This window comes from Myotis nattereri (assembly GCF_964212035.1).
Source record: "Myotis nattereri genome assembly, chromosome: 15".
NCBI lineage: Eukaryota > Metazoa > Chordata > Mammalia > Chiroptera > Vespertilionidae > Myotis > Myotis nattereri.
In genome coordinates, this window is record NC_138090.1 from 45,221,393 (window position 1) to 45,283,765 (window position 62,373).

The window sequence follows — 62,373 nt, forward strand, 5'->3', positions numbered from 1 at the left end:
CCACTGAGCCAAACCAGTTAGGGCAGGAAAGAATTTTTGATATAGTTCCATATAATGCTCCTCACCTGGTTCCCATCTCAGTGGGATTAAAACAGTAAACATTTCTAGGGCAATGGGATATATATATATATATATATATATATATATATATAGAGAGAGAGAGAGAGAGAGAGAGAGAGAGAGAGAGAGAGAGAGAGAGACAGAACACCATTGATTTGCTGCCTCCTGCGCACCCCACAGTGGGGATCGAGCCCACAACCCAGGCATGTGCCCTGACCGAGAGTCGAACTGTGACCACCTGGTTCATAGGTTGATGCTCAACCACCGAGACACACCGGCTGGGCACAATGAAAATATTAACTAAAATGTAGAACCTTTTTAGTCAGGATACAGTATTTAGAATTCTGGGGAGTTTATTTATAACACTGCTCAGTGTGAGAGCGCTGGGTAAACATACAAAGCTTTTTTTTCATAGCAGCATTCTTGTCGAGGCTGCAGAAATCAGTGTGTGGCGTTGGCAGGACAGAAGAAGGAAGGGCCGGGAGATTTCCAAGTTGTTCAGAGCAGCTTCCTACCCATCCTCCTCACCTTGTCAGTGCTGCCCTCCCCCCCCCCCTTTTTAAAATATATTTTATTGATTTCAAAGCAGAAGGGAGAGGGAGAGAGAGATAGAAACATCAATAATGAGAGAGAATCATTGATTGGCTGCCTCCTGTGCATCCCTACTGGGGATCAAGCCCACAACCCAGGCACGTGCCCTTGACCGGAATCAAACCCGGACCCTTCAGTCTGCAGGCCGACGCTCTATCCACTGAGCCAAACAGGCTAGGGCTGTGCTGCCCCCTTTCCAGTGGACACTGGGTGTAAGATTGAGGTGTACATGTTTGTTGTAGGTGACATTCAAGGACGTGGCTGTGGCCTTCACCGAGGAGGAGCTGGGGCTGCTGGACGCCGCCCAGAGGAAGCTGTACCGAGATGTGATGGTGGAGAACTTCTGGAACCTGGTCTCAGTGGGTGAGGACAGGCGCCCTCTGCAGTATCTTTGTGACCTCGGGGTTAAGGCTTTGGGGCTCTTGGAATGGGCTCCCTCATTTTGGTTTACTGGACTTTTGCCAGTTCCTGTGGGACCCAAGAGGATGTTTCTGGTCTTTCTAAATAGGATGTTTCAGGGTTTTTTTTCACTTGTGTTTTGTAGAAGAACTATAAATGGTCAGTCTGCTGCTATTACCTCTTCTATATTCTTTTTAAAATTTCACTCCTAGTCCATTAGTGAATTATAAAGCCAATTTATTTAGTCGGCTCTGCAGTTTTTAATGAAATAAAAGAGGGTAGTCCTGGCCAATGTGGTTTAGTTGGTTGGAGTGTCTTTCTGTGCACCGGAAGGTCGAAGGTTCCCAGTCAGGTACATACCTAGGTTTCAGCTTCAGCCCCCTGTCGGGCATGTATGAGAGCAGCCCATCAATGATTTTCTCTGACATCTCTCTCTCTCTCTCACCTTTCCTCTCTCGCTAAAAAAATCAAAGACTATGTCCTTGGGTAAGGATTTAAAAAATATATATATCTCAGAGCTCCTTAAGAAGAATAGAACAGCCCCAGCGCTGTGGCTCAGTGGTTGAGTGTCAACCTGTGAACCAGGAGGTCATGGTTTGATTCCCGGTCAGGGCACGTGCCTGGGTTGTGGGCTTGATCCCCACTGGCAGGCCTGCAGCAGGAGCAATCAATCAATGATTCTCTCTCATCATTGATGTTTCTCTCTCTCTCTCCCTCTCCCTTCCTCTCTGAAATCAATAAAAATATATATTTTTAAAAAGAAGAAGAGAACATTGCAGCTAAAATTGGCCAGTTGCATGCGTGTTCTGAGAGCCGTTGGGAGGAGATTTAATGAAAACAGACAACAGAACTGTGCCATTTGCCTCCTGTTTTATTTATTTATTTTTTTAAAATATGGAACGCTTCACGAATTTGCGTGTCATCCTTGCGCAGGGGCCATGCTAATCTTCTCTGTATCGTTCCAATTTTTTAGTATATGTGCTGCCGAAGCGGGCACTGTTTTAATAATACATATCTATGTATACTAGTATAGTATGTGTCTGGATCAGAGAGTAAATGCTGTTTCTTCAATAGGCCATGCTAAAATATTTTTTGAAAAACACTGCTTTTAATATCTTGAATATGCAGTTAGAACTCCAATTTTAGCTCCATTGTATTCAAGTGAAACTTGTGACTTTGCATGTTCTCAGGACATCAACCCTTCAGACAAGATATATTAGATCTAGAAAGAGAAGAGAGGCTTTGGATGATGAAGACATCACCCCAGATGGAGAGAAATTCAGGTAAGAACCAAGCAATTATGAGTTCTGGTAGTTACCTGCATTATCTGTTTCATTCCTCACCACCCCTGTGCCCACGCCCAGTTGAAATTGTCAGATCTTTTTCCTGGATTATTGGAACAGCTTCGTACTGGTTGCCTGTTCTCAGAAAATAGCTTGTGAGTTAGTCTCTGCCTTGTAAGAGTTGCCCAGCTCCATCTCATTTGCTTCTTGCAAAGTCTTCATCCATAAGAAATGGATCTTACATCATTACCTCTACAAACACTTTAATTGTTTAGATTTATATGTATGACTTTAGAAAGCATTTCATGTAATGAAACCTTTACTGCTTCTGATGATTTTCTGATAATTTCTAGTCTGTGTCTTCAAATATTTATCACAAGCTACTGAGTTTATTTCAAAGCTCACTAATAAAGTACACCCTCACTTTGGAAATCATTCTTGTTAAAGGCCAATGTATCTCCATATAAAGTTTTCATGCTATTTTCAAGGAGATAGCATTCTTTCCTACCCTCTAAATTTTTATTTCTATGTGGGAAAATAACATGTTAGACAGGACAGAAATCTCAGAAGAACCCAGATCATCCAGCTTTTCTTTCATTCCAAGTGATTCTTAGCACCTTTGATTTTATCCTCAGCGTTAAACCTCTTGGTGTGCCACTGCCTCTACTGCAGCCTTTCATCTTCTCAGCAAACTATACTTTCCAACCCTTTTTCTAGTTCAGATACTTTCCTTGTAAAGGCACTTTTGCTTCTATGACTTGGTTCAAACTTAAGCTGGGATTTACAGTTATAGAGAATCCCAGAAATCAAACTCTGATTCATCTGTATATGCATTTTTTGAGCACCTACTAACTGCCAGGCACTATTACAGCTGCAAGCATCCAAAATGCTTTTCTTTACTGATACTGTGTTATGGTAGGAAAGACATGTAATTTATGAAAAATGATTAAAATAGTATGTCAAATGGCCATCATTTTGTTTTCATTGGGTTTCGTTCATGAGAAGAGGTTGGCTCACCCCCTGCTTTCTGTCAGGATATAAACCAGAGAATGCCATATGTAGTAAAAAAAAAAATAAAATAAGCTGAACCATCCCAAGGATCATTCATTTTATACTGTGTGTCCTAAGTGTGAAATCTTGAATCTTTAAGCAAAGTTTTCACTTGTTCATATCTCTAAATAATTTGTCTATATAGGCAAGAGCAATCAAAGTGAGTTGAGGACTGTTCAAGACAGAGGACTACATGAAGAGCTTTCCTGCTGGCAGATCTGGCAGCAGATTATAAATGACTTAACCCGGTGTCAGGACTCCAGGATAAATAGTTCTCAGTTCCACAAACAAGGTGAGTCCCTCTGTCAGGTTGGGGCAGGACTGACTACTCCAATTTCTGAAGATGAAAACTACTCACTCAGTCATCAAATGGATGGTCCCACTGACACTGGAAATCCAGAGTTTCAAACTTTGAGAACCCAGAGTTTTTGGAGGAAAACTTCCCTGACTGAGTCACAGAATTATCAGAATAGATATCAACAGTTTTCCATGAAAAGTAACTCCTGTCGGCATAAATGGGATGTCAACACCAGCAGTTGGGTATCACATCGCCTTGATGATTGTGGAGTACACAGAAGTGAAAAATCTTGTAGGTACAATAATTATGAAAGAGACAGCATGAAAATATCAACATTGGATTTAAATAATGTGACTCACATGGGACGAAAACCTTACCAGTGTAATGAGTGTAAGAAAATCTTCAGCGATCTCTCCACCTTTGATCTTCATCAGCAAGCACACTCAAAGGAGAAGTCATATGTATGTAGTGAGTGTGGAAAAGGCTTCTGTTATAGATCAGTTCTTCATATTCATCAGAACGTTCACCTGGAAGAAAAAAGGTATAAGTGTGTTAATGATTGTGGTAAGGAATTCAGTGAGAGCTCACATCTGCAAAATCATGAGAAAGTCCTCATGGTAGAGAAACCATTTAAATGTGAGGAATGTGGGAAAGGCTTCCGTCGTAGATCCGCACTTACTGTTCACTGTAAATTACACATGGGAAAGAAACCATATAATTGTGAGGCCTGTGGGAGGGCCTTCAGCCAGGCCTCTCATCTCCAGGACCATCAGAGAGTCCACACTGGGGAGAAGCCATTCAAATGTGATGTGTGCGGGAAGAGCTTCAGTAGGAACTCACATCTTCAGTCCCACCAGAGAGTCCATACAGGAGAGAAACCATATAAATGTGACGAGTGTGGGAAGGGCTTCATCTGCAGCTCAAATCTATACATTCATCAGAGGGTTCACACAGGAGAAAAACCCTACAGATGTGAGGAATGTGGTAAAGGCTTTAGTCGGCCCTCAAGTCTGCAGGCCCATCAGGGAGTCCACACCGGGGAGAAATCATACATATGTAATGTGTGTGGCAAAGGTTTTACTCTGAGTTCAAATCTTCAAGCCCATCAGAGAGTCCACACTGGAGAGAAACCCTACAACTGCAATGAGTGTGGGAAGAGCTTCCGGAGGAATTCCCACTATCAGGTTCATCTGGTGATCCACACAGGAGAGAAACCCTATAAATGTGACGTATGTGGGAAGGGCTTCAGTCAGAGTTCATATCTTCAGATCCATCAGAAGGCTCACAGTATAGAGAAACCTTATAAATGTGAAGAGTGCGGCCAGGGCTTCAATCAGAGTTCACGACTTCAGGCTCACCAGCTGACCCATACTGGGGAGAAACCATACCAATGTGAAGAATGCGGGAAAGGATTCAGTCGTAGAGCAGACCTTAAGATCCATTGTAGAATCCACACAGGAGAGAAGCCGTATAATTGTGAGGAGTGTGGGAAGGTCTTCAGGCAGGCTTCAAATCTTCTGGCCCATCAGAGAGTCCACAGTGGGGAAAAGCCATTCAAATGTGATGAGTGTGGGAAGAGCTTTGGGCGGAGTTCACACCTTCAAGCCCATCAAAAAGTCCACACCGGAGAAAAGCCATACAAATGCGAGGAGTGTGGGAAGGGTTTTAAATGGAGCTTGAATCTTGACATGCATCAGAGGGTCCACACAGGAGAGAAACCATATAAATGTGGGGAGTGCGGTAAGTACTTCAGTCAGGCCTCGAGTCTTCAGCTTCATCAGAGTGTCCACACTGGAGAGAAACCATTCAAATGTGATGCGTGTGGCAAAGTCTTTAGTCGGTCTTCACAGCTGCAGTCTCATCAGAGAACTCACACTGGGGAGAAACCTTACAAGTGTGAGATATGTGGTAAGAGCTTCAGCTGGCGATCAAATCTTACAATTCATCACAGAATCCATGCTGGTAATAAATCTTCTAACAGTGATAGTGCTGATAAGAACATGAGAAGGTCCACACAGGTAAAATGTTTTATAAAGTGATTTTTTAAAAAATACTCAAGTGTTGTGTGAATTCTTCCAATCATCAAGTTCAAAAGAAACTTTATTTTTCATTAAAGCAGTGTTTCAACCATAGCTTACCATATCCCAGTAGTCAGCAGGCTATACAGCAGAGAAGAAAATGCTTGTAAGTGTATAGTAAGGGCTTCAATTAAAACTTTGACCTTTATTAAATACTAGAAGCCTGGTACACAGATTCATGCCCTGGTGGGGTTCCTTGGCCTGGCTTGCACCCTCTCGAATTCCAGGACCCCTTCGGTGCATAATCAGGGCCAGGGAGGGACCGCAGAAGGGCTCCAGGGTGTGTCTGGCCTATCTCACCCAGTCCTGATTGGCTGGACCCCAGCAGCAAGCTAACCTACCAGTCAGAGCGTCTGCCCCCTGGTGGTCAGTGCACATCATAGCTACTGGTTGCTTAGGCTTTGGTATATATAGACTAGAGGCCCAGTGCACGAATTCATCAGGAGTGGGGTCCCTAGGCCTGGTCGGCATTTGGGCCAGCTGGAGGGTGGGACTGTGGGAGGTTGCCAGCCGGTGGCGGGGAGGGACCAGGAGAGGTTGGCCACCATGGGAGGTTGGCTGTGGGAGTGCACTGACCACCAGGGGGCAGCTCCTGCATTAAGTGTCTGCCCCCTGATGGTCAATACACATCATAGCAACTGGTCGTTCTGCTTGCTTAGGCTTTTATATATTTAGACTAGTGGCCAGGTGCATGAAATTCATGCACGGAGGGGGGTGGTTCCCTCAGCCCAGCCTGCACCCTCACCAATCAGGGACCTCTTGGGGGATGTCCAACTTCTGGTTTAGGCCTGATCCTAACTGCCCTCCCCTGCCAGCCTGATCACCCCCTAACTGCCTCTGCCTTGGCCCCCACCACCATGGCTTTGTCTGGAAGGAAGTTGGACGTCCGGAAGATGGCCAGTTGACCCAGTCTAATTAGCATATTACCCTTTTATTAATATAGATAGAGTATATGGGATAGGATTGCTTAAATTGGGATGGAGGGAAGCCTTTTTCAGCAGGAGGAAATGCTCTTGGCAGACAAACATACATAATCCCTATATCTGGACTGATAGCCAGCCAAATGCACTGTACTGCCAAACCTGTCATTAAAAAATGAACCGCTTTCTTACACCTTACACCAAACAGCTGTAAAAACCCTCCTCAGCCCCCACTTTAGGTTCTGCCTTTGCAGTTCACCCATATTAGGTGTTGATTGGTCGGTTTCTGTGCCAGTCAAAAGCTCTGCCTCCTCAGCAGCCATTGGCTCCTCGCAGTTCACCCAGATTTGGTTCTGATTGGTTGGTTTCTATGCCAGTCAGCATCAAAAGATCTGCCTACTAGGCAGCCTTGGCTCCTCACAGTTCACCCAGATTTGGTTCTGATTGGTCGGTTTCTATGCCAATCAGTATCTCTGGGACTATCTCTGGGCCTGATCAGAGAGGCGGGGCTGATCAGCAGCCCCGTGGAGACCCAGAGAAATAGAGGCACATCTGCTGATGAAGCCCGGACGGAGGGAAAGAGAGAGGCAATGGCTGATAACAGCTGCCACGGAGGCTGTGGATCAGACCCTGCCTTTCTCTCCGGACCTCTCTCCAGCACTGACTGCAGGATTGACTTCCGGTGTTAGGTCAAGCCTTCGGTCGGTCGTTATGGACCCTGGGTTTTTATACATTAGGATTACTCAGGAGAGAGGCCTTAGAAAGAGTAAGAGTTTTACCAGGCCTTGTACAAAAGTGAGCTGGACAAGCCAAAATGAACTAAGTGTAAGCTCTATAAATGCACAAACCTTTTTTCTAAATCTACATAGTCTTATTGCAAGTACTTCATGGGTGCTCAATATTTGTTTTTGGGTTTTTTTTGTTTGTTTGTTTGTTTTTAAATATATTGTATTGATTTTTTACAGAGAGGAAGGGAGAGAGATAGAGAGTTAGAAACATCGATGAGAGAGAAACATTGATCAGCTGCCTCCTGCACATCTCCTACTGGGGATATGCCTGCAACCCAGGTACATGCCCTTTACCGGAATCGAACCTGGGACCTTTCAGTCCACAGGCCGATGCTCTGTCCACTGAGCCAAACCGGTTTCGGCGCAATATTTGTTAATAGATGGGAAAAGTGTACATTTGAAAATTGTGTTGAGATCACCTCCACAATTTCATAAAATTTTGTATTCTAAACTGGAAACCTAAATGACCTTATTAAAATTAACTCGGGGAGACAAAGTTGAGTTGGTAGGAAACCAGCACTGCAATATGTAGTATTTGGCATCACCCTACTGTGATGAGCTCCCGTGCCCTCCCTCCGCCTCTCTCATCAAGTTGGGCCCTATTATCTTGGACTCTGTCTAGTGTTCTATTGATTTTATACTGTATACACTCAGTTATCCTTTGTGATAGTATACAATGACTGAAAAATTGAGTTTGTTAATCTTGCGATAAGGCACCAGACGATTGATTTTTTTTTTCAAAGATATCACAACAGGGATTTAAGTGTTAGAGTTAGTAGTGACACATTTCACAGGCAATGAAAGAGCTGCTCTTTTGTTTGTGATGTTGGGTATTCATTATTCACTCCCAATGTGCGTGGCTGCTCTAACATTGACTACCATCGCACCAAAGATTAAACCTCTAGTTATGTGTCCAGTTTTCTTGACCTTTGTAGGTAATTCAGTTTCAACTCCCACATGATACCATGGGCTCAATTTTTCCCTTTTTTGCCTCTGGAGAATTTTCCCATCTTTGCTTTGAGATTGGCTACATGTTAATACTTTGGGGGACTTGTAACATATAAGCAGCATTTAAAAATATATTTATTATTGGTTTCAGAGAGGAAAGGAGAGGGAGAGAGAGATAGGAACATCAATGATGAGAGAGAATCATTGATCGGCTGCCTCCTGCATGCCCCCTATTGGGGATCGAGCCCGCAACCCAGGCATGTGCCCTTGACCAGAATTGAACCTGGGACTCTTCAGTCCACAGGCCAACGCTCTATCCACTGAGCTAAACCAGCTAGGGCTAAGCAGCTTTTTTTTTAAAGGACCGAAAGGCAAACCCAGTCAGTGGCTCACTCACAACCCTGTAGATTCTCCTATGTCATAGGACATCAATGGGAAGGAATAGACTCCTGAAAAACAGATGGAATGTATGACCAGATTCCAACAAAGCTGAGGCCTTTGACCTCTAAATTTAGCTGAGCCTCCTTTGCCATTAAAAGGAGGCTTTCCTCCCATCTCTGAGTTAGTCTCCCCTTGCCTGAAGGGCCTGTAATGATCTCTCCTGAGATAGTTTCCTTGCAGTGAACTATAGGTTCTCAAGACTTGCCTCCACCCCACCCCACTTTTCTAGACCTATACAGATTCAAATCTTTGCATGCCATAGAAGGAGATCTGGGTGTGGAAGCCATCTATATATATAAAAGCCTAATATGCAAAGTGTCCCCTTGGGAGTTTGATCGATCGGGAGTTCAATTGCTCGCTATGATGTGCGCTGACCACCAGGAGGTGGCATGGAATGAAGGGAGGCCCCAGTTGGCAGCCGGTAGCCACTAGGGACCCTACCCAGGCATGAATTTCTTGCACTGGGCCTCTAGTCAGGTATAAAGTATGACCATGAGGAAATACGTATCTGTCAAAATAAGGGTTTTTATAATATACTAGAGGCCCCATGCACAAATTCGTGCATGGGTGAGGCCAGACCTGTTGGGAGGAGGAGATGGCGGGCCAGGGGGGAGGGGACATGGGCGATTGGCTGGTTGGCCCCACCCAATTGGGGTGGGGGGACAGATTGGGGGGGGGGCGTCCAGCCCACCGCCCACAGCTCCTCCCCACAACTGGCCCCGCCCCCAAGTGGGGAGGCTAATCAGGGACCAGCGGCCAGGAGGAGGGGCCGGGGTGGTTGGCTGGCCGTCCCCACCCCCGATTGGTGTGGAGGGGGCAGATTGGGGGTGGGGCCAGCTAGGGGGAGGGGCTGTGGGCAGTTAGCCTGCCAGCCCTGCCCAGATTGGAGTGGGGAGGCTGATCAGGGTGGTGCTGACTGGGGGGAGGGGCCACAGGCCAATCAAGGTGGTGGGAGCTGATTGGGGTGGGGCCAGCCATGGGGAGGGACTGTGGGTGCTGGGCTGACTGGCCCTACCCCCGAATGCAGTGGGGGAGGGGGGCTGATCTGGGGCCAGTGGCTGGGGGGCGGGGCTGTGGGTGTTTGGCTGGCCAGCCCCACCCCTAATTGGGGTGGGGGGGCTGATCTGGAGTGGGGCCAGGCAGGGGCTGCAGAAGGTTGGCTGACTGGCCCCACCCCCTATTGGGGTAAGGGGAGCAATCAGGGGTGGGCCGGTCGGGGGGAGGGGTTGCGGGCCAATCGCAGTGGTGGGGGCCAGGGTGGGGCCGGCCAGCCAACCTCCTGCAGCCCCTCCCCTGGCTGGCCAGCCCCGCCCCCTATTGGGGTAGGGGGGGGCGATCGGGGGCGGGGATGGCCCAGGGGAGGGGCCGCGTTGGCTGCTGGCCCCACCCACGATCCGGCCAGTTTGCTGGCCACAGCTGGCATCATAGCCACCAGTCATTCTGGTTGTTACAGTGTTCCGGTCACTGGCTTTTTGTATATATAGATATCAACAGAAACCTGAGAAGTGTATATTGTGGATCTTATGGGTATCAAATCAGGTGGAAATAATGTAATGTTGGATTAGGCTGGATTTGTCGATATGGGTGCATTGAACACCATTTGCAGACTTAGAGTGTTAGCTTAGTACCTGGGAATGCCTTCAACAGTTTGCTTAGTTGAATGACTGAAACCTGGGTCAAAGTTAGCTTATGCTAAAGTCAAAATGCCAGAATTGCCCTGCCAGTGTGGTTCAGTGGTTGAGCATCGACCTATGAACCAGAAGGTCAAGGTTTGATTCCCAGTCAGGGGATCATGCAGGAGGCACCTGATCAATGATTCTCTCATTGATGTTTCTATCTCCCTCTTCCTTCCTCTGAAATCAATAAAATTATATATATTTTTAATTGCCAGAACTTTCTAAGTATGTTATAGAAAGTTTCTCAACCTTGACACTATTGACATTTTGTTGGATAATTTTTCATTCTTGGGGGCTGTCCTGTACTTTGTAGGATGTTTAGTAGCATCTTTAGCCTCTACCCACCAGATGCCAGTAGCACATTCTCTTTTTCCCAAGTTGTAAAATAATAATAAATAATAATAATAATAATGTCTCAAGATACTGCCAAATGTCCCTGAGGTGGGGAGGGGGGGAGTAAGGAAGGGGCAAAGTTGTCTGCAGTTGAGAAACACTGATGTAGAAGATACACAACAACCTAGGGGAGCATTGGCAGTCTTGGAGAGCTCTATAATGACCCTTCGCTACAGGCCAGGAATGACATTAAAATGGGGCTCCCTGAATTCAGTGAGGGTGATGGGATGCTGGGGCATCACAGGTCAAGTGGAGACATTTCACTGGCAGAAACAAACTGATTGTGTTTGTCATTATGAACAGCAAATCCAAAGGGATATATATCATCAGAATGGTTTGGTTCACAGAAATTTTTGCATTGGGTTATTGATTGTATTGTCCCTCAGGCTAGCCTACTAATAGGAAGCCTGCCAATATCCTACTTGATTTGAATAAGTGGAAAAGTTCTAGGTCTGGTGAACATAAATCTAACTTGAATCAACATGAGAGTTGTGGGTCCTCAGTCAATTTCATAAGATGAGTTGGTTTTCATTTCCAGCACATCTGGAATGAGGGTCAAGTTGGGTCTCCTTAAGGAATGACTCTGTTATACTTCCCAAACTATATGCCATAAATCATCCTAGACTTCCTCAAAGTGACTTACAGCCATATTTTATGGAGGGATGCACTGGGTACGTAAATAACTGGAATATGAAGGTATTACTGGACACTAGAATTGACATTTTCTGGAACCCCCAAAATGGCACTGTAGTCCACCAGTTAGGAGAGAAGCTTATACAAGACAAATAATGGAGGTTTTTGCTCGGGCCTCTATGTAGTGGTCTGAACAGATCCCTGACCCCATCCTCTGGTTGTTTTCCCAAGTTCCAGAATGCAGAGTTGCAATAGAAATATTCAGCGCTAGCTGGTTTGGCTCAGTGGATAGAGTGTCAGGCTGCAGACTGAAGGGTCCCAGGTCCGATTCTGGTCAAGGGCACATGCCCGGGTTGTGGGCTCAGCTCCCAGTTGGGGGCATGCAAGAGGCAGCTGATCAATGATTCTCTCTCATCATTGATATTTGTATTTCTCCCTCTCCCTTTCTCTCTGAAATCAATAAAAAAGATATATTAAAAAAAAAGAAATATTCAACCCCTGGATGAATTCTCACATTAATTCCCTGTCCCATGTAATAAGGGCTGTTTGGTAAGAAAGGACAGGTAAACACTGGAACTGCCTCACGTGTATCAACATAGAAAACCAAAAGCAGCACCATATCCCTAGAGGGGCTACCGAGATTAACGCCACTATCGGTATATTGGAAGTTGCAGTGGTCATGATTTCTATCACATCCCCATTCAATTCACTCATTTGACCTGTGCAGAATCCAGGTGAATCTTGGATAATGACATGGGATTATTGTAAACTTAATTAGGAATTGAGTCCAGTTGCAGCTCCAAATGTGTTCTTTTTTTTTTTTTTTAATATATTCCATTGACCCTTTACAGAGAGGAAAAGAGAGAGACAGAGAGCCAGAAACATCGATGAGAGAGAAACATCAATCAGCCACCTCTTGCACATCTCCCACTGGGGATGTGCCTGCAACCGAGGTACATGCCCTTGACCAGAATCGAACCCGGGATCCTTCAGTCCGCAGGCCGACGCTCTACCCACCGAGCCAAACCGGTTTCGGCCCAAATGTGGTTTTATTGCTGGAGCCAATCAACATGCCTGGTGGCACCTAATAAACGCCCATTAAGCCACCATGTGTTTTTTTCTCTACATATAGTAAACATCAAAGAAGTTTAGTTTCATGTGTTAGGACCATCAATACACTTTTACGGCCCCAGCTCAGGGCTACTTCAACATTCCAATATCCTTTTTGAATTTAATCTAGGAATTGGCAACGATGGTCCCTGGGTCAAATCTGGCCACCACTTATATTTGTAAATAAAATTGTATTGAAACAGCCATGACAACTATTGCCATGCAGAATGGTGGAGTTGAGTAGTTGTGACAGATCATATGGTCTTTTACTTACTACTTGGCTCTTTACAGAACTAATTTTATGACCTCTGATACATATCTGATCACGTATGAAGTGTATGAAGATAGGGATACTACACGGAGTTCACAACATCGTTATTTAGGATTTTGGAGCAACGTTTGTCATTCTCTGCATATGACACCAGTCCTGAGAAAGCAGCTTCTGGCTTTATCCGGGTCTAGTTAAAACTAAGCCCAGCTGGTGTGGCTCAGTGGTTGAGCACCAACCCAAGCACCAAGCAGTCACCAATTCAATTCCCAGTTTGGGCTCATGCCCAGGTTGTGGGCTAGTGTATAGGAGGCAGCTGGTCCATGTTTCTATCTCTCCCTCAAGTAAATAAAAACATCTATATATATAAAAGGCTAAGCGACTGTCCGACCATCTGACTGTCCAGTAGGTATGATGTGCACTGACCACCAGGGGGTAGATGCTCAATGCAGGAGCTGCCAAGCTGTGGTGACTTGGCAGCAGTGGTTCGTGGGTGACGCACCCCAGAACCAGAGAGGAGGGAGCTTGATTCTGGGGTGCATCACCCGGGAACTGCCCTCTTGCAATCCGGGCCCCTTGGGGGGATGTCGGAGAGCCGGTTTTGGCCCAATCCCCACAGACCAGGCTGAGGGACCCCACCTGCCAGAGGGATACCACTCACTCCGCAGACACCCTTTGAGCTGTGGCACCGTCCAGGCTGGGTAGTGGCCACCAGAGGTTGGCTCCAGGGTGTTTCCAGCCCATCTTGCCCAGTCCCACCCCGCCAGCCACCTTCTAATTAATTTCCTTTCAATGTGCCTGAATCTGTGCACTGGGCACTAGCATTTAGTAAAAATAAAAAATACCATTAGCCCTGGCTAGTTTGGCTCAGTGATTAGAGCATCAGCCTGCACAGCAAAGGGTTGCAGATTCAACTCCCACCACAGGAAAACAAAAGACCAGGAAAAACTTGCTGGACACCAGGAGTCAGACCTCATAGGGAACTGAAACTGTCCTAAAGACACCTGATCGCACACCTGCATTCCATCCGAATTCCAAGCTCACCAACTCATTCCCCAGACCCACTGAGGGCAAGAGCTTCCTGCCAGTGACTGTATCCTATATAGTAAAAGGGTAATATGCAAGTTGACCCTAACAGCAGAAAGACTGGGAATGACTGGTCACTATGACACACACTGACCACCAGGGGGCAGACACTCAATGCAGGAGCTGCCCCCTGGTGGTGAGTGTGCTCCCACATGGGGAGCTCTGCTCAGCCACAAGCCAGGCTGATGGCTGCCAGTACAGCGGTGGTGGTGGGAGCCTCTCCTGCCTCCTCAGCAGCACTAAGGATGTTCGACTGCAGCTTAAGCCTGCTTCCCGCTGGCAAGTGGACATCCCCTGAGGGCTCCTGGGCTGCCAGAGGGATGTCTGACTGCCAGATTAGTCCCAATTCCCCAGGGAGCGGGCCTAAGCCAGCAGGTAGACACCCCCCGAGAGTTCCCAGACTGCGAGAGGGCACAGGCCGGGCTGAGGGACCCCCCTCTCCCCCCCCCCCCCGAGTGCACAAATTTTTGTGCACCGGGTCTCTATATATAAAAGGCTAATATGCAAAGTGTCCCCTTGGGAGTTCGACTGGGATACCAGGAGTTCAATCACTTGCTATGACATGTACTGACCACCAGGGGACAGTGTGGAATGAGGTAAGGCACCTGCCAGCAGCCAGAAGGCCCCGATTGGCCTGGATTGCCAGCCAGGCCTAGGGACCCTACCCTTGCACAATTTCATGCCCTGGGCCTCTAGTATAAAGATGAAACTCCAGCCCCCAGGTGCTGCCATCATGGACCCGATGTCCCATTGGCTCGGTGCTGTGCAGCCCTTCCCTTTGGACATCCCATTCCCTATCCCCTTAAAGAAATTTGGTTTTTCTTTATCCACCCTCTGAGATGGCTATTTAGCCTGTCCACGCACCATCCACCATATTAACCCTTCATAGTTTTGTTTGCCAATGAGAAAAAGCTAAACTCTCCCGGCCTCAGAGAACTGCTTGAGGCCGGCAATATGGCGAGAAGCCATTAAAGGGATTTCTGGAAGTTGCAAACAGGGAACTCCGAGATTTTGGTGATTTATTATTATTATTTTTAATGGCATTAATGGGGGGGACTTCGTTATTCCTCCTCTGGAGGTTCTGGGAAATGTAGTCCCCAACTCTGTCGGGAAACCACGAACTTCTGGGAAGTGTAGTTCCGGCGCCGTGGAGTCGGAGGCACTTCCGGCCGGGAAGGCAAGGTCACCTCCCTCCGTGTTTTCCGTCCGGGAGGTGAGCGTGGGACCAGTCGCTACCCAGGCGGCTGTCGGTCTGGGGACCGGGGAGTCGGCGCCGCCCGCGGAGGCGAAGCGGCTGAGGGCGGAGGCTCGTTTGCCCCGCGAACCGGGCCGCGCGGCTGCGCCGTCGGTGAGACGCGGGGCGGGGTGTTATCTCTGCGATGCGGCGGGGAGCGCCTCCCGGGAGGGTGTGATTCGAGCCGGAGGCCGAGCGTCGCCGTAGCGAAGGACGTGGTGGCCTCGGGTGACGGGGACGGCATTCCCTCCCCTGCGAAGCGAGAGCGAAGGTCGGGCTCCGGGAGCGGGGCCGGGCCCTTCTGTGCCCCCCGACGCCGCGCTCCTCCCGGGCTGACTGAGCTGTCATCTCCGTTTAGGAGGCAGCGCCTCTCCCCCGCTCGTGCAGGGGGGGCAGACACAATGGCACAGCCCCCTCATCCTTCCCTTCACCCCCGAATTCGGCGGGAGGAGGGGGCACTTCGGGGCCCCTCGCAGCACCGCCCGCCACACGCCCTGGGACTTTCCCGGCTGTCATTTCAGTTGGAAGGTTTCCTTCGCTCCGTAAATTCCAACCAGATATTTGTTGAATAAGCCCGAGAAGCTTAATTTGCTTCTTCATAGGCGCGTGTGTGTTACTACCACACACACATGTTAAATGTATATTTATATCTCAAATTGACTACGCTTTGCATTTCTTTTGTTCTCTTGCCCTCAGTTCAGGTTTTCTTTTTAGGACTTTTTAAAAAAAACATTTTTATTGATTTCAGAGAGGAAGGGAGAGGGCGAGAGAGAGAGAGAGAGAGAGAGAGAGAGAGAGAGAGAGAGAGAGAGAGAAACATCAATGATGAGAGAGAATCGTTGGTGGGCTGCCTCCTGCACGCCCCCTATCGGGGATCAAACCCGCAACCCCGGCTCGTGCCCTTGGCTGGAATCGAACCTGCGACCCTTCAGTCCGCAGGCCGACACTCTATCCACTGAGCCAAGCCGGCCAGGGCTCAGTTCAGTTTATTTCCTTTTATTTGCTCTCAGGGGGTTTTGAAATTATGGGCGTGGATTATTTTTTTAATTTTTAAAAATGATTATCTCGCTCAACAAATACTAAATAAGCATGGATTTTCATTCTGAAAATCATAGAGACTGAAAGTGTACTTAAAATTTGATAAGGCTGTCCACCACCACCTGTTTTTTTTTTTTTTTTAACGTATGCTAAGTTAAAAAGGTTACAGATATATATTTTTTATTCTAACCACGCTTCAACTTTGTCTAATCATTTTTGGGCATTTAAAAAAAATGATATTACCAACTATATTTACAAATGCTTTCTTACCGTTGCTTCTTTCGGAGTTCATTTAGTCTTAGATTTACTTCAGTGATGTTCAGCTGACCTGTCATTGGTTGTTTCTCCCGCATGTAGATAACCATTTAGGTGAGTGTAGACCTTAAGGTTGACAGTTGTTTTCTGCATTTTCGAGACATTATTCAATTGTCTTAGCTCTCCATTCTGTTTCCCCGTTTCAGTCTAATGGTCATTTCTGTTAGGTAAACTGTATTTTCTTTGTGGGATTTTTAAAGATTTTTGTTGTTGTTTTTAGGTTTATTTAGTACTTTGCATTCCTGAGTTTCACTGTCATTTGTTTTGGAGTATATTTGTTTTTATTTGTACTGTTCAGGATTTCTGTTTGTGAACTCAGCACTTATCTCTTGAAATAAGACCAGCCATTGTTTTCCATTCTCTTCTCAAGCTCCTGTTAGACACGTTAAGGCAGTGGTTCTCAACCTTCTGGCCCTTTCAATACTGTTCCTCATGTGTGACCCAACCATAAAATTATTTTCGTCGCTACTTCATCACTGTAATGTTGCTGTTGTTAGGAATCGTAATGTAAATATCTGATATGCAGGATGGTCTTAGGAGACCCCTGTGAAAGGGTCGTTTGACCGCCAAAGGGGTCGCGACCCACAGGTTGAGAACCGCTGTGTGAGGGCCTCAATCTGTCTTCCATGTTTCTTGACTTTCCTTTCTCTTCGCTGTGTGTTTTTCTTCATCTCCATGCACATAGGATAAAAGGTTTATTTACCAATAGCCTTTTCTGGCTGCACGAAATAAACTGACCCGAAATGACACTTTTTAGAAAACTAATACCAGCATCAACAAAATGTTATTAGCTGGGCAATATATTACTAGGTAAGACGAAATTTTAAGTGAGAGTTAGGGTTTCCAGATTTTCAAGGTGACTTTCATAGGAGAGCAATAATAAATGAAATTTCAGGTCTTTATAGTTGTTTTTTGTTGGGAAGGACATTTGCAAATCCAGGCTGTCCCCAACTTATCATGGTTCTACTTGGGTTTTTGTTTTGACTTTACGATGGTACAAAAGCAACATGCATTCAGTAGAAACTATATTTTGAGCCCTAGCAGGCTTGGCTTAGTGGATAGAGCGTCAGCCTGCGGACTGAAGGTCCCAGGTTCGATTCTGGCCAAGGGCACCAAAAAAAAAAAAAAGAAAGAAACTATATTTTGAATTTTGATCTTTTCCTGGGCTAGCGATATGTGCTGCAACACACGCTCACGGTGCTGGGCGGCAGCAGCAAGATACAGCTCCCAGTCAGCTGTGCTGCCAGCATTTTTTGGATAATGTGTATTTTACTCTTGAGATGAAACTCAAGATAAATGCTCAACTGTAGGTTAATGTAAGTGCTCTGGGCACATTTAGGCTAGGCTGAGCCATGATGTTCAGTGTATTACCTGCATTTACAGATTTTTAAATTGATTTTTAAAGAGGGAGGAAAAGAAATCAATTACGTGCATTTAAAAATGTTTTTGTATTGATTTTTAGAGAGAGAGAGAGAGAGAGACGAAGGTCAACCACTTATTTGTGCATTCATTGGCCGCTTCTCTTATGTGCCCTCACCGGACTTCGAATGGGAACCCTTGGTGCATGAGGACAGTGCTCTGACCAGCTGAGCCATCCGGCCACGGCTTAACTGCATTTTTGACTTACGATATTTTCAAGTTTACAATGAGTTTATCGGGACATAACTGCAACCTAAGTCGAGGACATCTGTACAGTTTATGATGCAAAGTGTTATCTCCCCTTTTTGTAGCTACAGGATTCCTGGTTCTTAGAACTTCCCATCTATTCATTTAGTCCTGGGAACAACTGTATGAAGTGGGTATAATAGACGATTCTTATCCTATCATAGTGCAGATGACCAAAGTGAGGTGCAGAGAGGTTTTTTTTTTTGTTTTGTTAATATAACCTGCTGTTACACAGATGGTAAGTATCATTTCCAGGATTTAAACCTAGGCCCCTAAATGTATAACACAGTGGTTCCCAACGTGGGGCACAGGTTGCTCTCAGAGGGGAGCAATTTGATTTTTTAAGGGGGGCAATTTGAGAGTGAGTTACTAACAGTGAAGTTTTTGCATTTCTTATGGTTCTAGGGGTCTCATATACATACAGTACGTAAGTATATATTGTGACATTTATGCATTCAGTTCTCTATTATATGTTTTGAAACTTTATTTGCTATTTTTTCACATCACTTCATATTATTATTATTATTATTATTATTATTATTATTTTAACAGTTTCTTAGCGATTTCTTCCTCAGTCCTTCAACTGTCCTTTCGTTCTTTTATTTTTCTCTTTCATGGATGCCGTGTTCTTTGGAAGCTTGTTTAGACCAAGTTAATGGCTTTTTAGGCTTCCTCCACGTGAATAGGAGTTCACTTTTTTTTAAAAAAGGAGTTTACTTTTTGAATAATAAGAATTATATGTCACGGCGGGGGCTTTAGGATTTTAGAGATGCTTAGGTGGGGTGTGGCCAAAGCAAGGTTGGGAACCACTGCTCTGACACAATTTGAGCTTGCTATAGCAACAAAGTCTAACTTCCTCAGGTGCTCTCTCTTCTATGATATAAGCCAATATATAGACTTAGATAGTATAATAAATAATAAGAATAAGAATATAGAAAATAGAATAAATAAATAAACCTTGGCCCCTGACTCCAGAGCCCACTTTTTTTAACCCTTGAGTTGTTACAGTGCCTCTCATTTCTTCCCATCCCCAGGATCAGAAACCCTTATGGTAGGGATACCGCATTTGGCTGTGCAGATTGTTCACTATCCAGTGGTCCCTGGCGGACAAACCCGTTAGAGCTGTAGTCTCTTCCATGCTCCGCTTATCCAGCCGGATGTGGCTGCATCTGCCTGGAAGTAGGAGTGCTCTTTCGTAATTTCTCCAAAGGTCCACATGGGCTTATGGGAGCCCAGACCTGTGGCTCATGGCTTCTTCTTCTTCTTCTTTTTTTTTAATGTATCTTCATTGATTTCAGAGAGGAAGAGAGAGGGAGAGAGGGAGAGAAGCATCAATGAGAATCATTGATTAGCTGCCTCCTGCACGCCCCCTACTGGGGGTCGGGCCCACAACTGGGTATGTGCCCTTATGGGGAATGGAACCTCTTGGTCCATAGGTCAACGCTCAGCCACTGAAGCCACACCAGCCAGGCTCATGGCTTCTTTGTCCTTCCCCAGTTATGCCTTCTCAGGACTCTGATGTTCCCCAGAAGGAGCAGGAGAAAATGACCAAGTTTCAGGTAAGTAAGGCATTTCTTTCTGTCTCCTAAGATGTGATTTTATTTCTCAAAGATTAGGCACATCTTTTTTCTCTTCCTTGGAAAGGCTCATGGAAAACAACTGATCTTGAGTGCATGTTGTGCGCTAGACTCTGTGTGTGTGTGTGTGTGTGTGTGTGTTTTGTTTGTTTGTTTTTATCTTTATTATTTCACAAAATAATCTGAAAAAGATAATACAAATCTGAAATAGACAAAAAATAATTTCCATTGTTACTACCCTCTTTTACAAACTAGCCGTTTTCACTTTCCCATATCCCTTTCTCACATGCACTCATACTTACACATTTGCAAAATTAGAATTGACAGGATATACTTATACATATTAGATAAAGGCTTACTATTGACAATGCTTATTAAGGTTAGTAAGGTAAACTCAAGGGAATATGAATAAAAGAAATGAGCCACACAAAAAATAAAGTAAATTTATGTAGAAAATAATGATCACTAATAACTAAATGAGTGTAAATGTTAATAAAAACTTCACTTCACTTAGGTTGTCAAATTTTTTTTGAAGGAATTATGTCCTATTTGTCCAGAGTCTAGAGCAGTGGTTCCCAACCTTCCTAATGCCGCGACCCTTTAATACAGTTCCTCATGTTGTGGTGACCCCCAATTTCATTGTTACAAATTCAACATAATTAAAGCATAGTGATTAATCACAAAAACAATATGTAATTATATATATGTTTTCCGATGGTCTTAGGTGACCCCTGTGAAAGGGTCGTTCGATCCCCAAAGGGGTCGCGACCCGCAGGTTGATAGCCGCTGGTCTAGAGATTCAGGGACGTTTGTATTCTCACATGAAAGGTGACTTGGGCCCTATTTGGTTTGGCTCAATGGATAGAGCGTCAGCCTGCGGACTGAAGGGTCCCAGGCTCGATTCTGGCCAAGGGCACATGCCTGGGTTGCAGGCTCCATCCCCAGTAGGGGCGTGCAGGAGGCAGCCGATCAATGATTCTCTCATCATTGATATTTCTATCTCCCTTTCTCTTCCTGTCTAAAATCAATAAAATATATTTAAAAAGAAAAAAAAAAGAAAGGTAACTTGGGAAAACCTTTAGAGAGGGAAATCTGCTATTTGCCATTCTGCTTTCAAATTTGTAACTTCATATTCTATTGTATGACTTTGCAATCGCTACTTCTTAGCTAAGATCTCTGTAAAAGGATCTCTGCAGCATTGATTATAAGTAAAAAATCCGTAATTAATTATATATTTATATTAATTAAAGATAAATCATCACAACAACCACCACCACCAAAAAAAAAAAAAAAAACCATCAAAAAAACAAAGATAAGTGGTCAGGTCTAAGGAGTACTATACTCTGCAATCCCAACATGGAATGGAAGCGTCTATAACGATACCAGTCGTTCAAACTTACTTAGTATTTGTTATGTGCCAGGCACCGTTTTAACTACTTTACGTATGTTCACTCATCTAATCCTTTCAAACATCTTGCAGTTTAGACACCGTTGTAGAGAAGAAGTGGAGATTGTTAGAGGTGAAGGAATTTGTCCAGCATCTTGCAATTAATACCTTGGCATTTGAACTCGGCCTGTTCCTTCATCAGCTGTGGCATGTGTCTTCAGAACACAGCGGAAGAGCTATAAGCTGGAGGATTGCTGAAGGCCTGTGAACTTTGCAAACGTTAAAAAGAGTGACAGAGCCCAAGGCTTGTAGGGAGACAGGGAGAGGTAGTGAGAGAGGGACAACTGTTGACTGAAACTGCCTGGGGTCCTCCATCTCTATAACGATTTTTTGGTAACGTTCTTTAACCTGTCGATGGTGCCTTCATGGGCCTTTTTTGCAAGATTCAGGTGGAGTGTGTTTGGTGTTGTAGGAGGCAGTGACCTTCAAGGACGTGGCTGTGGTTTTCACTGAAGAGGAGCTGGCGCTGCTGGACCCTGTCCAGAGGAAGCTGTACCGAGACGTGATGCTGGAGAACTTCCGGAACCTGGTCTCAGTGGGTGAGGACGGGCGCCCTCTGACACTGAGTCTCAGCCCCTTTGAGAGCCTCTGTGTCCTCTGTTCAGGGAGTTAGACCTTTTGAAATAGTTCCCTGACCTTGAAGACACAGTTTTTCTAACCTCTGGGATTACAGGCAAAGGTCTTTCTGGTCTTCCTGCTCAGGGAAAAATCTTGTCACCTTTCCCTCTCCTCCCCCGCCCCCCCCCCCCCCCCCAGGGACATTTGGCAATGTATGGGGACAGTTTTGTTTGTCATGACTGGGGGAGGGGTGCTAGCGATGCTGCTAAACCGCTTTCAATGCAAAGTATAACCCCCACAGCAGAGAATTAGCCAGTCCAAACAATCAACAGTGCCTTGGCTGAGCAGCCCTATTTTAAATGAAGTATAAACAGGCAGCTTAGCTTCTATACTTTGTCGTTCAAATACTTCATCTTTCAAATTATGGTTGTGACCCATTGATAGGTCATGGAATCAACTTAGCACATTGTCCAGAGGTAGGCAAAAGGAAGTTTACAGCTGTGAGTGGCATTCTTTTGATTTAAAGCTTTTCCATATGAGCAACTGTAACGTACTTTTGTCCACCCCTGCATTGGCATTACTTCCCCGCCCCCCCACCCCATGAAATAGTTCCTATCCTTTTTCTATTTTATTCTATCAGTGTTCCGTATCAAGACCTGCCTGCTCACATTGCGGCCTATACTATGTCCATTTGCAGTGAGTGGTGTGAGCGTGTGAGAAATTCAATGGAAACAGACAATGGCTAATTCTAATTTTATCTATATACTAGAGGCCTGGTCCACAAAATTCGTGCACTTGGCGGGGGTTTCCTCAGCCTGGCCTGCGCCCTCTCTCAGTCCAGGAGCCCTTGGAGGATGTCTGACTGTGGTGGAGGTGCTCGCCAGCCATGAGCCCAGCTCAGGACTTCTGGCTGAGCGGCGCTCCCCCTGTGGGAGTGCACTGACCATCAGGGGGCAGCTCCTGCATTGAGCGTCTGCCCCCTGGTGGTCAGTGCGCATCATTGCGACTGGTGGTTCTGCCATTCGGTTGATTTGCATATACATATTAGCCCTTTATTCTATAGGATAGATATGAACCAGGCCACGACCTAAATTTCTTTATTATTATAGTTCATGATCAAAAAGCTCTTAAAAATATCACTTTACAGGTTCTGAGGATTATGGAATTTGAACAAAAATATATTTTAGCTCTCTGCGCATCTTACATATATACATATATCTGCCTTTTCATAGGATATCTTTCCTTCAAACCAGGCAAAGCAACCCAGTTGGAGGCAGAAGAAAACCTTTGGATGATGGAAAGAGAAACTCAAAGAAATGGGAATTCCAGGGAGAACCACATGGCTGTTCTTGCAGGTACCGGCTAATCTGCTCACTGCATCTGTGATTACCACTCGTGTGGGAGTGCTGTCATCTCTTGCCTGGACTGTGACAATAGTCTCCACGCGAGCAAAAGGGATAGATGCAGAGGGTGAGGTCTCGGAGGGTCTCCTCCTGCTCCCTCTTATAAGGACGCTTGTGATTACTTTGGACCCATCCAGATAACCCAGGATAACCCCCTCTCAAGAGCCTTAATTTAGTCACATCTAAAATCCCCTTTGTCAAGGATATTAACATGTTTCCAGGTCCTACGGGTTAGGGTGTGGACGTCTATGAGGGCCATTCAATTAGCCCACCACACCCAGAACCGTGTATATACCTGTTGAGACTTTTTTAGCCTGTATTATTAGAATCTAACTCCAATAAATTTTTAAGGATTTGGTACGCTTCTCCCTCACCTTAAACATTTTAAGCCACTGGCTTCCAACCATTTTTAGTCATGACCTTCAATAAGAAATATTTTACATCTTGACCCAGCATCAATATAATGTATGTGCATATTTACATACGTGCCTGTAGCTGAAACAAGCATTTCACACAGTTGTGGTACCCTTAGCTTGTGATACACTTCTCATATTTTTATTCTTTTTTTAAATATTTGTCACAATTATGGAATTGGGTTCACAGTTCACTGATACCTCTCAGCAATTTGAAAAATTCTGTTGCAGCTGTGATAAAGCAGTAATGAAAACAGTGCATGTTTTTCCTGTGACCATTATATTCTAGTGGGTCTCAAACGATAAGAAAAAATTAGGAAGTATATAGTCAATCAGGCAAGTGCTGTGGGGCAAAATAAAGCAGGAAAGGCAAATGGGAAGAATCAAAGGTGTACGGGGGTGAGGAGGAATTATTTTATATTGAGTGATAAGGAAGGCCTCACCCAATTGAGTGACATTTGAGTAGAGACCTGAGGGGATGAGAAACAGCACAGTACTAGCTCTCCCGAGAAAGCTTTCCAAGGCGAGGAGACCTCCCTCTCTTCCTCGTCAGGATTGCCCTTGAGAGTCTGCACTGTGCCATTTCTTTCCTTTTCCCAGGTTCTTCCTGAGTTGTACCAGATTAGTTTTCCCTTTTCCACTTCTTACTGAGACCTGGTTTACTTCCAGATTTAGAACAATGAATATTATTAGTCCGACCATTTCCCAAATTTACTCTTAGAAGATAATTTTTATCAGGACCTAAAATCCTATTGTATGCCTACAGTCTGAGCTTTTGTAGCCTAATGAGGTAGAATCCCACTGGTCATAGGAATACTGTGGACAAGGTGAGCAACTTCTAATTGATGTCACTGTAGGTTAGAATGGGGATTGTCTTTGTTGCTCCGAAGCCATCTGAGTCCAGACTTCAGCTCAGGTGTTGCATGTTAGACTTATGGTTCTGAATGGGTCACCTTACACTTAGTGGGTAAGAGTCTGGCGACTCTATTCTTTGCTTCAACTGCACGGGAAAGCAAGAAAAGGACAAATGGTGTTGTACAGAGATGACCCTCCCCTAGGTTTATGAAGGCCTTGCCCCATGATCTAAGTGTGAAATCCTGACATTTCTGAGCGAAGCTTTCACTTGTCGTCATCTTGGAATACCGCTTTTTCTTACAGGCAGCAAGAATCAGAATGAGGTGGAGATTCTTCAGAAAGTTGCATTAAAGTACCTTTCACATGAAACGCTCTTCTGGCAAATCTGGAGACAGATTGCAAGTGATTCAACCAGGTGTCCTCAGAGGGAGAGCTCCCGGTTACTACAAGGCAGTTCTGATCAGACCTCTGGGAGTGGGAGCAGTGCGGTGAAATGTAAAGGAGATGGCTCCTGTTGTGTTGAAAATCAAGACTGTTTCCATGTCGAGGATGCTTGTGGGAATATACACGTGAGTGAGTCACAGAATCAGAATGGAGGTAAGCAGAGTCATGTGAAAGATCACCTGCATGCCTGCGAAGCCATGAAGAAATCACTACTTAGTGATCATATTAAAATTCACACAGAACAGAAACCCTACAGATCTAATGACTGTGGGAACAGCATGAGCGATGGCGTCAGTCAGCATTTATCCTGCAGAGAGGAACTGCATCTCTGTAGTGAGTGTGGGAAGGGCTTCAGCTATACCTCACTGCTTTCAAGTCACCAGACTGCACACCCAGGAGGGAAATGCTTGGCTCAGAACTCACACCTGCAGGGTCCTCAGAGGACTCACCCAGGAGAGAAACTCTCGAAATGTCATGACTCCGATGATTGCTTCAATAAGAGTTCCTTTCATTCTCATTCTGATCATGCAGGAGAAAAGTCCTATAGATGTGACAACTGTGGCAAGGGATTCAGTAGCAGCACAGGTCTCACCATTCATTACAGAACTCACACTGGAGAGAAACCTTATAAATGTGAGGAGTGTGGTAAATGCTTTAGTCAGAGTTCAAACTTCCAATGCCATCAGAGAGTCCACACTGAAGAAAAGCCATACAAATGTGAAGAGTGCGGCAAGGGCTTCGGTTGGAGTGTTAATCTTCGTGTTCATCAGAGGGTCCACAGGGGTGAGAAACCCTATATCTGTGAGGAGTGCGGGAAGGGCTTTACTCAGGCCGCCCACTATCACATCCATCAGAGGGTCCACACTGGGGAGAAACCTTATAAGTGTGATGTCTGTGGGAAGGGCTTCAGCCACAATTCACCATTAATATGCCACCGGAGACTCCACACTGGAGAGAAACCGTACAAATGTGAGGTGTGTGGGAAAGGCTTTACTCGCAATACGGATCTTCACATCCATTTTCGGGTTCACACAGGAGAGAAACCCTACAGATGTAAGGAGTGTGGGAAGGGCTTCAGCCAGGCTTCCAATCTTCAAGTCCATCAGAACGTCCACACGGGGGAGAAACGATTCAAATGTGAAACTTGTGGGAAGGGCTTCAGTCAGTCCTCAAAGCTGCAAACCCATCAAAGAGTCCACACGGGGGAGAAGCCATATAAATGTGATGTGTGTGGAAAGGGCTTCAGTTACAGTTCCAACCTTAAACTGCACCAAGTAATTCACACGGGGGAGAAGCCATACAAGTGTGAGGAGTGTGGGAGGGGCTTTAGTTGGAGATCAAATCTTCACGCTCATCAGCGAGTCCACTCAGGAGAGAAGCCCTATAAATGTGACAAGTGTGATAAGAGCTTCAGTCAGTCCATCGATTTTCGGGTCCATCAGAGAGTCCACACTGGAGAGAAACCGTACACGTGTGGTGTGTGCGGGAAGGGCTTCAGTCAGTCCTCTGGCCTTCAGTCCCATCAGAGAGTCCACACGGGGGAGAAGCCATACACATGTGATGTCTGTGGCAAGGGCTTTAGGTACAGCTCACAGTTTCTATACCATCAGAGAGGCCACACTGGGGAGAAACCTTACACATGTGAGGAGTGTGGGAAAGGCTTTGGTAGGAGCTTGAATCTTCGCCATCATCAGAGGGTGCACACTGGAGAGAAGCCCCACAAGTGTGAGGAGTGTGGAAAGTCCTTCAGTCTCCCCTCAAATCTTAGAGTCCATTTGAGTGTTCACCTTCGGGAGAAACTGTTTACATGTGAGGAGTGTGGGAAGGGCTTCAGTCAGAGTTCACGTCTTCAGGCCCATCTGAGAGTTCACACCGGAGAGAAACCGTACACGTGTGACGTATGCGGGAAGGACTTCAGTCACCGCTCACGTCTCACGCACCATCAGAAAGTCCACTCTGGCAAGAATCGTTAAGAATGAGAAATGTGTTCATGCTTCCCGTCAGGTTGTGCATCTAGCTTTTGGAGAGTTCATGCTGGGGATAAAACACTAAAGTTTTGAGAGTGGAAAGGGGTTTTATAAATATTTCTCTCTTTTCTGAGACCAGCACGGCTAGAGAGCGGACAGGAGTCCCGAGTATGGGCGACGGGGGATTGAGAAAATGAAGAGACACAAAGACAGTAGGAAAGCTGGGACCGGGTGGGACAGCTGTCCTCTAATGGAGAGACGGGGACCCAGAGCCGATACAGCACATTTATTTTATACAGTAAGATACCAGGAAGTTTTACCAAAGTTTAAGATAAAGAAAGTATGTGCATTGCTGTGGCTTCTTTGTAATCGTCACTTCTGGATGGGCTGGATAATCATGTTTGTTCCTGGTGCCAGGCTGGATTTAGATAATGAAATCCACCCCCTGGTGCCTGAACTAAAGGTCAGACTGACAGCACATCTGCCTCTGGCAATGTATGTTTCCAGGGCATGGCTCTGCCAGGATCCACTGGATTCAGATGGTTGTCATCTCAGGGGCCTTTCCCAGGCATTCTCTACAGGGTTTCTTCACTTGGAATCTAATAAATCCAGGAATAGGACTGATATTCAGGGGAGAAATATGTTGTAACCCTCTTGGTAAAATCCAGTTGATGTAAATGATCTTTCAAAATGAGTGCATGCCAAAAAAGAATGTGTGAAAAGGATTATTTGCCATATACAATCTAGTTTGGGGCTATCAGGGAAGGTTTTGGATTATTTTCTCATTAACTTCCAATTTATATGTATTTACAGTGACCATTATTTTTTTTTACTAAAGTTTAAAAGGTATGAAAAATGAAATGAATAAAATAACTAACTAAAAATTACGTATAGTCAAGGACTCATAATATGATTGGTTTATTTCATACAGTATATTGGATTAAAATTAAAGAATATATCCCCAGAGATGAATCTTAGCTCTTCAGAAGTGAATTTGTGTTTGTAATGTTCATATATATGAACATTAATTGCATTATTGATTATAAAAACAAACATAGAAATAATCATTGATTGTCAAAGTGTTTTACAATTCATTGATCCAGAGGAACACTATGCAAACATCAAATGGGAGAAGGTAAATTTGTAGTAAACGATGTTGGATGATGTCCAGAATATATTCATTTGGAAAACAAATCTTGGGATTTTCATGTGATCACATTTTTTTTTTTAAAAAGGTATAAATGCATTAGGTAGGTATTCTAGTTATCTCTAAATGGGATTTTGCATTTTCTGTGTTCCAGTAAAACTTTATTATGGACACTGAAATTTGAATTTATTATATATTTTCCAGGTGTCATGAAATACTCTTTTCATTTCCCCCCATCTCTTAAAAATGTAGAATACATTCTTTGTTATTTTTGTGGGGTATTTTTGTTGTTAATCCTCACCTGAGGATATTTTTTTCCATTGATTTTTAGAGAAAGAAAGAGAGATAGAAACATTGATGTGAGAGAGACACCTGGATTGGTTGCCTCCTGCACATGCCCTGACTGGGGCCAGGGATCAAACCTGAAGCCAAGGTATGTGCCCTTGACAGAAATTGAACCCACAACCCTTCAGTGCCAGGGCCAATGCTCTAACCACTGAGAACAGCAGCCAGGGTATATAAACTATTCTTAGTTCATGGGCCATAGTAAACGAGGTGGCAGGCTGGTTTTGGCCCACAAGTTATAGTTTGCTGACTCCTAATCTAGTTGATCATATTTAAAAAAAATTTTTAAATTACAGTTAACATTCAATATTATAGCAGTACAGCATAGTGGTTAGACATTTATATAACTTAAGAAGAGGTGATCCCCAGTAAGTCTAGTATCCACCTGGCACCATACATAGTTATTAAAATATTGACTATACTAGAGGCCCGGTGCACGAAAATCATGCACTGGAGGAGGGAATCCCTCAGCCTGGCCTGCGCCCTCTCGCAGTCTGGGACCCTCGCTCCTTAATGCCTCCCTGCTTGCTGCTCCTTAGCGCTGCTGCAGAGTCGGGAGAGGCTCCTGCCACTGCTGCTGCTCTCACTAGCGGTGAGCCTGGCTTCTGGCAGCTGAGCGGCGTGCCCCCTGTGAGAGCGCACTCACCACCAGAGGGCAGCTCCTGCCTTGAGCATCTGCCCCCTGGTGATCAGTGGGCATCATAGTGACTGGTAATTCTGGTCATTCTGCTGTAACAGTTGATGAGACTTTCATTATATAGATCCCCTATGCTGTACTTTACATCCACAAGACTACTTTGTAACTGCCAATTTGTACCTCTCACCCAGCCTCCCAACTCCTGCATTTCTTTAAAGTTAATTGTTTTGAAATAATTTAAACCTTTCTGTAAAAATTATATAAAATCTCATATACAGTTGGTAATGTGTTTGAGTCATTATTCTATACAAGTGAATTTGTACATATATTGATACTTCTGTGTACATGCACATTTTTAAAAAATATTTTTATTGATTTCAGAAAGGAAGGGAGAGGGAGATAGAAATAGAAACATCAATGATGAGAGAATCATTGGTCAGCTGCCTCCCGCACCCCCCCTACTGGGGATCAAGCCTGCAACCCAAGCACATGCCCTTGACTGGAATTGAACCCGGGACCCTCCCAATGCTCTATCCACTGAGCCAAACCAGCTAGGGCCATGCACATTTTTTAAAAAAACTTCCCTTTCTCTTTTTTTTGAAATTTATTTTTTGGTAGGTGATGAAATTAAAATCAATTTATGGGATCTTCAAGGTGTATATTGCCTCTGGCAGAATTTAATTATTCTTCATAGGAATATCTAGTTCTTCTTATGCCAGTTACCGAAATTTTGCTTCATTCCCCACTACTTTGCAGTACCATGTTTAAAGAAAACCAGTAATCTATACATAATTACAGGTCTGTTTTGGTTCTCAATTTCCTTTGATTGATCTATTTTTCAATATTTTTACCAAAACCACAGTACTTTAGTTACTATAGCTTTGCAATGAGTCTTTTTTTAAAATATAAATTTTTATTGATTTCAGAGAGGAAAGGAGAGGGAGATAGAGATAGAAACATCAATGATGAGAGAGAATCATTGATCAGCTGCCTCCAGCACGCCCCCTACTGGGGGTCAAGCCCGCAACCCAGGCACGTGTCCTGACGGGGAATCAAACCATGACCTCCTGGTTCATAGGTTGACGCTCAATCACTGAGCCACACCAGCCAGGCTTTCAATGAGTCTTGATATTTAGTAGAGGACGTGTTCTTATCTTGTTCTCTTTTAGGATATCTTGGCAACTTTCAGGAGATACAAACAGAACCACCCATAAAGTATTCTTTCTGAAAAAAAAAATGAATTAGTTCAGCCCATGTGGCTCAGTGGTTGAGTGTTCAATTCCTAATCAGGGCACATGCCAGGGTTGCATGCTCGATCCCCAGTAGGGGGTGTGTAGGAGGCAGTGATCAATGATTCTCTGATCATTGATGTTTATATCTCTCCCTCTCCTTTCTCTGAAATCAATAAAAATATATTTTTTAAAAAATGAATCGAATTGAGCCTTTAACTCTAATCATTGTTTTATAGACAATATGGAGAAATATTTGCAATAACATGAATGTAACAGGAGGGCATTATGTTAACTGAAATAAGCCAGACAGAGAAAGACAAATACTGCCTAGTAGAATTATATGTGGAATCTAAGGGAGGAAAAAAGTTAAACTCATAGAAACAGAGTAGAACGGTGGTGGTTGCCTGGGGGATTCAGGTGGGGGTGGGGGAAGTAGGGAGAGGTTGGCTCAAGGGTGCAAACCTTCAGTTATAAGATGATTAAGGTCTGAGGATCTAGTGTATTCCACGTTGACTACAGTTGAAATTTGCTGAAAGTAGATCTTAAAGGTCCTCACCACAAAGTTTGCAATGTGAGTTGATGGATGTGTAAGTTAGATTGTAAGTACATTCACACTTTAACAAAAAATGTATTGATTGACTTTAGAGAGTGAAGGGAAGGGAGAAAAACATTGACTTGTTGCTCCACCCATTCATGCATTCATTGGTTGCTCCTTGTATGTGCCCTGACCAGGGATCAAATCTGCAACCTTGGTGTAGCAGGGCAAAACCAACTGAGCTACCTGGCTAGAGACTAAATATAGGGTGTCCCTCCAAAATGTATACACACACTTTGAATAATTACCAAGGCAGTGTTTATTAAAATACATTGCATTTTCAAAATTGAGCAATCAGTGCTCGCTTTGGCAGCACATATACTAAAATTGGAACAATACAGAGAAGGTTAGCATAGCCCCTGCGCAAGGATGGCATGCAAATTCATGAAGTGTCCCATATTTAACAAAAAAAAAAGAGCTACCAGTTGTTAAAGTGTATACATTTTTTGAGACACCCTAGCATACCTCAAAGTGCCCTAAAAAAGTTGAATTTGTTAGTTACTTAAGTGCGATACCATACATCCACACCTACTTTTTGAATAATCATGCTCTTGTAGAAAAGTAGAACATCCTATCGTATTTATGATGTCAAGAGCAGGCTGGATATAGATTATGAGACGTTTGAAGGTGAGCTAAAGAAAGAAACATTTTCAACATACATTCGAGGCTTTTTCAAGTTACAGTATTTCCTTCACTTTCTTGACTGTATTTTCTTTCACTTGCCAGAAAACTAATTTAAAAATGAATATTTAAAACCAAGATAAATGGGAAACTTTTGGTATTTATTCTGTGGGGTGGTGAGAGATCACTTTTCTTTTTCATGTGTCCAGCATTTCCGAATGAATAGCTCACACAAGATAAACTGTCAGAGGATTAGAGGCATCCAGGGGCTACCAGACTTTGAGATCCTTTAACTTTTTGCCCTATTCATCCACATTGACTTTTCAGTCACACTTATTAATACTGTGATTTTTTTTAATTTAGAAAAAAGAAAAGAAAAAAAAAGTCAAGCTCTAATAGTGCCTAAGAACTGACCGAGCTGAACCATCATATATATATATATATATATATTTTTTTTTTTTTGAAGCGGCAACCTAATATAAGCGCCACCTTGTGGAGGATCCTGGGAAGTGTAGTCCAGAAGCGCTGGGCAGCGAGATCCACTTCCGCTCTGGGAGGGCGGAGCTGTGGCCCCCCGTTTCCCCCCGGGATTCTGGAGTGGGATGGGCGCGAGTCACCACGATCTCCGCGGAGGTGAGTGAGCGAGCGAGCGAGTGCGGACCCCCGTGCCTCTGACTGGCTTGCGTGGCCTGGGCCCCGTAGGCGCCATCCTCGCTCTTGGGGAGCAGAAGCGGCGGGTGGCAGGTTTGTGCAAGGTTCGCGCGTGGAGTTGGGGATCGGCCGGGTCGGGAATCAGTTTCTGTGTCTCTGGGCCGATCCCCTCGCCTCCCTTACTCCCGCTTACTCCGTGCCTTTCCAGCTGTATAATCTTTGTGGAGTTATTGCTTTATCTGTTCCTCCTGCCTAGAGAGGGGTTGATGGTCGTGTCACCGGACAGTAGTGTCCCACCGGACCGGCATCAGGCCGAGTCGCCCCCCAGCCGGCCGGGAGTGTGTGGGGTCTTGATTTCGTGTAAGATTTCACAGCAGGAATCCAGGTGATTTTAAGAGGCTGTTTATTAAAGCTGGGACAGGAAGACTTTAGGGGAAAGAAAATAGAAAGTTCACCCGTGAGAAGGCGGGGGCGCGCTCCAAAGGGAGCGAGGGCCGGCTTCCTTTATCTTGAGGGGTTTTATCTGCTTCCCGAAGGCGGGATTTTTAGGGGAGGATCTCGAAAAAATATTCAGCAGCTTTTCCAGGTGTGCACTTTCATGGACCTGATCTCCACTGTTAGGTCAGCGCCAGGCCCTGGCCTCCCTGTCCTGGTTTTGCAGCTTTTTCTGGGCCTGGAGCTGAAATACAACGGATGCCTTGATGTTATCTCTAGAGAGGGAAAGTCAGCGGGAAGGTCTAACCGATGACCAGCGATATGGAACATCACCCTTGGCAAGGTCCGGCGCCAGTTTTCCCGGGGCCTTCCACCTGTGACCTGTATCTGGCTGTGAATTGCTCTGCGGTTTGGTTCAGTTATCTGTCTGTTTTCCCATCCCACCTGCCAAGGAGTTTTCCTAGCTTCTTACTGTTCTGCCTGAGGAGGACCTCTCTAGTGGGTGCGTTGTAAGATTAGGTGAAAGTAAAAGATGTAGCCCTAGCCGGTTTGGCTCAGTGGATAGGGCGTTGGCTTGTGGACTCAAGGGTCCCAAGTTCGATTCCGGTTAAGGGCATGTACCTTTGTTGCGGCCACATACCCAGTGGGGGGTGTGCAGAAGGCAGCTCCCTGTTCGATGTTTCTCTCTCATCGACGTTTCTGACTCTCTATCCCTCTCCCTTCCTCTCTGTAAAAAAATCAATAAAATATATTTAAAAAAGAGAAAAAATGATATAAAAGTGCTTAGCAGTGATCCCAGCACAAGCTAAGAGGTGGCTGGTTGTTATCAATCTATTATTTCCTTCTGAGAAGTGCTCAGTCCCTGAAAGCTTCGGTGCTGAGCCTGCCTGAGTTCTGAGCTCCGGCTCCAGCACCGCTGGCCCCTGTCTGTCCTCTGTGGTGGGGAGCGGGGCTGTTGGGGGATTGCTAAGGACTTCCCACTCCCCCCCATCCTGTTTGAAAGGCAGAAGTGGGCCACCCCCGCTGGTGCCTGGAGGATGCCCACTGTGATTCATCCTGGACCAGAGGCACTATTGTAATATCTTCCAGCCTCCTGTCCGTTCTCAGCCTGGCTTCTCAAAGAGGGTGCAGAGGGGAGGGAGTGACCCCTGGCTTGTGGTCACATTGTCCCAACGTGGGATAATTTAACAAGCTGTGCGTCACTGCTGTTCTCAATAGGGAAGCAGACTTCCTTCACTCGTTAGCAAGTTTTCTCTATTGGGCAAATGTTCAGACATTGAATGAGTGAAGGGGAGGTTGGATGAGACATTGTGGAACGAGTAACAATGTTTAACATGTTGAGTGACAGTCTTCTATAGGTTTTATTTGCTTTAATTAGCTTAATCCTCATAACAGACAAAGAATGTTGATAGGTGAAGAGTTTAAGAGAGCAGAGAAGACATAGAACTGAAGCCTGGGTTCTTGACCTTGCTGCCATACCCTCCTTCAGCCCTAAGAAATGGTAATCCCGAGGACTGAAGGAGGGAGGGTCATTTGGTAATAATTTAGGGCCTTAGCGCACTTGAAGGCTATGCTCATTCAATTAATTCCTTGTTATTTTTTATGACATTATGTTCATATTCTGATTATTGAGTTAATTTGTGCTCATCGTAGAGAATTTGAGAAATAGCTGAAGGAAGCCAAACGTTATCCATGACCCCAGGTGTAGCGATAACTATAAGGATGTTAATGTATTTCTCTCTGCTTGTTTCTATGTCTGTATATATTCTCTGTGCTTCTCAAAACTTGTATCATAGTTGTCACCCTTTGACAACTGTGATCATGAACCTTTCAAACACAAGTGTAGAGAAAATACTGTACTAATGAATGTATACTAATGTATGAGCACAGCCTTCAACTGTTGTCAACTCTTTGTTCATCTTGTTACATCGTCCTCCCCCATTATCACATTTGCTTTGGTATTTTATTGCCAACTCCAGACACTGAGTCTAGAAGATGTATATTGGATTATTATAAATATACTAGAGGCCCAGTGCATGAAAATCGTGCATGGGGCGGGGGGGGGGGGCTCCCCTCAGACAAGCCTGCACCCTCTCCAATCCAGGACCCCTTGGGGGCTGTCCGACTGCCAGTTTAGGCTCGATCCCGAGGATCGGGCCTAAATCAGCAGTCGGACATCCCTCTCACAATCCTGGACTGCTGGCTCCTAATCGCTCACCTGCCTGCCTGCCTGGTCATCCCTAACCGCCTCCCCGCCTGCCTGATCGCACCTCACTGCCTCTGTGTGCTGGCCTGGTCACCCCTAACTGCCCTCTCTGCTGACCTGATCACCCCCCAACTGCCCCCCACCGCCAGCCTAGTTGGCCCTCACTGCCCCCCCCAGCCTAATCGCCCCCAATTATCCCCCTGCCGGCCTGGTCACCCCCAACTGCACCCCCTCTGCTGGCCTGGTCACCCCTAACTGCCCCCCCCCCCCAGCCTGGGTGCCTCTTACTGCCTCCTCCTGCTGACCTGGTCACCCCCAACCACCCCCCTCTGCCGGCCTGGTTTCCCCTAACTGCCCCCTCTGCAGGCCTAGTCGCCCCTCACTGCCCCTCCTGTCAGCCTAATTGCCCCCAACTGCCCCTCCTGCTGGCCTGGTTGCCCTCAACTCCCCCCCGCCCCCCGCCAGCCTAGTTGCCTCTTACTGCCCCCCTGCCAGCCTGGTCACCCCCAACTGCCCCCCTCTCTGGCCTGGTTGCCCCTCACTGCCCCCTGCCAGCCTAATTGCCCCCAACTGCCCCCCCTGTCAGCCTGGTTGCCCCCAACTATCCCCTCCCTACCGGCCTGGTTGTCCCTAACTGCCCCCTCTACTGACCTGGTCACCCCCAACTGCCCTCCCCTGCTGGCCTACTCGCCCTCACTGCCCCCCCTGCCAGCCTAATTGCCCCCAACTGCCCCTCCTGCCAGCCTGGTTGCCCCAAACTGCCCCCCACCCCCTTGCCGGCCTGGTTGCCCCTCACAGGCCCCCTGCTGACCTGGTTGCCCCATGCAGCCTCCTGTTCAGTCGTTTGGTCATCCCTCACTAACCCCCCTGCCGGCCTGGCCGTAGGCAGCCATCTTGTGAGGGTGTGGGGGTTAATTTGCATATTACCTCTTTATTATATAGGATGGAGGTCAAGGGAGAGAAGACATTAACAGTTCCAAAGTTCTCACATGGTAACTGGGAGAATGGTGGTTAGTGAGAGAGCTGGGGGTCCTGAAGAGTTGCAGTTAAAGGGGAGGCGCTGAATTTTGTTTGTTTATTTGGAATTTAATTTGCTCTTGGTTTCCAGCTGGTGCTCCTCTTAAGCTGTAGGTTCCTATGTTGTGGGGATTGTGTCGTTCTTTTCAGCGTGCCCAACACTGACAAGGTTTGCAGAAGGAAGTTATTCAATTGTGTATGGCTGGTGCATGGTCAGCTGGCAGCTGGATACCTGGGCCTGCAGCCCTGAGAGGTTGTTTTCTGATTTCCTGAAAACAGGTGACAAAACTATGAAAAGGATCTATATGGGTATTGGGTATTTCTGGCCTTTATAGGACCACTCTTGGCTGTGCACAGTTGCTTTTCAAAGTATTTGATACTTGATGTACAGTTATTAACAATACATTCATATCCTAAAACAAATTGACTTAGGAACTAACCCAGACTAGTGTATCATTTCTATATAATTTATTATATAATGACAATGATAATTAGCATTTATTGGGAGTGTATTATGGTTCAAGCAGAGTTTCCAGTGCTTTTGTGTATGAACTCATTTCTTCCTCAAAACAACATACAGACCAGGCACAGGAGGATAACTGACCTGCAGATGTGACTGAACTAGTAACTATAGCACAGGCATTGATACCATCCCTGGTAAATAGCACCTCCCGTTTGTTCGTCTCCCTTTTTTCCTGCCATATTTTTCTTAACAGTGCTATGACGGGCCAACACATTGTATACTTATCCGTTGATTGATTGCCTACCTGCCTCCTCTAGTGTAGTATCAGCTTCATGAGATCAAGGACTTTAATGTGCCTAGCTCATGTTAGATGCTCAATAAGGATTTATTGAGCCCTATCCGGTTTGGCTCAGTGGATAGAGCGTCGGCCTGCGGACTGAAGGGTCCCAGGTTCGATTCTGGCCAAGGGCGCATGCCTGGGTTGCAGGCTCGATCCCCAGTGGGGGGCATGCAGGAGGCAGCCGATCAATGATTCTCTCTCATCATTGATGTTTCTATCTCTCTATCCCTCTTCCTTCCTCTCTAAAATCAGTAAAGATGTATTTTAAAAAAACTGAAAATATATTTTTTAAAAAAAGGATTTGTTGAATAAGTGAGTTAATGATCTTGGTGAGTAGTAATGAAGCTCTCAGTTAATATGACACAGGATGTATCTTTATCAGCTATTCATTAAATTATTCATTTATTTTTAAACAAATCTGTCTGGAGTGCCTGTGACATGCCATGAGCTGGAGAAAGAGTAGTGACCAAAACAGTGGGGCTTCATTAAAAAGATGGATAAATACAAGGAAGATAAATAACTAAAACACACAGGAGGATGTTAGAAAGTAATGACACTAAATATAAAAAGGAAGTGAGTGGGAAAAAAAAAGTGGGGAATTTAAATTATATAAAGCATGGTCATGGAAGAGCTCTTTGAGGAGAATGACATTTGAGAAAATACCTGGTGTGAAATCAATCAGTCAACCAATCAATCACTTTTTAAATTAAATAAATAACTACATAGGGTTTGCCTCCTGAGAAGCCCATGAATGACCCTTTTATGAAAAAGGAACTTTTACGGATGACCTTGATGTTGTTTGAGCAAAGCCAGTAAAAGAAGAAACCCTGAAGATACAGCGCATCCTCTCCTCCTCCCACTGGGGAGCTCAGAATCGCTCAGCTCAGAGGAGCCTCAGACATCAACTGGTTCACTCCTTCCTGACTACCCAGTGGAGTGTGTTTTCAGCCATTCATTGATTCCATGGGTTTTGAGTTCTCACTCTATTCTAGCTGCAAAAGATAAAAAGATGTGTTAGTCATCTTATAGGCAAAAGAGCTGCTTACCCTCTAATTAGCCCTCAACTGCCCCCAGGTGATGGAAGGCTTCTCAGAGTAGCTGGCAGGCAGCAGGCAGGTGGTTGGCAGGTGGCGGGCAGGCGGTGGGCAGGTGGCCAGCTAGCCAGATGCCCCAGACCCCACTTGCTTTCTCTCACTAAATACTGTGAAATGTCAGGTCTCCTTGCAAAGCTCCATGACTGAGCAGAGCAGGAGAGTGCAGCAAATGTAGGGCCAGGACAAGGAACTGGACGTTATAAAGGGAATTGCTTCCAGGCTTTGAGAAGCGGATGTGTTGCTCTCATTCCCGCCACAGTCCTTCTGCCGGAAGTAGGAAGGCCCATGAACATGAGTAGCCCTCAGGTACTGCATGCGTATTTGAACGTATTGACAAAGCTGTGAGCTAGACAGTGGTACGATCCCCACTTGATAGATGTGGAATAGGCGCAAAGGGTAGTGGGTCAGAAGGATCATTAGTGGGATCCTGGCGATATGCCCCACCCAGACCTGTTGGCCTCTGAGTTTTACTCTGTGGTCATGGCCAGTGCATTCCAGGGCCTCTCATTTCCCACGGTCCCCAGGATGAGAGCGATGACCCTGGACTCTGTGCTATTAGCCTTACTGCTTGGAGCCGGGCAGGTAGTTCGCTGCACTAGGGCCCCTGGCTGAGAGGCTACTGCTATGGGCCGAAGGAGGGGGTCACTTTTTAAAATTCACACAGAGCAGCCATATGTGCCAGGGCCTGTGTCTCATGGCTTCTTTCTCCTTTGCCACTTGTGCCTTCCAGGGTTCTGTGCTTCTCCAGGAGCAGGAGAAAATGGCCAACTTCCAGGTGAGTTGAGTTTTGATTTTCATCTCTTAAAGATCTCAAAGATTAGACACAGCATCTTTCTCTTCCTTGGGAAGGATAAAAGACAGGTAGGTGTTTGTTATGTGCCAGTTACTATTGTTTATATTGGTTCTATTTTTGTTTTTGTCTTTAACTTTTGTTTTTATTTTTGGTTTTATCATCATTTTACGGAAAGTTCAGAAATTCATAGATATAAAAAATTTTTTTAAAGCCACATTGCTGGGGGGTGGGAGTGGCTGGGGAGAGGTCAATGATAGAAAAAGGAGACATATGTAAGACTTTAAACAATGAATTTTTTTAAAAAAGCCACATTACTACACTGCTATGTCAGCTATTTCCTCATGCCATATCCTATCTAATAATAGACAAACATGGTACTTAACTGTAGCTCCGACACGCTTCCCATTGGCTAATCAGGGCGATATGCAAATTAACTGCCAACCAAGATGGCGGTTAACCGCCAAGAAAGATGGCGGTTAATTTGCATACTCGCAATGATGGGAGGCGAAAGGGGAAGGATGGAAGACAGTGATCAGAAACCCAGGCGCAGGCAAGAGCCAGGGAGCAGGGCAAAGGTCGGCCCTGGAGGCCACCTTTGCCCTGCAACCAATGGGTGATCGCAGAAGCCTGGGGGGTGGGGCAGGGAAGCGGACTCAGACAGCGACTGTGACCGCAGAAGCCGGGTGCAGGGGGTGAGGGAGGCGGCTGCCGCCAGCGTCCCGGCTGCGGCTTCCCTGCCCCGCACCCGGCTTCTGCGACCAGTGACCACAGAAGCCGGGTGCTGGGGCGATCACAGAAGCCAGGTGCGTGGGCAGGAAAGCAGCCTCCGCCAGCATCCAGGCCGCGACTTCCCTGCCCCGCACCCGGCTTCTGCGATTGGTGATGCCTATTTTTGCATGACACATAATTGACTACCCTCCCTGGAAGCACAGAAAAAGAAGAAGCCCCCAGAAGAAGAAGCTGCCCACCTTTGGTCCAGGTGCCAGCGCCTGGGGCTGGCTGCAGCCCAGGAGATGGACAAGCTACAGGCCAGAGGTCCCAGGCTGCAACCACCTGGAGAAGCTGCCAGCCCTGTGGTCCAGGGCGCCAGCGCCTGTGGCCAGGGAAATAGGTTCCCTCTTCTCCTACTGCAGTCATTACTTCAATATTCCCCTTCTGAATTTCTCTCCTGTGCTGCAACCCAACTCCACTTTTCATCGGAAGGATACGGAACAGAGAGAGCAGTGTTAAAAGCTTACATTTTTAAGCTGGTAAGGTTGGTACATAAACATATAAATGGAAAACTAGAGTCCTTAAGGTAACAAAGGCTACAAAGGACAGGGACAGCGCATGACCTATTATATCCAGCAATCCATATGGGGACTGAAAACTTCGCAATGATGACAATTACTGAAGATATGAATCAACTAAAATAGTTGACAGGGACAATTCTTCCATCTTTGAAAATATCTACATCAAATCTGTTTAAATAGATTTTCATCTGCATAATATAACACATTCTGACAAGACCACCACCACCACCAATGTGGTCAGTGTTGTGCCATAAAATGTTTAATAACTGAGGGGACCCCCCCCCCGAACAGAGCCCAGCCATAATGTTTCCTTCTAGGCTCACACCCAGAAACGTTTTCTTTTTGGCCCTTCCTTGACCCAGGCCTTGGCCAGGTTCCCAAAGTCCCATGGTTTACTCTCAGATGACCTTCATTACATCCCACAGGGGAGAGTTGGAGGGGCCCGTGTTCTCTCGTACCACATACTCTTTTGAGTCAGTTTTCTACCCCTCAGAGGCATCTGCTGTTCCGATCTGTCATCGCATGATTAGTTTACTTGCTTACAAATTTAATATATTTAATTCGTACAGTCTGTACTCTTGTGCCTGGCTTTTTTCACTCAGCATAATGTTTTTGAGATTCATCTATGTGGTATGCATCACTACATTATTCCTTTTTATTGTTGAGTTGTATCACATTTTATGAATATATAGGACACTTTGTTTATCCTTCGGAAGGATAGACAAAATTCTCCTTTTGAAGGACATTTGGGTTCTTTGGCAGCTTTTGATATACATAACGGTCCTCTGAGCATTCTTGTGCAGGTCTTTTTATGGGTATATTTTCATATCTCTTGAGTAATCATCTAGAAGTGGAAAGACACAGTTTGTAGGGTAGGTGAATGTAAGCAGTTACCCAAAGAGGTGGTACCATTTACAGCCCACCACAGCATCTGAGAGTTTAAGTTGCTCTATATCTTTGCTATAGTTTGATGTAGATCTTTTTATTTCAGTAAAGCCCAGTGCATGAAATTCATGCAAGGTAGGGTGCCTAGTGGCTGCCAGCTGCCAGCAGGGACTCCATTCTCCAGCTGCTGGCTGCTGGCCAGGGCCTTCCTTCATTCTGTGCTGCCCCTTGGTGGTCAGCACACATCATAGCGAGTGATTGAACTCTTGGTTGGTCGAACTCCTGAGGGAACACTTTGCATATTAGGTTTTTATATATATATATATAGACTAGAGGCCCAGTGCATGAACATTCATGCACTAGGGGGATATCCCTCAGCCCAGCCTGTGCCCTCTCACAGTTCGGGAGCCCTCAGGGGATGTCCAACTGATGGTTTAGCAGTCTGAACTCCCTTTGTGGTTGGCCACCCTGGTGGGCCTATCTGGGGATGGCAAGCAGCTAGCCCCACCCAGAATTGTCCCGCCACCCATGGCCTCCCTCTGCAGGAGGTGACTGGGCGGATGATCAGGGGATGGCATCAGCCCCCATCGCCTCGCTGTTGGTCGCCGCTGCCCCCCTCACCCCATCGCCGTCCCCTCCCACTGGCATGTGCCTTGGCTGGCCTAGCATCACCTGCTCACCGGCCCTGCCCCCCGCCAACCTGACATTCCACTGTTCGGTTGATTTGCATATTACGTTTTTATTATATAGGATTCTAATGAATGGCATCTCACTATCACTCTAATTTCTATTTCCATCATGAAAAATGATGTTGGATACTTTTCATGTGCATTTACACCATCCTCCTATATAATAAAAGGCTAATTTGCAAATTGTCTCCTCGACCAGGTGTTCGACCGGGAGTTCAACCAGGGGGCAGGTCCGGCCGGTGAACAACCCACGGCCCCTCCCCCCAGCTGGCCGAGGCCCTTCCCCCTGGCTGGCTCTGTCCCCAGTCAGCTCCCCCGTCCCGATCGGAGGCAGGACTGGCTGGCCAACCTCCCGCATTCCCTTCCCCCAGCCAGCCCAGCCTGATCAGCCCTGATTGGGGCAGGCTGGCCAGACCCCACCCGTGCACAAATTCATGTACCAGGCCTCTAGTATATACATACCTTTTGAAAAGTTTATTGAAGTTGTTTGCCCATTTTAAAAATGGGCTTCTACTTTTTATTGTTAATGAAGGTTTCCTTTTTATATTCTGAGTTCAAATCCTTTGTCAGTTATATTTACTGTGAGTAAATATTTTTCCTTTCTGTGGTTTTCTTAGTTGTGTGTTTGTAATCATTTTTTAGTTGTAATTTGCATGTAATGTACATAAGATAAAGTTTTCCAATCAGTTTTGACAAATATACATGCCTTGTGACCACCGCCCCATCTAAATGTAGACTGTTTCCATCACCCCAAAAGGTTCCCTCATGCCTCTTCCCACACCCCTGACTGTAGGCAACAGCAACTAATTTAACTTTACATCACTGCAGAGTAATGTTTTCTTGAGTGCATATAAATGGAATTATATAGGATGTTCTCTTTGTGTCTGGCTTCATTTGTTCATCATTATGGTTTTGAACACATATCAATAGTTTATTCCTTTTTTAAAAAAACAGTTTATTCCTTTTTGTTGCTGCATTGTATTTCATTTTATGGGCATACCACTATTGGGTTATCCATTCACCTATTCATTTTTGGCAAATGTAAATAAACTCCTATGACCACTTGTGGACTGGCCTTATGGGTGAACATGGGTTTCCTTTCTCTTTTCTTTTTCTTTTGATAAATAACTAGGAGGAGAATCTCTTTTTAAAAATTGCCAAATCATTTTACACTGTGGTTGTATATTTTACATTCTCAACAGAAATGGGTTAGAATCCCATAGTTTCCAACAGGATATATCTTCAAACGTTTAAGTTTTAGCCATTCTAATGACAGTATAGTGGTATGTCAGTGTGGTTTTTCTTTCTTTCTTTTTTAATCAGTACAACTTTCATTAGCATTTCCCTGTTGCCTGAGGATTTTCAACACCTTTTCTTCTTTTTGGTCATTTGTATATCTTCTTTCGGAGTTGTTTGTTCAACTCTCTTGTTCAATTTTTAAAATAAGTTATGTTCTTACTCTTGAATCTTAATAGTTCTTTTTGGATTCTGGATACAAGTCCTTCTGACCCATGAACATTTAGATATTTCATTTATCTCTTTTTTCATTTATTTAGGGCTTATTTCATTCCTCTCAGTCATGTTTCATAGTTTGCAGTGTACAGATTTCTTACATATATTTTGTTGTTGTTGTTAATGATCACCTAAGGATATGTTTTCCATTGATTTTACTTTTAGAGAGTGTGGAAGGAAGGGAAGGAGGAGGATGAAGTAGAGGAGGAAAAGAAAAAGGAGGAGGAGGAGAAGAGGAAGAGAGAGAGAAACATCAACATGAGAGAGACTCGTCGAATAGTTACCTCCTGCGCTCACCCCAGCTGGGGCCAGGGATCGAAAGTGCAACCCTGGGCCCAACCCTTGTGGCTTAGTGGTTGAGCATCAATATATGAACCAGGAGGTCACGGTTTGATTCCCGGTCAGGGCACATGCCCGGGTTGTGGGCTCGATGCCCAGTGTGGGGCGTGCAGGAGGCAGCCGATCAATGATTCTCTTTCATCATTGATGTTTCTATCTTTCGCTCCCTTACCTTTCCTCTCTGAAATCAATAAAAATATATTAAAAAGGAAGAAAGAGAAAGACAGAAGAGGAAAGAAAAAAGAAGAGAAAAGAAAAGAAAGAAGCTGCAATTTCGATATCCATCCTTGACCTGGAATCAAACACGTGACCCTTTGGTGTGTGGGCCGACTCTCTAACCACTGAGCCATAGTGGCCAGGGGTTCTTACACATATTTTGTTAAATTTATCCCTAAGTGATGTTTTGGGTTTGATGTTCTAAATGGTATTGGTTTTGCAGGAGGTCACTATTCTATTCCCGATCAGGGCATATGCCCAGGTTGTGGACTCAGTCCCCAGTATGGAGCATGCAAGAGGCAGCCAATCAATGATTCTCTCTCATCATTAATGTTTCTTTCTCTCTCTGCCTCCTGCCCTCTCCCTCTCCCCCTCTCTCCTTTCTTCTCTGAAGTAAATAATAAAAAATAAAAAATAAATGGTATTGGCTTTAAAATTCAATTTCTATTTGTTTGTTGCTAGAATATATAAATATAATTGATTTTTGTACCTTGACTCTGCTAAATTTGCATACTAGTTCTAGTAATATTTTGTACATCACAGAATTTTTTATATAGACAGTAAATAAAGAGTTGTACTTCTTGCATTCCCATCTTCATCCTGTTGACTTCTTTTTCTTCCCTTATTGCATTGGCTAGATCTGCTAGAACAGTTTTGAATAGAAGTCCTGACCATATACAGCCTTGCCTTGCTTCTAATCTTAGGGAGAAAGCATTCAGTCTTTCATCATTACCTGGTGGGTTTGTTTGTTTGTTTGTTTGTAATATATTTCAATTGATTTTTTAGAGACAGGAAGGGAGAGGAAGAGAGGGACAGAAACATTGATGAGAGAAACTCAATTGGCTGCCTCCTGAAGGCCCCCTATCGGCGATGGAGCCCACAATTTGGGTACGTGCCGTGACCTGGAATCAAATGGGTGTATGAGACAATGCTCAACCAATTGAGCCACACCAGCTGGGCTACCTGATGGGCTTTTGTAGATGCCTTTATTGTGGTTAAATTGCTACTTAGGCTTGATATCATGAATGAATGTTACATTTTGTAAAACACTATTTCTGTTTGTACTCAGATGGTTGTATGACCCTTTGGTTCAGTTTGATTCTTTTGAGCTTTGTTTTTAAGCCTTTTTTTTTTTAAATTAAATCTTTATTGTTCAGATTATTACATTTGTTCCTCTTTTCCCCCCCCCCCCCCCATAACTCCCCTCCTCCCAGTTCCCGACACACCCTCCGCCCTCACTCCCCACCCACTGTCCTCATCCATAGGTGCACGATTTTTGTCCAGTCTCTTCCCGCATCTCCCACACCCCTTTCCCCCCCAAGAATAGTCAGTCCATTCCCTTTCTATGTCCCTGATTCTATTATAATCAACAGTTAATTCTGTTCATCAGATTATTTATTCACTTGATTCTTAGATTCACTTGTTGATAGATGCATATTTGTTGTTCATAATTTGTATCTTTACCTTTTTCTTCCTCTTCCTCTTCTTAAAGGATACCTTTCAGCAATTCATATAATCCTGGTTTGGTGGTGATGAACTCCTTTAGCTTTTCCTTATCTGTGAAGCTCTTTATCTGACCTTCAATTCTGAACGATAGCTTTGCTGGATAAAGTAATCTTGGTTGTAGGTTCTTGGTATTCATCACTTTGAATATTTCTTGCCACTCCCTTCTGGCCTGCAAAGTTTCTGTTGAGAAATCAGCTGACAGTCGTATGGGTATTCCCTTGTAGGTAACTGAGTTTCTTTCTCTTGCTGTTTTTAAGATTCTCTGTTTATCTTTTGTTCTTGGCATTTTAATTATGATGTGTCTTGGTGTGGTCCTCTTTGGATTCCTTTTGTTTGGGGTTCTCCGCGCTTCTTGGACCTGTAAGTCCATTTCTTTCACCAGGTGGGGGAAGTTTTCTGTCATTATTTCTTCAAATAGGTTTTCAATATCTTGCTCTCTCTCATCTTCTGGCACCCCTATAATTCTGATGTTGGTACGCTTGAAGCTGTCCCAGAGGCTCCTTACACTATCTTCGTATTTTCGGATTCTTTTTTCATTTTGCTTTTCTGGTTGGGTGTTTTTTGCTTCTTCGCATTTCAAATCATTGACTTGATTCTTGCGCTCCTCTGGTCTGCTGTTGGGAGCCTGTATAGTATTTGTTATTTCAGTCCGTGTATGCTTAATTTCTAGTTGGTTCTTTATCATAACATCGAGGGTCTCATTAGATTTCTTGAGGATCTCACTACATTTATCAGCGGCTTCTAGACAGTTCTTAAGAGACCTTAAAAGTGTGGTTCTGAACTCAGTATCCTCCATTGACAGTTTTGTCCTGTTTCTTTGTCTCCGCATTTTGTTATGCTTCCTTGATGCACCCCCTAGTGGTCTTTGTTTGTGGTCTTATAGTTAAACCTTGATTTTTGTAGCTAATTCCAGGGAGGGTTTGACCTCCAGGCCAAGTGGCTATGAGAATCAGCTGTGTCAGCAGTGAGAGAACTTCTGTCCTCTAGGGAGGTGCTAATCTGGCGTTTGCCTGAGGCTATCTGGCAAATGGCTCTGTGCAGGGCTTGGGCGGGGCGGGTTGCACAGGATCAACAGGGTGGGCCGGAGAGAGCAGTTATGGCGGCTCTCCGTCCTGTCCCCAGGGGCTCTGCCTCTCTGAGTCCCAGCAACGGCTGCAAACCTCGGAGAGAAAGCTGCACTCGCTCTGACCGAAGCCAGACAGTCCCGCCTCTCCCGTTTGAGTCTGGGTCCCTAGAGACTCGCCCGGATCTGGAGCTCAGAGTCTGCGACTCCCTCCCGATTGAAAACGCCAACCGCGCCCTCCGCCGCCAGCCCGCTCCGCGCACTCCGCATCTCAGAATTTGACTTCAGCACTGCGCCTCCTCTGAGTGTCCGAATGCATTTCTCTTTCCTCCTAGTTGTAGGACTTCCACTCAGGCAGCGTTCCTGTGGTTCTGGGTGATGTCCCTTCCGTTTTTTGGTTTCACTTTTGAAGTAGTTGTTCAAAGCAGCAAACTCCGGCGTTAAACTATGCTGCCATCTTGGTTCTCTCTCCCTGTTTTTAAGCCTTGATAGGGTGAGTCTAGAGCAGTGGTTCTCAACCTTCTGGCCCTTTAAATACAGTTCCTCATGTTGTGACCCAGCCATAAAATTATTTTCGTTGCTACTTCATCACTGTAATGTTGCTATTGTTATGAATCACAATGTAAATATCTGATATGCAGGATGGTCTTAGGCGACCCCTGTGAAAGGGTGGTCGGACCGCCAAAGGGGTTGCGACCCACAGGCTGAGAACCGCTGGTCTAGCGTAAGCTTTACCTTGGAGCAGTGGTTCTCAGTTTGAGCCGTTTTGCCCACCGTGGGACATTTGGCAATGTCTAGACATTTTTGATTCTCATGACTGGAGAGGCGGGTACCACTGACAGCTACTGGACAGAGGCCAGGGATGCTGATGAATGCCCTACTATGTGCAGGAAAACATCCACCCCACCCCCTCGCAACAAATGTCAGTAGTGCCTGTTGAGAAAATCCTTTCTCAAGATAGTTCAGCCCTTTTACTAAAGCCTGGTCCTTCGGGGGCTGCTGTTGAAGGTCCCTAGTGATCGGTGAGGGCTTTCACTTTGGCTGTGTGGAATTCACACACCTCTGAGTCCTACTAGGCTCTGGGAACCATTCAGCCAATGGCTCCTTTGCCACTCTTGGCTGGGCCTGTGCTTTTTCATCCTGCACCTGCGCAGTTTCGTTTTTAGCCTTAATCTCAAGGGGATGCAGGCTCCTTTGCAGATTAGCAGCGCTGTTCCTCGGCATAGCTCCCTTCCTTCTGGAACTCCGCCCTGGAATTTCCAGCTCTCTTGGCCTCCCTATTCTCTGATTTCTGCCTGCAAGTCAGAGAGGCTCTGTTTGGGTTCCTCCTTCTTGCACCTGTAGCTCAAAAATTATCTACAAGCAGCCCTACCTGGTTTGGCTCAGTGGATAGAGCATCAGCCTGTGGACTGAAGGGTCCCAGGTTCGATTCCAATCAAGGACACATGCCTGGGTTGCGGGCTTGATCCCCAGTAGGGGGCATGCAGGAGGCAGCCAATCAATGATACTCATCATTGATGGTTTCTATTTCTCTTTCCCTCTCCCTTCCTCTCTGAAATCAATAACGATTTTTTTTTTAAATTATCTACAAGCAGAAATCTAGGGTGATCATAGGGCTTATCTCATACGCTTCCTTTATTTCAGGGATTAAAGGAGTGTGCTTTCAATGTTGAAAACAGTTGTTCCATATATTTTGTCTGTATATTTCCTACATTTTTTGTGGTAGGAGGAAATGTTCAACACCAGTTCCCCTGTTCTAGCGAACAGACGTTTTTCTCCCCTGCATTTTTTTTAAAAATATATTTTATTGATTTTTTACAGAGAGGAAGGGAGAGAGACAGAGAGTCAGAAACATCGATGAGAGAGAAACATCGACCAGCTGCCTCCTGCACATCCCCCACCGGGGATGTGCCCGCAACCCAGGTACATGCCCTTGACCGGAATCGAACCTGGGACCTTTCAGTCCACAGGCCGACGCTCTATCCACTGAGCCAAACCGGTTTCGGCTTCTCCCCTGCATTTTTAATGACTTTATCATAGTTCAATAAGTTATGTTTCTTTAAAAAATCTGCTATTCCTAGGCATTAACATGGCTGAAGGTTTTTAAAAAGTCGTTTTAGAGAGCACTGCTGCAACAGGTTTCCGACATACTCTGTCGGAAACGCTCTGTTCTGGAGACTGCCACTTCCGGAAAGATGGAAGAGATGGTCTTTCCCTGTTCTTCCTGCTAAAACGAAGTGCAGCTAACACTCCTGGACACGGAGTGTAAAACAAACGTGAAAGGTAGAGAGAAGGCAGACTGGCCAGGGACCGCAGGACTCAGGAGTGACATGGCACTGAGTTACTCGGGGTTTCTTCTCGCCTCATCTGAGACTGGGTGCTGCGGAGAATGGTAATGAGAGCAGCAATGGGCGCAGACCCAAAAAGCCTAAAGCCTCTGACTAGTCAAAGAGCCAGGAAAGGGGCAGCCTAGCAAGACAGCAAACTTTTATTTCATTTTCTTTTTCTTTTTTTTAAAAGTATATTTTTATTGATTTCAGAGAGGAAGGGAGAGGGAGAGAGAGAGAGAAACATCAGTGATGAGAGAGAATCATTGATCAGGCTGCCTCTGCAAGGCCCCACACTGGGGATCAAGCCCGCAACCGGGCATGTGCCCTTGACTGGAATCGAACCTGGGACCCTTCAGTCGCAGACTGACGCTCTAGCCACGGAGCCAAACTGGCCAGGGCAAGATAGCAAACTTTTAGATAGTAACTGCTCTTCCCCTGCCAAATACTACAGAAAAACTGCAGCCCCAGCCCCAGCCTGCTGGGCTGTAAGGAGCCACCCTAGCCTTCCTGCCAAGGGGAAACCAGTACCTTCCAGCCCTACAGAGTCAGTGGAGACAAGGTGGGACCCTGAACTGCTCCCCCCAACCCTTGTGATAATGAACCACCTATCTTTTCCCAGCGTGGGTGGTGTCAGACGGCCTAGTACAGGGGTGGGCAACCTCTGGCACACATGCCAAACATGGCACGCCAGTAACTTTTGCTGGCACGTGAAACCCTCTCATAATCTTCCATTTACAATTTTTTTCTTAATATCGACTTTTTTATTTTTCAGATAAATTCAGTGTAGGTGCATCTTAGATAAATAATTTTACATAACAAGTTATCTTAAAGACCATACACATGGATTGACGAGAGAGGGGCAGAGCAATTTCAATGCTTCTGCCTTAACTCTCCCCGCCTTCCTAGATCTGACCAGTGTTTTGGTTTCATCCACATATGCTTGTGAATCTTTGTTCTCAGTGATGAATTTTGTTAAGTCTCGTAATAGGAGTAGCCTGACCGATGAAAGTAGTAGCTCGTGCATATCTCTGAAGGTCACGAAATATAAACCTGATGTAAAATCTCTGTCATCAGTGATGCAGCAGCAAAAGTCCCACTGATAATATCAAACGGAGTCATAAAGTTTTCTGTCGGACTATCAGTGAACATGTATACATTAAAAAGTAAATGTATTTTTCATCATCATAGTAATAAAAGCTAACATTCATTGAGGACCTACTATGTGCCATGTGTATAGGTTCTAAGACAACGCTGTACAGTAGAACTTTTGAGGTGATGGATATGTTCTGTTATTGGGCTGTCTAGCATGGTAGCTACAGGCCATGGTGCAGCCGTGGGCAAACTACGGCCCGCGGGCTAGATCCGGCCCGTTTGAAATGAATAAAACTAAAAAAAAAAAGACCGTACCCTTTTATGTAATGATGTTTACTTTGAATTTATATTAGTTCACACAAACACTCCATCCATGCTTTTGTTCCGGCCCTCTGGTCCAGTTTAAGAACCCATTGTGGCCCTTTAGTCAAAAAGTTTGCCCACCCCTGCCATGGTGGCTCTTGAGCATTTGAAATGTGCTAGTGCAACTGTGGGAGAGAATTTTTGATTTTACATAAATGTAAATTTACATCGCCACATGTGACTAGTGGCTACTGAATTGGACAGTACACTTATAGGAACTTACATATCCTCCTTCATTTCCGTGTGTAAGAATATTCCGATACGAACACCATCACACGGATGAAATAGGTTAAGGGATTTGTTGGTCTAAGGCAGTGGTTCTCAACCGGTGGGTCCCGACCCCTTTGGGGGTCGAACGACCCTTTCACAGGGGTCGCCTAAGACCATCGGAAAACACATATATATAATTACATATTGTTTTTGTGATTAATCACTATGCTTTAATTATGTTCAATTTGTACCAATGAAAATACATCCTGCCTATCAGATATTTACATGACGATTCATAACAGTAGCAACATTACAGTGATGAAGTAGCAATGAAAATAATTTTATGGTTGGGGGTCACCACAACATGAGGAACCGTATGAAAGGGCCGCGGCATCAGGAAGGTTGAGAACCACTGGTCTTAGGTCTTGCAGCTGGTGAGGGGCACAGCTTTGGGATTTAAAGCGAGGGATTCTGGCATGAGCACGGTCCACAGCTTTGGGATTTAAAGCGAGGGATTCTGGCATGAGCACGGTCAGACACTTTGAGTGCTGTCATACGTAGTGTCACAGGCAGGGGGCGTGTGCCGTGAGAGCACAGAGGACCAATTTCATTGCTGCTCAGGAAGGGTGACCTGTTGGTTTGTTAAATTGTAACCAAGTGAGAATCCCCAGGCTTAGCGAATGTGTGAGTGAGAAAGGAAAGATAAAAGCCACCAGAGCCTGTTGGGAGTGAATTAAGCCAACATTGCTGGAACAGTTTGGTAGCACTAACCAAACGTATATCCCCCACGACTGAAGAGTTACGGTTCCAGGGTGCTTACGTAGGAATGCTCACAAATGACACCAAGTGAAATAAACAGGGATTATTCGTAACTGCACAATTTTTCATATATGTTTTTATTATTTTGAGAGGGAGAGAGGAAATGAGAGGGTGAGAGAGAAGCATCAATGGGTTGCCTCCTGCAAGTCCCCTACTGGGGATCGAGCCCGCAACCCGTGCATGTGCCCTCACTAGAAATCGAACCCGAGACCTTCTGGTGTTCAACCAACTGAGCCACACCAAAGAAGGTAAATTGCACATACTTTTGAAGGGACTGTGGAAAATTAGTGTATGAAATTGACATGCTGGATGGAGAAGAGGGGGACGGTCCTTAAAATAGACTCAGGCACTAAGCGGTTTGGCTCAGTGGATAGAGCGGCAGCCTGCGAACTCAAGGGTCCCAGGTTCGATTCCGGTCAAGGGCATGTACCTTGGTTGCAGGCACATCCCCAGTAGGGAGTGTGCAGGAGGCAGCTGATTGATGTTTCTCTCTCATCGATGTTTCTGACTCTCTATCCCTCTCCCTTCCTCTCTGTAAAAAATCAATAAAATATATTTTAACAAAATAGACTCGGGGCCGGCAGAATCCAGGACAACTTCCCCCCATCCCCTCTGTCCCTCAGTGCTGCCCTCTCCCCCTGCCCATTGGTCATGAAGTTGAGGTTTCCTGTGTGTGGTGTTGTAGGAGGCGGTGACGTTCCAGGACGTGGCTGTGGTCTTCACGGAGGAGGAGCTGGCGCTGCTGGACCCGTCCCAGAGGAAGCTGTACCGGGATGTGATGCTGGAGAACTTCCGGAACCTGGTCTCAGTGGGTGAGGACAGGCGCCCTCTGTCACTGAATGTCAGCTCCCAGGAGTATTTTGATTTCAAATGTTTAAGACTTTGGGACTCTTGAAATGTGTCCCAAACCTGGGATCTCAGTTTCCTAAGTCCTGTGAGATATCCTGTCTGTACCTTTCCTATTTTTTGCAAATTGCAGTATTGACATCTTGGTGGGGTTTAAACTCAGTTGTTTAGTTACATCTTTATTGTATTGAACAAAGTAGAATAAAGACAGCATAGCTCCTTGTTGGAACTGCATACAGTATAACCAGAACTGTGAGTAGATCAGGAAACGCTGATCATTTGATTGCCTGTTGTATTTTTTAAAATATGTTTTTACTGATTTCAGAGAGGAAGGGAGAGGGAGAGAGAGATAGAAACATCAATGATGAGTGGGAATCATCAATTGCACGCCCCCACTGGGGATCGAGCCCGCAACCCGGGCATGTGCCCTTGACCGGAATCAAACCCGGGACCCTTCAGTCCGCAGGCCGACACTCCATCCACTGAGTCAAACCAGCTAGGGCTGCCTGTTGTATTTGTTGCAACAAGTCAGGATCAGAATTTGGAGAAATACTATTTAGCATGCATAAGGATCATAGTATTGCCTTTTTGGAGAAGCATTAAGTTTTTGCCTTTAGTGTATCCCCTTGTATATAAGCCATTTATTTTTCATAGCATATCAACCCTTCAAATTGGATAGGAAATGACACTTGGGGAGAGAAGAGTAGCTTCCGATGATGGAGACAGAAACCTCAGGAGGCAGGTGTGCAGGTGACAGCAAGGCAGCTGAGTCCTTCCTGGGCCCAGGTCCTCTCCTCTCCCCCGAAGGGTCGCCACCCTGGCCCAAGCCTCCATCATTCATTACGCTGCTTACTTACAGCAGCTCTCTCACTGCCTCCTTGCCTCTGCTTTTGCCTTCTGTAGTCTGTTCTCCTACAGCAGCCAGATCGTAACTGGTCAGTCAGATCAGGTAACTGGTCTGTTTACTCTTGCATGACTTTCATCTCACTCATACAGTCTGAAATAATTCCAGTGGCCTGCAGGGCGCTGCCTGACCTGGCCGCCCTCACCCGCTCTGGCTGGATTTCCTTTCCTTAGCCTTCCAGCCACACAAGACCGCTTGCTGTGTCTCTGACATGCCAACTGCTCCACCTCATGGCCTTTCTCTTGCTCTTCCTTGTTCTCCCCGAACATCCTTCTGTCTCCTGCCTCACTCATCCATGTCTGCTCAGATGTCATCTCATCTCAGAAGCCTGTTCTGAGCACTCTGCTTAAAATCCCCAGCCCCCTACCCTGTCTTATTTTGTGACTGATCATTAATTACTTGCCGATATATTAAAGGATTATGTTTTGTTTACTTGTATATTGTCTTTCTTTCCCCCTTTGAGTGTAACATCAGGAGATCAGGGATTGTATCTTAACTCACAGGATATGTTCATTAATTATTTGTTTGATGAATGATTAAATGATGAATTAATGGATTAATGGATGAATGGGTAGGCGGTCCCATTTGAATGTGAGTGAAAAGGCTCCCTCACAGCTTCTCTTAACCTGTGTTCGTTCTCTGCATTGCCACTGTGAGCAGTGCCCCATCCATGTACCCGGTGACATCATCCCTGCCTCCCTTCCTCCCTCCTCCCTTCCTTTCCTTCATTTCTCCCTCTTCTTCACTCCCTTCTTCATTCACTTATTTTACTTTGTGTATCCCTCAAGTAAGCCCAGCCTACAATACAGTAATTACAGTCATCCCTATTGGATAGAAGCACAAAAATAAAATCTAAATCAGAGAAGCAAAAGAACCAGGAGAATCTAGCTGCTTATCTGACAGACGAGGCCCTGCCTGTGGTGAGTAGTGGGGGAAAGTCTTCTCAGTCCTTTCATCATTTCTGCTCTTGTGTCTTCATGCTGCTAGAAGTTTTCCCACAGTCAGGGAGGTTAGATGCTGCCTCCATTTGACTCACTCCTTTATTTTTCTGTACAGACCTACCTTGGAATTACCATTCCAGTTACAACTGTTGTCTGGTTTTGCTTTATAACTGCTTTGCCTTTTAAAATAATAATTATTTTTTAAAGGAAGGCTATATTTTATTATTGATTGACCAGAGGCCCGGTGCATGAAATCCGTGCACAGGTAAGGTCCCTAGGTCTGGCCGGTGATCAGGGCCGATCTGTGGGGTGATTGGCAGGGCGATCGGGGGGCCCCCACTGACACCTGCCTTGGCCAGCCTGGCACTGCCTGTTTGCCTGCCTCGCCCCCTGCCACCACTGCTGGTCACCTCCCTCTGTGGGGTGACCGGCGGGTCGATCAGGGGCCCCCTCTGGCACCCGCCTTGGCTGGCCTGGGGCCTGTGGGCTAGGGGCAGCTCCTGCATTGAGCGTCTGCCCCCTGGTGGTCAGTGTGCATCATAACGACCGGTCATTCCGCCATTCGGTCGATTTGCATATTAGGCTTTTATTATATAGAATTAATTGATTTGAGAGAAAGGGTGAGAGAGAGAGACATTGATTTGTTGTTCCACTAATATAGGCATTCATTGGTTGATTCTAGTATGCGCCCTGACCAGGAATTGAACTTGCAACTGATCATATTGGGCAATGCTCTATCCAACTAAGATACCTGGCCAGGGCTGCTTTGCCTTCTCAAACAAGTCTTTACTTTTATTTTTTAATTTTGGGCCAACATTTTATTGAAATATATACAGAAAACTGCACAGTTTATACATGTACATGAATTTTCAGGGAGTGAAATGACTTCTTATTTGTGTAAGTTCTTTTTATTGAGGTAACATTTACATATGCACATACTAAGCATGCAATTTGATTAGTTTTGACAAATAGATGCACCTCTGTAACTCCCACTCCTCAGAAAGTTGAACGAATCTTATAGTATATTCTGTGCACATCTCCCTTATAAAAGTTCCTTTTGGCAACATCAGAATATCACAAGGTTTTGCATTTTTTGGTGTCTATCTAGTTGTCCTGCTCCATCTATGAGGAATGTCCTAGAGGCCTAATTTCACTGCAATTATACACAAACCAAGAATTCATAAGAATTCTTATAAACAAAAGCTCATTGAGAATGGTGCTAGGTGGATCTCACTGTCTTCACTCCTGGAGACAGCTCACAAGGGGAGAAAAAAGCAGTGTGACTTAGGGATTATTTAAGAACATTATTATGCTTCTGATGAACAATAATTTTTATGGTACTTGTATTAGCTACTTATATCTGTATAACTACTCTTAAATGTTTTTTATGTTGATTGATATTAGTATTTCTACAGGATTTATTTATTTTTTAAAATATATTTGTATTGATTTCAGAGAGGAAGGGAAAGGGAGAGAGAGATAGAAACATCAATGATGAGAGAGTATCATTGATCAGCTGCCTCCTGCACGCCCCCTACCTAGGATTGAGCCCGCAACCCGGGCATGTGCCCTTGTCCGAAATTGAACCCAGGACCTTCCAGTCCACAGTCCAACGCTCTATTCACTGAGCCAAACCAGCTAGGGCTATTCTTAAACTTAGCAGTTTATAACAATAAGCATTTATTTATACTTCTGTGAGTCAGGAATCTGGTGGCAGCTTATCTGGATGATAAGGGTCAGAATCTCATAAACCTGTCAAGGAGTCCAGCAGAGCTTCAGGCCTTTGAAGGTTTAATGGGACTAAAGTTTCGGCTTCCAGGATGCACTCGTTCACCTGATTGTTGGGAGAAGGCCTTGCCAGTGGACCTCTCCATTGAACTCCCGAGTGTCTTCCAGACATGGCAGTTACACCAGCTGGTTACACCCAAGACAGTGGAAGGCAGAAGCCACAATGTCTTTTATGACCTAACCTTGGAAGTGATGTACTCTCACTTCTGCCATATTCTGTTGGCTTCACAGATCAATCCTGATACATTGTGAGAAGGGATTTGATAGGATATGGACGTCAGGAGGCAGAATCATTGGGGACCATCCTGTATGCTGGCTACCACAGCACCTTCTCATATGTACAAATACATATGTACAAAGCCTGGCAGAGAATATTAGCCATTCACATGGATCATAAAATTCAGCCAAATTAAGTGGCAACAATTATCTTAGAAATTTTACGCCCATAAGATATGGAAATGAGTTTTCTATTTTTTTCCAGTTGTTCACCAGTTGAATATTATATATCCTTTTTACTTTTGCTGAGAAAGTTCCCTGCTCTGTAGCTATCTATTTCTAATTTTGACTTCATAGGTAAGTCTTGTTATAGTTCCAAATGAGTCTCCTTAACACTTAGTGGATAGGAGCCTACTCATCACCTCTTTGTTTTCATAGGCATGAAAAAGCCAATGACAAAGTCCAAGCTGATCGAATATGGTCTCCCAGTGTGGTTGACTGGTGAAATATTTTTATTTCTGAGTAAATATTCAGTTTTCCTCATTTTCATCTCTGAATTCTTATCCTTTCAGGATACCGGAATCAAAATGAGATAGAGACTCTTCAACAAGCTGGATTAAGGGACCTTTTTCATGAAGACCTTGTGTGCTGGCCAATATGGGAACAAATCATGAGTAAGTTAACCAGAAATCAAGACTTGATAATAAATCTACAAGGCAAGAGGTCTGATTTGCCAATCCAAGGCGATTCCTTCTGCCAGTTGTGGGCAACAGAATCTACTCAGGTTTCTGAAGATGAGAACTATGTAATAAAGGTTCAAGGGGAAGTTCAAAGTGCCAATAGTATAAAAAATCAAGATTTTCCAAGTAAGACCACCTGGGATTTCTGGAGAGAGTCACAGAATTATCAGAGTAGGTGTCAGCAGTTTGATGGGAAATGTAAACTGTGTAAGTGTGATGGTTGTGATATTAAAAAGACCTCTCATGACCATGATGATGATCAGGAAGTACATAAAGGTGAGAAGTCATGTAGCCACAAGAATTGTGGAAAATGTTTCATGAAGACATCATTTCAGCATAATGGAGTTCATGTAGGAGAGCATAATTCTCATGAGAATGGACAAGGCTTCAGTTTTGGCCCCAGTCTTGAACTTCATCAGCAGTTACACCTAGGAGCAAAATCTCATATGTGTAGTGAGTGTGGGGATGGCATCAGTTATAGCTCGCTGCTTTGCACTCATCAAAGTGTTCTCACAGAAGAGAAATTTAGTAGGAATGGTGAGTGTGGTGAAGACTTCTGTCAAAGCTTACATCTGCAAATTCATCAAAGAATCAACACAGGAGAGAAGCCCTACAAATGTGCTGTGTGTGGGAAAGGCTGCATGTGTAGCTCATATCTTCATGGTCATCAGAGGTTCCACTCTGGAGAGAAACCCTACAAATGTGCTGTGTGTGGGAAAGGCTTCAGTCGGAGTTCACACCTTCAAGTTCATCACCGAGTCCACACTAGAGAGAAACCCTACAAATGTGCTGTGTGTGAAAAGGGCTTCAGACTGAGTTCGCAGCTTCATGCCCATCAGCGAATCCACACTGTAGAGAAGCCATACAAATGTGAGGCATGTGGTACGGGCTTTACTCATAGTTCACATCTTCAAGAACATCAACAAGTCCACACTGGAGACAAACCCTACAGATGTTCTATGTGTAGTAAGAGCTTTAGTCAGACCTCAAGTCTTCAAGCCCATCAGCGAATCCACACGGGAGAGAAACCCTACAAATGCACTGTGTGTGGTAAGAGCTTTAGTCAGAAATCACATTTGCAAGTTCATCAGCGAGTCCACACTGGAGAGAAACCCTACAAATGTACTGTGTGTGGGAAAGGCTTCATGTGGAGCTCATATCTTCATGTTCATGAGAGGATCCACACAGAAGAGAAACCTTACAAATGTGGGGTGTGTGGAAAGAGCTTCAGTCAGAGTTCACATCTTCAAGCCCATCAGCGAATCCACACTGGAGAGAAACCCTACCAATGTGCCGTGTGTGGTAAGAGCTTCAGTCGGAGTTCACATCTTCAAGGCCATCAGCGATTCCACACAGGAGAGAAGCCCTACAGTTGCGCTGTGTGTGGTAAGAGCTTCAGTCAGACCTCAAGTCTTCAATACCATCAACGTGTCCACACTGGCGAGAAACCCTACAAATGTGAACAGTGTGGTAAAGGCTTCATGGTGACCTCAAGTCTTCATGTTCATCAGAGGATCCACACAGGAGAGAAACCCTACAAATGTAGCGTGTGTGGGAAGAGCTTCAGTCAGACCTCAAGTCTCCAGACTCATCAGCGAGTCCACACAGGAGAGAAACCCTACAAATGTACTGTGTGTGTGAAGAGCTTCAGTCGGAGTTCATATCTTCAGTCCCATCAGCGAGTACACACAGGAGAGAAACACTACAAATGTACTATATGTGGTGAGAGCTTCAGCCATACCTCAAGTCTTCAAGACCATCAGCGAATCCACACTGTCGAGAAACCCTACAAATGTTAAGAGTGTGGGAGAGGCTTCATGTAGAGCCTGTATCTTCAGGCTCATCAGAGGATCCACACAGGAGAGAATCCCTATAAATGTCACCTGTGAGGCAAGACCTTCAGTCTCACTAAGTCTCATCTTCAAGCTCATAAAAATGTGAGACATGCCATAAGGGCTTTAATCACAGTTCACTTCTCCAAGAACATCAATGAGTCCACACAAAAGACAAACCCTACAAATGTACTGGCTGTGGTAAGAGTTTCCAGTTAGACCGCAGTCTCCAAACTCATCAGCAAATCCACACTACAGAGGAACCCTACAAATGTGCCGTGTGTGCTAAGAGGTTCAATCAGACTTCACTTCTGCAAGTTCATCAGTGAGTTCACAGTAGAGAGAAACCCTACAAATGTGCTGTGTGTGAGAAAGGCTTCATGTGGAGCTCGTATCTTCACGTTCAACAGAGGATCCACTCAGGACAGAAACCCTATAAATGTGACTTGTGTGGTAAAAACTTCAGTCAGAACTCAAGTCTTCAAGCTTATCAGAGAGTCCACACAAGATAGAAGTTATACAAATGTGAGATATGTTTCATAATTAGGTTTTTTGTGTTTAAATAAATTCCTTTCTTAATATTTCTCTTTTTAAAATATTTTTTATTGATTTTAGAGAGAGAGAGGAAGGGAAAGGGAGAGATAGAAACATCAATGAAAGAGAAACATTGATCGGCTGCCTCCTGCACACACTTTACTGGGGATTAAGCCCAAAACCCAGGCATGTGCCCTGACCAGGAATCAAATCAGCGACCTCTTAGTGCATAGGACAACACTCAATCCACTGAGCTACACAGGCCTGGTTTAATATTTCTTTAAAAAAATTTTTTTATTGACTTCAGAGAGGAAGGGAGAGGGATAGATAGGAATATCAGTGATGAGAGAGAATCATCAATTGCCCGCCTCCTGCACACCACCCACTAGGGATGAAGCCCGAAATCTGGGCATGTGCCCCGACCAGGATTCGATCCGTGACCTCCTGGTTCATAGGTTGACACTCGGCCATGGAGCCACACCTGCTGGGCCTAATATTTCTTTTTACTTAACTTTTTATAACAGCATTTTAAAATAAATTTTAAAAGTGATACCATAAAAAGATTATTATTTATCATGCAGGTAGATGTTATACACATTCAGTAATTATTAACAGTTGGGTTACATTTACATTGTATAGGGTTTGAGAAAAGCCTAAAGAACAAGTATTATTATTATTATTATTAATAGTAGTAGTAACATTAATTTGTAGGTCTATAGGCCTTGTTGGTATCTCAGGATGGCTGTCTATTTCTGATGTTTGGGCTTTTTATTCTTGAAAAGTCTTTGATCTCCACTGTAGATAGAGGTAAGTGTCAGAGTCAGGGTCAGATGTCCATTCATGGTTAGGCACCTGATTAGGTACGGTCTCTTCCAACACTGTTGTAGAGAGTCGTTAATTAATGTCTTTACCACTGGACAAAAATCTCCAGGTTGTAAGTTATGGTCTTAGAAGTCTTCAGAATTCTATACATTTTTAACCTAATTTAAAGATATGATCTCTTTGGAAACCTGTAATTTAGAGTAAGTCAGAGTCTTTTTTATGGATTTTTCTAAAGATATATTTGTAAACGTATAAAATAAAGTGAATGTAAATGACAAAACAAAATGGTGTGGTAATAAATTTGATTTCAATGCAATTGATAAAAAACAACAACACTGTTTTTGTAAGAAACAATAGTCAAAGACAACAATTTTTTTTTGTAAATAAGGTACACATGGCTTATTAGAAGTGTGTATTGAGCATTGGAAATAGTTTATTTCCAATGTGTGGATCACAAATATCCAGAGTACCACTGCCAGATGCCCCCATAGAGAACCATTGCTCTTGGCTTGCCCTGTGTCACTGACAGGACATTTGCTATCCCTGGGAGTTGCCTGTTTGAACTTGGCTTTAAATGTTTGCAAGTTTTTCCCTAGGGCAGAGGGAAATATTTAGAATATCCATTTTTTGAAAAATATGTGTACATACATAGGATATTATTACTATTAGTATTCATTTTGATTTGGGAAAGCTTTCTGTGTAATTTCAAGTATATTAAATAGGCTAATTATTTTTAAAACTCTCTTTAAAAGGAGAGAGAATAGCTGAGCATCAGCCCATGAACCAGGAGGTCATGGGTTCGGTTCCCAGTCAGGGCACATGCCAGGTTGTGGGCCCGATCTTGAACTTCATCAGCATTTTCTCCTAGGAGCAAAACCCCATATATGTAATGTGTGGGGAAACATTCAAAGCTCCCATGTGCAAATTCATCAGAGAGTTAACACAGGAGAGAAACCTTACAAATGTAAAGAGTGTGGGAGATTCATTTGGAGCTTGAATCTTCATGTTCATCAGAGGATACACACAGGAGAGAAATCCTATAAATATGGTATGTGAGAGGAGCTTCAGTCAGAACTCAAATCTTCAGGCCCATCAGTGAGTCCACACAGGAGACACACCCTACAAATGTGCTGTGTGTGGTAAGAGCTTCAGTCAGACTTCATATCTTAAATCCCATCAGTGAGTACACACATAGAGAAACACTACAGATGTGCTGTGTGTGGTAAGAGCCTCAACCATACTTCAAGCCTTCAAGACCATACTGAGTCCACACTGGGGAGTAACCCTACAATTGTTAAGCATGTGGGAAAGGCTTCATGTGGAACTTGTGTTTCATGTTCATTAGACGATCCACAGGGGAGAGAAGCCATACAAATGTGACATGTGAGGAAAGAGCTTCACTGAGTTCACATCTTCAAGCCCATCAATAAGTCCTCAGTGGAGAGAAACCCTACAAATATCCTGTGTGTGGGAAAGGCTTCATGTGGAGCTCCTGTCTTCCTGTTCATCAGAGGATCTACACAGGAGAGAAACCCTATATATGTGGTGTGTTTGGTAAGAGCTTGAGTTAAACCTCACACCTTCAAGCCATACAAATATGAGAGATGTGGTAAGAGCTTCATTCCCATTTCCCCACCTTCAGCTCTATCAGAAAATTCATACAGGAGACAAGACATACAAATGTGGACATGTGGTAAGGGCTTTGATCACTGTTCACGTCTTCAGGAATATCAATGAATCCACACTGGAGAGAAATCCTACAAATGTGCTGTGTGTGGGAAGGACTTAAGTTGGAGTTCACATCGTCAAGCCTATCAGTGAGTACACCCAGGAGAGAAACCCTACATATGTGCTGTGTGTGGTAAGAGCCTCAGTAAGACCTCAAGTCTTCAAGCTTCTCAGTGAGTCCACACTGCAGAGAAACCCTGCAGATCTTGGTATTGTCATGTTCATCAGAGATCTACACAGGAGAGAAATACTACAAACGTGCTTTGTGTGATAGGAGCTTCAGCTATACCACAAGTCTTCAAGATGATTAGCAAGTCCACACAGGGGAGACACTCTACAGATGTGCTTTGTGTGGGAAGAGCGTCAGTCAGAGTTCAAATCTTCAATCTCATCAATGAGTACACACTGGAGAGAAATCCTATAAATGTTAAGAGTGTGGGAACAGCCTCATGTGAAACTCCTATCTTCATGTTCATCAGAGGACCCACAGGGATGAGAAACCCTGTAAATGTGGCCTATGGAAATAAGACAATCCTTACTACAAGGAAACCCTACACAGGTTTTGCATGTGATAAGGGCTTAGTAAGAGTTCCTGTCTTCTGGTTCATCACAGAGTTCATAATATGGCCTGTGTTTTGGCAGAGTTCAAAATGTCACAGTTCTTAAGAGAATGCTCCACAGGGTAAACCTATATAAGAGTGGTACAATAAGTTGGTCAGAACCTTATTGGTTTCACTAAAATCTACACAGGATAAAGGCCTTAAAAATAAAGAAGATCGGGACCTTTGCAAAGGTAAAATGACGGAAATCTATGTCCATGAGAATGTAAACTCCATGGGGTCAGGAAGTTTATTTACTGCTGAATGAACATGACCTCAAACCACTGCCTAACAATTAGAAGGTGCCTGGAAATGTCTAATTTTTAAAAAAATATATATATTTTTGATTTTTTACAGAGAAGAAGGGTGAGGGATAGAGAGTTAGAAACATCAATCAGCTGCCTCCTGCACAACCCCCACTGGGGATGTGCCTGCAACCAAGGTACATGCCCTTGACCAGAATCGAAACCGGGACCCTTCTGTCCTCAGGCCGACGCTCTATCCACTGAGCCAAACTGGTCAGGGCGGAAATGTCTAATTTGATGGAAAGGAAAAAACCATTCTAAGTAGGATAACTACTGCCTGGCCAGTGT

General features: G+C 44.8%; 2 protein-coding genes across 2 annotated transcripts in view; both read left to right on the top strand.

Annotated features, from left to right (window-relative positions):
* Positions 1 to 5,726, top strand: part of LOC308531243 (uncharacterized protein) — an 11,271-nt gene extending 5,545 nt beyond the window's left edge. Inside the window, exons 2-4 of the mRNA XM_081108162.1 lie at positions 894 to 1,014; positions 2,241 to 2,333; positions 3,529 to 5,726. Of these exons, the coding sequence (XP_080964288.1) occupies positions 894 to 1,014; positions 2,241 to 2,333; positions 3,529 to 5,720 (2,406 nt within the window). The 3' untranslated portion in view covers positions 5,721 to 5,726. The remainder of the gene's footprint in view (positions 1 to 893; positions 1,015 to 2,240; positions 2,334 to 3,528) is intronic.
* A 14,047-nt stretch (positions 5,727 to 19,773) lies between these two features.
* LOC308530625 (zinc finger protein 560-like) lies at positions 19,774 to 53,011 on the top strand (the record flags this gene model as incomplete). The annotated part of the gene is made up of 5 exons (XM_081107332.1): positions 19,774 to 19,833; positions 21,711 to 21,833; positions 32,014 to 32,148; positions 38,452 to 38,496; positions 51,516 to 53,011. 5 exons carry the CDS (start codon positions 19,774 to 19,776, stop codon positions 51,723 to 51,725), a joined length of 573 nt encoding a protein of 190 aa, XP_080963458.1. The 3' UTR covers positions 51,726 to 53,011.
* Positions 53,012 to 62,373: the final 9,362 nt, after the last annotated feature.